Source organism: Peromyscus eremicus, chromosome 2 (assembly GCF_949786415.1).
Source record: "Peromyscus eremicus chromosome 2, PerEre_H2_v1, whole genome shotgun sequence".
Taxonomy (NCBI): Eukaryota; Metazoa; Chordata; class Mammalia; order Rodentia; family Cricetidae; genus Peromyscus; species Peromyscus eremicus.
This window is the reverse complement of record NC_081417.1, coordinates 61,533,864-61,605,089: the sequence shown is the minus strand read 5'-3', so window position 1 is coordinate 61,605,089 and position 71,226 is coordinate 61,533,864. Positions and strand designations below refer to the sequence as shown.

At 44.7% G+C, this 71,226-nt stretch overlaps 2 protein-coding genes across 6 annotated transcripts in view; one reads left to right on the top strand and one right to left on the bottom strand.

Moving 5' to 3' along the window:
• The window catches only part of Dnaja1 (DnaJ heat shock protein family (Hsp40) member A1), a 26,164-nt gene extending 12,191 nt beyond the window's left edge, over positions 1-13,973 (bottom strand). The window contains exons 1-2 of one of the 2 annotated variants that reach the window (XM_059254117.1): positions 13,858-13,969; positions 2,406-2,453 (exon numbers count right to left, since the gene is read on the bottom strand). The gene's annotated coding sequence lies outside the window, so the exon portion shown is untranslated. Of the gene's footprint in view, positions 1-2,405; positions 2,454-13,857 lie in introns of both variants that reach the window. The other variant, XM_059254119.1, reaches the window with a different exon arrangement.
• Positions 13,974-17,127: 3,154 nt separating this feature from the next.
• Positions 17,128-39,090, top strand: Aptx (aprataxin). Of its 4 annotated transcripts, none has more exons than XM_059254114.1 (8): positions 17,128-17,257; positions 24,415-24,551; positions 26,860-26,901; positions 27,121-27,420; positions 28,824-28,883; positions 31,237-31,463; positions 37,363-37,466; positions 38,611-39,090. In XM_059254114.1, exons 4-8 carry the CDS (start codon positions 27,175-27,177, stop codon positions 38,763-38,765), a joined length of 792 nt encoding a protein of 263 aa, XP_059110097.1. In that variant the 5' UTR covers positions 17,128-17,257; positions 24,415-24,551; positions 26,860-26,901; positions 27,121-27,174; the 3' UTR covers positions 38,766-39,090. The 4 variants fall into 4 exon arrangements, with proteins under 4 accessions (XP_059110097.1, XP_059110094.1, XP_059110098.1 ...); XM_059254111.1 differs by having other exon boundaries at positions 17,129-17,257; positions 26,855-26,901; XM_059254115.1 differs by lacking the exon at positions 17,128-17,257 and adding an exon at positions 17,264-17,435 and having other exon boundaries at positions 26,855-26,901.
• Positions 39,091-71,226: the final 32,136 nt, after the last annotated feature.

The window sequence follows — 71,226 nt, the reverse complement described above, 5'->3', positions numbered from 1 at the left end:
AATCAAAATCTGTAGTTGGCAAAGTGAATCTTAGGCTTTCAAAAGAAAAAAAATGAGAAATGGAGTGTGTTTTTCTTATTCAGTAACCCAATTGAGACACGTCAAAGAAGCTGGAGGTGCAAGCTTGAAATACGGAGTATTTCAAGAGTAATATATGCTCTTAACCACTGAGCCTCCTGCTTAGACTTTTGTTGGAAGTTGAACAAAACAAATTACAAGAGAAGTCACAAAATATAAATCAGCACTTGTTCAAAAGGCAGTTGAGCACATTTTCTTTTTCTTTCTTTCTTTCTTTTTTTTTGTTTTTGTTTTTGTTTTTCGAGACATGGTTTCTCTGTGTAGTTTTGGTACCAGGCTGGCCTCGAACTCACAGAGATCTACCTGGCTCTGCCTCCTGAGTGCTGCGATTAAAGGCCACCACCGCCCAGCTTGAGCACGTTCTCTAACGGACAAAGCTCTGGAAGCCTAGGGTGTGGAATGTGATGCTTTAAATGTTGGTGGTGGTGCGTGTGTTTGGGCCCGTGGACCAATGCACTTCTACCTTACGTAGGTAACGCAGGTGTGCAGTGCTTCACCAGCACAGCTGTTACCTCACTGTCTTAAGGAAATCAAGGCAATTGGATGTAGCCAGACCTAAAGGAGCTGTAAAGACTGTTTTCAAACCTATCTGGAGACATACCTCTCCGTATGTCTTTTTTTTTTTTGGTTTTTTGAGACAGGGGTTCTCTGTGTAGCTTTGCGCCTCTCCTGGAACTCACTTGGTAGCCCAGGCTGGCCTCAAACTCAGAGATCCGCCTGGCTCTGCCTCCCGAGTGCTGGGATTAAAGGCGTGCGCCACCACTGCCCGGCCCGTATGTCTTAATAAGCGAAGGTTTGGGAGTTTCATCTTGTTTGTCTCTTCAGCCTTCATGCTTTCATTACACTATTTCAGTCACGAAAGCCACGCGATTTCCCTTACAAACTTCTATGTGTTTTTGTTTTGGCTGAAAACATGTGATTTTTCTCATTTATGTGTTACCCTTTCAAGTATCACATCAAGTAATAGGTTATATCTTTAAACCAGAAATCCTGGCGGCCTGAAAAGAGCTGGGATTGTGGCCTGCACCACTACACTTGGCTGCAAATATTTCTTTAGCACAGACACTTAGAACTGAAATTGCTGACTCAATGTGAGCGCAAATTAAAAACTGTAATAACTTTTCGTGGTGATTTGTGTGCGTGGGCTTTGCAAATATAGGGGATTCTGTTTTGCTGTCCTGTTCTTCTGTTAAATCTTTGCCAGCTGTACAAGTGAAAATTTGCAATCAGATGCCTTGGTTTCTACTTGTAATCCCAGCATTTGGAGGCTCTGGAAAGAAGGTCAGGAGTTCAAGGCTGACAGAGGCTATATAGAAAGTTTGAGGCTACTTGGGTTATTTGAGACTGTGTCTGGGGGTGTATGTGAGAAATTAATATCTTATTGCTTTAATTTGACGTTTTTTCCTTTTGCACATACAGAGCACACATACACATAAAATAATAAAAAAATAAATCCCACACTTCTGCCTTACTCTGTGGTTCAGGCTGGCTTTGAATTTAGGGCAGTCCTCCTGCATCAGCCTTCCAGATGCTAGGAGGTGTGAGCCATCACGCCCGGGCTTTGTGTTCAGTCTCCTCCCATTGCGGCTATGTTCTTTCTGCCTTACGGAAATACCCTCAGCCTTCAAGGCTGGCTTGGTAGTTTAACTGCCTGTGTGTGGAGGGGCGAGAGAATATTTGCTGACACATTTGTCTGTGGTGTTCTCAAGCAGCATGGACTTTGAATTTAAGTTACCCCTACCCTGTCTTCTTGTCTTCTTTTCTCTTGTGCTTTTTTTTGGGACAGGGCCTTGTGTAGCCCAGGTTAGCCTCAATCTTGAATTTGGAGTGTAGTGCAGGATGATCTTGAACTCCCAATCTTCCTCCCTCTGCCTAGTTCAGAACCATGTCCCGCTTCTTTTCTTTTTTTCTGGGGAGTGCACAGGTGAGTAACAGAGAGAGCCTTCTCCAGGCAGTGTTCACAGGTTCCTCAGCCACTCCAAGCTGGGGTTAGGGGTTCCTGAGGGCAGATAAGCGTATTGGCCATGCCCCCATCATCTCCGATGAGCGCTGGGTAGTTGTAGGGTGTGGTTTGGGTAGAACTGTAGTAAGGCCCTGGACATGCCCAGTTCCAGCTCTTTGGCACAGAAATTTTTTTAGGAAGATGGTCTGTCTTGTGGCCTTCTTGGTCTTCCTCCTTAAGAAAGAATCTTAGCAATGTAAAAATTTCTTGTCACAAATTGCACGCAGAGGACTTCAAGAACAAGGTTGGGGCTGGAGAGATGGCCCAGTGGTTAAGAGCACTGGCTACTTTTCCAGAGGACCTGGGTTCAATTCCCAGTGCTCACATGGCAGCTTACAACTGTCTGTAATTCCAGTTCCAGGGGATCTGACACCTTCACACCAGTGCACATAAAATAAAGTTTAAATAAAAAAGAACAAGGTTAAGGTCTCATAGATGAAGTATTTTACAGTTTAGAAAAAGTGATAAGCATACTCACTCCACATCCTTTCTCTCTCTCACATTTTCAGGTGTCTGTTGGTGCAACTCCACGTAGTTAAAAGGGAGGTTTATTTTGTGGGGTAACTCACAAGTGAAGGGATAGGTTGAAGGGTCTGGGAAAGGTGTAACACAGTCAAGCGATGTTCTCTGGAGAACTCTGCTCGGTCCACATCCACCATCCAGGATCCAGGAACCAAGAGAGCCGGCCCATCCGGATCTCGGGTCTTAAAGGCCCCTCTCTCAGTCCCACCTTGTAGGTGTGACAGGAAGCCTCAATGAGGGTAGTACTTCCAGGTCAAAGCTGGAACAGCTACCCACTACAGTTGTCTTTATTGTTTTAAAAAAAGGCTTCCAGGTGTGGTGGCAGAGTGTAGTTCTAACTACTCTGAAGGTTAGGGCAGGATTATTACTGGAACCCAGGACTTTGAAGACAGCCTGGGCAACATGGCATCAAAAATACAGTATTTTCTTTAAAGGAAAGAAAAAGCAAGCCAGATTACTCCGGTGTATCCATGACTTCTGTAGTCCCGAACCATCGAGAATCCTGTCTTTGCTTCAGTCATCTTTCTCCTTGTCCTTCTCAGCCTCCTGCCCTCCTGCTCCGTCTGTCTGTCTGCCCGTCCGTCCGTCCCCTTTCTTGTTCTTACTCTGCTAGATGTTTACCCCAAGTGCTCCGCTTGCTTCACACACACTGTTCTGCTGCCACTGAGCTGTACCTTCAACACTACCCCCCCTTTTTTGAATTTAGTTTATATATGGGATAAGTCATCAGTTCAGGGTGTAGTTCAGGAGTAGAGTGCTCACCTTAGCATACCTGAAATCCCAAGTTTGAACCCTAACACTAGCACCATCAAATAAAAAGATCAACTGTTAGAATCCTAAAGTCATCTAGAACTTCCGAAATAAAATTCATATTTCTTATCGTGGAGCATGAATCATTACTACCTGGTTCTGCCCACAGCCACTTCCAGCTACTTGTGATCTGGCCTCATGGTTACTGAGAGCTATAGTGTACTCTATTGAAATATGGCCCTTATTTTTAGCCAAAATCTTTATATGGCCAAAAAGTATAAATAGATATAGACACTGTGAACAGCTAACAATACACAACAATTGCAATACAATCATAAGCATCTACTATCCATAATATAAAATGGTAATCATTTATCAGAAAATGGTCAAATAATACAAATAGACAATTGATAGAAGAGTCAGTGAACATGATAAGATTAGATTAAGCACGATACTAAAGAAACTCAATGGCTGGCAAGATGGCTACTTGAGTTTGCTTTCCAGAGCAAGGAGAGAACAAACTCCCACAAGCTGTCCTCTAACCTCTAGATGAAAGCCATGGTCCACATAGTCCATAGATGCACACACAGAATGTAAAAAGAGAGAAACAATTCAAGTCCTGAATGTGGTGGTGGCCTTAGACCAAGGCAGGAGACCATGCATGAGTTCACGGCTAGCCTGGGCCACACAACAATAGCATATCTCCAACAGAAAACAGCAGGGTGGGGAGATGCTTCACTGGGGGAAGAGAATTTGCTCTGTATGAGGAGCTGAGTTCAAATCTCCAGAACCCACATAAAATCTAGGCGTGAGGTAGGCTTTTTTTAACACATGCCTTTAATTCCAGAACTGGGTGGGCCTGGGGCAGGGGTTGTTGGGCTGAGGCAGGCAGATCTCTCTGAGTTCCAGGTTATCTGGGGCTACATAGTGAGACCCTGACCCAAAAACAAAAGAGCGAAAATTGGGTGTGGTAGTTTGTCTCTGAAATGCCAGCATTACAGAGGCAGAGGCGGAGGCAGAGACGGGGATCCAGGAGCTCACTGGCCAGCCAGTCCAGGCAAATCAGGATGCTCCATGAGAGGTCCTATTTAAAAAACTGAAGTGTGGAGCCACAGAGGATGACACCCAACACCTGCCTCTGGCTGCCCCAGAGCACCCACAGAGGAGCACACCCATTCACACATGTCCTGGTTAGTTTTGTCAACTTGACACACCTGGGAAAAGGAAACCTCAAGTGAAGAATTGCCTCTATCAGATTGGCCTGTGGGCATGTCTGTGGGACATTTTCTTAATCACTAATTGACTCAGAGGGCCCAGCTAACTGTGGGCAGTGCCACCTCTGGCCATATGGGCCTTGGCTGTATAAAACAGCTTGGTGTGCCGGGCAGTGGTGGCGCACGCCTTTAATCCCAGCACTTGGGAGGCAGAGCCAGGTGGATCTCTGTGAGTTCGAGGCCAGCCTGGGTCTACAGAGTGAGATCCAAGACAGGCACCAAAACTACAAGGAGAAACCCTGCCTGGAAAAAACCAATCAATAAATAAATTAAAAAGGCAGGCTGAGTAAGCTATGAAGAGCAAATCAGTAAGCAATACCTCCGCACAGCTCTGTTTCAGTTCCTGCCCTGATTTCCCTTCATGGTGGACTAACCTGTTAGCTAAGTAAACCCTTTCCTTCCTCAAGCTGATTTGTTCAGTGTTTTGTTATAGCAACAGAGAGGCAAACTAGGACACGTGTTCACCAGAAGAGGGTGGAGGATCCCCTGGAGCTGGAGTGACAGATGGTTGTGAGCCACCACAGGGGTGATAGGAATTGAGCCTGCTCCAGTGGAAAAACAGCCAGTGTTCTTAACCACTGAGCCATCTCACCAGCCCCATGGTATGGGGGATTTAGTTCAGTGGTAGAACATTTGTCTAGCAAGCACAAAGCTCTGAGTTTAGTTTCCTGCACCCAACCCCTCAAAAAGAAGAAAAGGAACAAAATGTCTCTTACTATCCTCTGATCTGGATAATTTAAACTCATAAATTCCATTTGCCATTTTTTCCCAGTGCTAGGGGTTGAGCACAGGGCTTTGCACGTACCAGACAAGCACTCGACCACTGAGCTACATTCCTACATTCCTAACACATCATAGTTCGTTTTTACTTTTTATTTTTATTTTTTTTTTTTGTTTTTTCGAGACAAGGTTTCTCTGTGTAGCTTTTGCGCCTCTCCTGGAACTCACTCGGTAGCCCAGGCTGGCCTCGAACTCACAGAGATCCACCTGCCTCTGCCTGGGACTAAAGTGCTGGGACTAAAGGCGTGCGCCGCCACCACCACCCTGTTTTTACTTTTATGTTTAGATTTTTAAGATTTATTTATTTAATGTGTACAGATGTTTTGCCTGCATGTATGTCTATATACCACCTGCTTGCCTGCTTCTGGAGGAGGCTAGAAGAGCCGTCTGCTCCAACCACACTATAGTCTTTTGAGGAAAGTCTTTCTATAGTCCACATTGGCCTCAAGCTCAAAATCCTAATCTTTCCCCGAGAGCTGGGATATGTCACTATACCTGCCAGCATCATCTCCTTAAGTTACTCATGTGGCAGTACTGTATTTACATGTGCATCTATGTAGTTATCTGTACTCTCTTCCTCGCTTTGCTACCAGATGTCTTTTAGATTGTTTAATTTTTTTCCATCTCTATTCTTTTTGTGCACACAAATTCTGATGCAGATAGGAACGGTTGTTGGCTGGCCTGGAACTTGCTATGTAGCCCAGGCTGGCCTCACAGTTGTGGCAATCCTCCTGTATCTGCCCCCTCCACCCAGTGCTGGGTTTATAGGTGTATGCTACCAAGTTCAGCTCATTCTAATGCTTTAATACTAAATGTCTCATATCTTCTTTAAATGTGGGGCTGAAAATAAGAGAGTTTGTGTACACTTGCTGGTGGTGAGAGTGGTGGGAAACGTACTTATCCAACTGAGAGATCAGTTGGTGGGTGACCTTGTGTGCCTGGCTTACATCTAGGCCCCTGCATCCACGCTGTCTCCCAGCACAGAGGCATTAAGGGTAACAGTACCAGGGCTGGCCTTTGTTGTCTGTTTCTGTGCTGAGCATCAGGAAGACCTGCCATCACCATAGCATAAAAAGAACTCAGCTGCTACAGATTCGGAGGACTTTATGGTCCCTTCTGGAGAGAGGGGCTTGGCTAAGCCCACAGGCTGGAGTTACACCATTAATTTCAGCCACTGGAGTTAGAGGTTGAGGGATAGGGCCAGTGTAAATCTTTCTTCCTGGTGACTGTCACCAATTCTTGTCCTGACTCTCCTCTTCCTTTAATCACTGACACCAGAAAGGCCATCTGGAGCAGCATCTGGATCCCACCCAGCAGTTTCCAGCCTCTTTTGCCATGATGACGCGGTTGTCATGAAAAAGATGCTGTTATCTCCTCTGATTTCCTATTACCTTTTTCTTCAGCAGCAAGGGCACTGCCAGATCCAGCACAGCAGGGCAGTGGTTAAGGATATACCGATTCTTACGAGAAGTACATATGCATTCTAGAGGCCTGGGATAGTGGTATACACCTCTAATCCCAGCATCTGGGAGGCCGAGGAAGAAGAATTGCAAATTTGAAGCCAGCCTGGCTTATATAGATTCTGGAAACTGATTCCCTGTGTTTGAATCTTGGATCTGCCATAAGCAAGTTATTTATACTTTCTGTGCCTGAGTTTCCTCATCTGTAGCAGGGAATAATAATAGCTCCAAGCTAACTGGATTATTATGAGGACTAAATGAATTAAGACAGCCATTATTATATAATGATGTTTTGGTTAAGGGCAGTGCTTCCATAAGATTACATTGTTGTGGTCATTTTAGTTTATCTAAGTACACCATATAATTTTTCACAATGACAAAATCACCTAGTGATTTATCTTTTGGGCATATGCCTGTTGTTAAGAGACACATGACTATATAAAGTCCTTAGAAGAGTGTCTCTATATTGTAAACATCACATTTTCTAATAATGGTAACAGTTGTAAAAATGATCGTCCTGGAGGCTGGAGAGATAGCTCAGCCGTTAAGAGCACTGGCTGTTCTTCCCAAGGACCTGGGTTGGGTTCTCACACTGACATAGTGGCTCACAAGTCTGTAGCTCTAGTTCCAGAAGATCACACTCCCTCTTTTGGCCTTTTTGGGCACATATTCACATGATGTATGATACACATGCAGGCAAAACATCCATACACCTAAAATAAAACAATCATCTCATTCAGGCAGAGGAAATGATAAAACTAGTGAATCAGTATTGACTTACTAACAGTTTTTTCCCACTAAGGATTAATCCCAGGGCCTTCCACATGCACGTGCTCTATTTAACCAGTCCCTGCACCCATTCAGCCAATGTATTAAAATGTTGTCTACTATATGTCAGGGTCTTTTCTAGGTCAGCAAACAATGATGACCATGACAGACAAAATCCTTTCCCTCATGAGTTCACAGATGAGTGCAGGCATAAACATAAATTGACTTTTATTTATTTAATTATAGAAAGGTTCCCACTCTGTAGCCTCGTCTAACTTGGTACTAGTTATGTAAGCCACTTTGGCCTTGATTTGCCAAAACCCTCTTATCTCTGCCTCCTAAGTGTTGGGATTACAGTGGCATGAGCCACTGTGGCTGGTTAAACTGACATTTATGCATGTACCTAAGGCAGTTTTCATTTTAAGGAAGGTGAGTCTTGATTCAAATTTCAGACATTTCGGCCTTAAACGCAGAAAACAGTGGAAATACAATGCTTCTCTTTCTCTCTCTGTTTAGTGGTGCTTTGCATTCTGATTATTTAATGCTGTTTAACACATTTTCTCCAAAAGTGGTGATATAAAAAATGTTCAGTTGCTTGCCATTCTGCACTAAGGGTGAGACTCAGCAGGGACAGCCTACCTCTGATCCTTGCGACTGCTGGGATGGCTTTGCTGGGGATAGGACTTGTATGTAGGCTGTTAGCTGTGAGTTCAGCTGAGCCTTGGCTCTCCCTGGGGCTGATCTGGACTCCTCATAGCATGGCAGGAGGGTCATGAACAGAAGTGCCACCAGAGATTAGTTACATTGGCCACAACATGTAAGTTCTTACGAAAGCTTGTTAATCCTCCATTGGCCAAAGTCAATCCCGTTGGGAAGTCCTGAGCCAATGGGGGAGGGGAATACACAGGGTGAGACTCAATAGATCTACTACAGTAAGAAACTGTCAGCAGGAGAAAGGCTAAACACTATAAGAAATTTATGTCTCTCTCCTCAAACACATAGTCTAGCTCCATCATTAAAATACCCTGAAGGGCATTTTAACTCGGTGGTAAAGCGGTTGACTATTATACACATGGCCCTGGGTTTGATCCTTGGCAAAATAAATAAATAAATAAAAAATCCTGCCATTTTTTTCTTTTGTTGCTCAAGTTCATGAATTCAGGAGTTTGAGAGCAATAAAGCTGAGTATCCTCCCCACCCCCACCCCCTGCCAAAGTAACTCTTCTGAATAAAATCATTCGATGTTTCCTTTTTCTACCTAGATAGCCACGTGGTTTGTTCCTTTCAGGTCTTCTCAAGACAGACATTCTACAAGACAGAAACATTCTTAGGACTCTTTATCCTGCTTTATTTCTCCATAAGCATGCACTCTCAAGTGACCTATATATTTATGGTCTGCTTCTTTCCTATAATTTTTAAAAGAAGATTTTAAGTTATGTGTATGTACCTAAGTGGATGTTGGGCACTCAACTCCCAGTCTCTGAAGAGCAGCAAGCAATCTGCTGAGTCACCTCTATAGTTATTTAAAAATTATTGCATGTATGTATTTGTGTAGGTGAGAGTGTCATAGTACATGTGTGGAGGTCATAGGACAACTTGTGGGGGTTCTCTCTTTTCACCACGTGGGATACTGGGATCAAACTCAGGCTGTCATCAGGTTTGGGCAGTGAGTTTCTTTACCTGCTGAGCCATCTTGCTGGGTCAAGGTATAGCCCAGACTGGCCTAGATCTTGTGATCTGCCTGCTCTTCTTCTTCAGCACATCCTACTACTGGCTTGTATTTGAAGACAAAGTCTCATAGCCACCAGGAATGTCCTGAACTCACTATATATACTTGAGGATGACCTTGAACTCCAGGTCCCCCTGCCTCTACCTCTCAAATACTGAGATTATAGGTGGATATGCTGCCATGTCTGACTTGCAAATTCCTTGAAAGCAGGAATTTTGTTTTGTTTTCCAAGATAGCCCTAGCTCCTAGAACAACGCAGGATGCTTAGGGCTGAATGAACCAATAAATATACCAGCCCTTGGAGAATAAGGGCCACTTGGGTTTCATCTGGCTGGAGGCCAAGATGACCCTGGAGAGTATGGTGTCCATGGTGTCCATGTTGGCTCTAAGATCCAGGTCCTCCTACTAGGGCAGCAGTAGGAGTCAGACGACCGTGCCAGATTCACCTGTACTGGGAACTGCTCTGATCTGTCTGTGTTCCTGAGGCTGAGGATGGATAGTGCAGAATCTATACGATTTGGGGATGGTACAAAAGGCAGCACCACTAACCTTTAAGGTAATCAGAGGTATTCCAGGTTCCAACTCAAGAACAGCCATGGAGTGTATTCAAGAAATTCAAATGGTCAGGCAGTGGTGGTGCACGCCTTTAACCCCAGCACTAGAGAAGCAGAGGCAGGTGGATCTCTGAGTTCAAAGCCAGCCTGGTCTATGGAGTGAGTTCTAGGATAGCCAGAGAAACCCTGTCTCAAAAAAAGAAGAAAAGAAAGAAGTAGGAGGAGGAAGAAAAGAAGAAGAGAAAGAAGAAGGGGAAGGAGAAGAAAGGAGAAGGAGGAGAAGGAAGAACAAGAAGGAACAAAGTAATAATAAAACAGTAACAACAACAACAACAACAACAATAATAATAATAAAGAGCTAGTGGAAGGCAAATGGGTTGTCAGAGAGAATTCCGGTGTCGTCTGCTTTCCTTTTTATTTGAGTCTTTCTTAATGTTTCTAAGAAATTCTAATGTGTACCACAGCATCTATAATTTTCACAAATAAACATTACCAAATTGAAATAAGTTCTAACAGGGCCGGCAAGATGGCTCAGCAGGTGTGCTGTATAAATGTTATACTTTTATCTTTGTGCCTGACCACCTGAACTAGGTTTCCAGGACCCACATGGTGAAGAGTGAGAACTGACTTCCAAAGGTTATCCTCTGACCTCCACACTCTCGACGTGGCATGAGCACACACACACACACACACACACACACACACACACACACACACACGACAAATGTAAAAAGTGAAAAAGGAGTTCTAACAATGCCCGTCAGTGGAATGAACGTGAGCACTTGGGCTTACAGTGACTGAGCTTCTCCATTCTTAGAGATTAGGTCCTTCAGAGAGTCAGGTCATGATATGAGCACATAACAGGAGAAGTTTGCCAGTTCTGAAAACAGGATTGGAGACGATAAAGGTAAATGGTAGGTGCAGTATTTTAAGGGAAATTGTAGGGTACAATTTATGGGCACACCATCATGCTTATAGGACAGAAAGTCTCAACCGGTGTGCCAAGTACAGATACGAAAGCTAGGGATTTGAAAATACTATCAATAAAATACAGTCATAAATCCTGTCAGTGTTTTAGCAGGAAAAACAAAGTCACAAAGAGCTTATTGCCCCAAACAAGTTTCTTATAAAACTTAAATATTTTGCTATTTGGCCAAATTAATATTAGTTTGCTAAGTATATATTTACTGGGGCCAGGGATCAAACATGGGGCCTTGTGCATGCTAGGCAAGTTCTATGCCACTGAGATAAATCCAGCCCCTAAACTACTCTGTTTTAAAAGGCTTTATTGTAATTACAATGAAAACATTTCACTGAAGTTCCTCAAAGGATTCCCCAAATTCCCTTAAACTTACTCCAGCTGGTTTTTTAAAAAATTTATTTATTTATTTATTTATTTATTTATATTTATATATATATATATTTATTTATTTATTTATTTATTTTTTGAGATAGGGTTTCTCTGTGTAGCTTTGCGCCTTTCCTGGATCTTGCTCTGTAGACCAGGCTGGCCTTGAACTCACAAAGATCTGCCTGCCTCTGCCTCCCGAGTGCTGGGATTAAGGCAATGTACCACCACCTGGCTTTTGTTTTGTTTTTTAAGACAGGGTTTCTCTGTGTATTTCTGGCTGTCCTGAAACTCACTCTATAGACCAGGCTGGCCTCAAACTCACAGAGATCCTCCTGCCTCTGCCTCTTGAGTGCTGGGACTAAAGATGTGCAGCACCATGACTTTTTTTTTTTAAAGGCAGGATCTCCTTACTGTATCCTAGGCTGTCCTTGAGCTCCCAATCCTCCTGCCTCTAGTTTCCAAGTGTTGGAGTTACAAGTGTGCACCACCACACCCCACACAATGTGTTCTACAAATGTTATACTTTGATCTTTGTGTCAAGGCGTAAAAAAGCTGGGAAGCAGTAGGAATCATTATCTAAAAAGATGAAGCGATACCATCAGAGACCGGTCAGGAGGAGTGCCTAAGGTGGGATTTTCCACAAGCAGATATTCATGTGCGAATTTGAGCATTAGTAGTGTAGAGATGATGCCAATACATGCCCAAAAGAGAGAAAAGTGAGACTGAAATGGGGAGGGTGTAGAGGGTGGGCAAATGTGCAGGTGACATCTCTGGACAGCTGGGTAGCCTCTGGGAGACTTCATGTGCAGGTGACATCTCTGGACAGCTGGGTAACCTCTGGGAGACTTCAACATTGTTCCACCTGAGGCAAGAGATGTTCATCTGCTTCTTCATGTCATTTCATTACTGGAGCCATGTTTGGAGGCAACATCATGTGTCTCACAGAGCTGTTCTGGATGTATGAAACATGCATCTAAATTTGTTTCAGTAGGGTTCGGGCCATCACTACTGCGTCGTCGTGTTGATGACTTGATGTCCTGGTTGGATAAGAAAGGCAGCTGAACAAGCCAGAAAGTGGCATTCCTCCATGGTCTTGCTTCAATTCCTGCCTCCAGAGTCCTACCTTGAGTTTCTGCTCTGCCTTCCCTTCATGATGGACCAAAAGCTTTAAGCTGAAATAAACCATTTCCTCCCAAAGTTGCTTTTGGTCATATTGTTTATTACAGCAATAAAAGCAAGCTGGGCCTTGCGCTTGCTAGGCAAGTGCTCTACCACTGAGCTAAATCCCCAACCTTTTTTTTTTTTGTTTTCCGAGACAGGGTTTCTCTGTGTAGCTTTGCGCCTTTCCTGGAACTCACTTTGTAGACCAGGCTGGCCTTGAACTCACAGAGATCCGCCTGCCTCTGCCTCCCGAGTGCTGGGGTTAAAGGCGTGTGCCACCACTGCCCGGCCTCACCAGGCTTTCTTTGCATGTGCTCTTGGGATCCAGGCTCTGCTCTTCATACTTGCAGGGCAAATACTTTACTTCCTTAGCCCCTTCTGGTTTTATAGTGTTTACTGAATGGTGAGTCCACATACAGTTCCTAAGTCGTCTACTATCTGATGTCTAATCCTTGCTGAGATCTGACCATTGCTTTCCACTAACAACTCCGCTGCACTTCCAGCTCCCTTGCACTCTGTCGTGGCTAAGAGCCTTGCTATGGGATCTTTGTAGGTATTGTGCTCTTTCTCTCCTCCCTATCCGAGGTCCCCAGGCCTAGAGCCTAGCATACACTTGGCAGCACTCTGTCACTGAGCTACACCCCAAGCCCTGCTCTCTTCTTGTTTGAGCCATTTTCACTTTGTGGCTCAGGCTGGGCTTTACCTATAGAGCCCACATCTGGCCTTGACCTCATGATGCTTCCATTTCTACCTCTGGGTCCTGGTGTAACGGGCATTACCATTACACTCAGCAAGAGACGGGTCTTTCTGGACTGCCCCCTAATCCCTTTCCTCTTTACTGCCTCTCTGGGGAATCTTAGTATACCCAAATACAAATGCAAAAACAAAGTACAGTTCTCCAGCTGCACACTTTCTCAGAACTCCCTGCTTTCCTTTGGAACAAGTCTGCAGACCAGTGGACCACAGTCTCTGGCTACAATCACCTTTTTCTTAGACCAGGAGTCCTGGAAGTCTTCCAAAGTCTCAAAGATGATCTTTCTTCTCTCACAGAAACAGCCAGCCAGTCAGCTCGCTGAATGCAGACAGTGCTAGCCCAGGGAGCAAGTTAATTATTCTAGCTGTTCATCAGAATTTGCTACATTTATTGCTTTGTTTCCAAAAGATCACAAAACTGATTTTCATTTCAGACTGCTTGACTAAAACAGTCAAACAAATCCAGAGTAGAACAGACAAAGGAATTTGAACAAGAACAAAGCTGGCAATTCTCACACTTCTTGATTTCAAACATCATCACAAAGCTGTGGTAATTAAAACAATGTGATTCTGGAGCAAGCACACAGACACACCTACATAAAGGAAACAGACCAGAAATCCCAGAAATAAGTCCTTACATTCACGATCAAGCGCATTTTCAACAAGGATACATACCAATGAGGAAAGAACAGTCTTTTCAAGGAATGGTGTTGGGAAAATAGATAATCAGAGGCAAAGATGCAGCTGGACTTCTGCGTTATACAGTCTAAAAACAAGCACAAATGAACCGAAGACCTAAGACCTAAAACTCCCGAGTCCTTAGAAGGTAACACAGAGCTTCAGGTCACATTTGGTAATGACTTCTTAGACTCGACACCAAAAGCAGAGGCAAGATTACAGGCAAGTAAGTAAGACACAAAATAAAAAGCTCCTGTGCATCTATGGTTACAGCTAACAGACTGAGAAGGAGACTTGAACAACGGGAAGAAACACTGGTCTATTTAATCTGAGGGCAATATCTAGAGTGCGTAAAAAATCCTACAATTTTTCTGTGTGGTGCTGTGGCTTGAACATAGGACCTCATATATTCTTAAACGCTCTACCTCTGAGCTCTGTCATCCATCCCCCAAAACTCCTACAATATGACACAAACACTAATAACTTGATTTTAAGATGGCCAAAAGATTTGGAAATTTCTCCAAAGAAGGTACACACAAGTGGAAAATAATCGTATACAAAGAGCAATATCACTAACCATCAGGGAACTGTAAATCAAAACCACACTGAGACTTTACCCAACGGTGGGTGAGGGTGGATGCTTTCAACAACAAAAACAGCTACAAATAACAAGCTTTGGCAAGCACGCCAAGAACCGTGTCTGGGCACTGTTATGGGAATGTAAAACCATGCAGCTGCTACGGAAAGCATTATGGAAGTTTTCAAAGTATTAAAAATAAAATGACCAGGGCTGGGGAGATGGCTCAGTTGGTAAAATGCTTGTCTCAGAGGCAACAGGACCTAGGTTTAGATCTCCAGTACCCAAGTAAAAGAGGCCAGTGTAGTAGCTTGTGCCTATAATCCCAGTGCTGAGGAGGCCGACAAGAGGATCCTGTAGCTTATGGGCTAGTTTAACCTAACCAGTGAGCTCCAGGTTCAGCGAGAGACCCTTCTTTAAAATTAAGGTGGATGCTGGGCATTGTGTCATGCACTTTAATCCCAGCACTTGGGAGGCAGAGGCAGGCGGATCTCTGTGAGTTCGAGGCCAGCCTGGTCTACAGAGCAAGTTTCAGGATAGGTTCCAAAGCTACACAAAGAAACCCTGTCTCAAAAAACAAACAAACAAACAAACAAAAAACCCAAAGAAACAAACAAACAAAAAGAGTTTCAGGACAGCCAGAGCTACATACTGAGACCTTGTTTCAAAAACAAAACAAAACAAGATAAAACCAAAAAGAAACTGAAGCAGGAGGATCAGGAATTCAAGATCATCTTTTAAGGCCAGCCTGACTCTGTCTTTTGAAAAAAAAACGGGGTGAGGGGGGAGGGCAAGCAAGCAAGAATAATATGGGGTCTGGTGAGATGGCGCAGCAGTTAGGAACACTGGTTAGTCCCCCAGAAGATCCTGGTTCTATTCCCAACACACATCCCGTAGCTCACAAGCTCCTGTAACCCCAGTCCCAGCAATCTTCCTTCTGCTGGCCTCCTCAGGCCCCAGGCACACACATGGTATATAGACAGAGATGCACACAAAACACCCGTAAAATAAATTATAAAAGAAAGAATACTCAAACAAAAGTTCAAAGAAAACTTTAGCTTTCAAAAGGAAGTCTTGACATGTGCCACATTGTAGATGAAACTTGACACCAAACTAAATGAAACAAATCAGCTGCAAAAGACAAACGCGATATGATTTCACTTACACGATATTTCCAGAATTGTCAAACACACGGAATCTAAGAACAGAATGGTGGGGCTTTAGGGGGTGAAACAAGTAGGTGTTTGATTCATTGAGAAGTGGAAAAAATTATGGTGTTTCGTCCCCTAACAATGTGAAACCGGCGAATGTCTTAAGTGCCTGCCATGCCCTTAGCCATGCATTGTTCCCAACAACCTTGTTTTTCTGGTCACTGCGCTGTCCACAATGGCTTAGATCTAATGTGCTGGCTATGAAAACCCTGCCCAATTTTCTACAAATGATGCCGTTCATCTTGGAGCTGTAAGAGACACAAGTCAGGCTGGGTAGAAAGAAGCCTTGGCTAAGAGGCTTAATCCTGAGGGAGAGCTCGAACTGTCAGGCCACCAGAGGTGCCTTGGTATCGTAGGCAGCTGTGAACCACATTCTCAGCCTTGAGACTTACACAACTTGAGGTCCTTCCTCCCTTCCTGCTCTGATCCTAATATATACCCATATCTTCTCGGTTGACAAAAGCATCTCTCTCCCTTGTTCCCTGGAACATCCTCCCATCCTGTCTTGTCAGCTCCATCAGATAGTGGAGTCTGCCTTTCCACAGAAGCAAACAATAGTAACCCACTTTGATCAAGAAACAAGAGAGTTCCTAGCTGAGCTTCGTGGTGAAGGCCCGTGACCCCAGCATTTCAGAGGTAGAGGCAAGAGGATCTTGAGTTTGAGGCCAGCATAGGGTACAGTGAGACATTGTTTAAACAACCAAACAAGAGAGAGAGAGAGGAGAGAGAGAGAGAGAGAGAGAGAGAGAGAGAGAGAGAGAGAGAGAAAGGGACGCCTTAAGGTTCAGTTTCTATTGAGTTTCAGATTCTACATTCTGGTTTTACTCACAAGATAGGAATTCTTTCAACTGCCAAGAAGTCTTTGGTGATTTACAAGACAAGACTTTTAGGGAACGTCCTGGAATTACTATAAAAATCCGTACCAATATGTCATCCCAACCTCCTGCCTTTCTGATTGCCCTCAGTTCGTTTAGCGAAGACATCATTAAAACAACAAAAAACTTAGCAGGCTTCCCTCTGTCCCTCTCTTCAGTCTTCTCCTTAAAGGGAGAAAGAAAAGTGTGATTTGAACGTGGGTGGTAAGGCAGTCTAGCCCGCAGCTTAAACGATGGCCCCAAAGCTGGGTTTGGTGGCTCACACCTGCAATCCCAGCACCGGGGAGGCTAAGGCTGGAGGATTTTCGCTGGTTCAAGGCCAGCTTGGGCTACAGAACGAGTTTTGTCTCGCCACCTCCAACCTCATTCATTCCTTCCCTTTCAAAGATGGCCTTAAAATGTAGCAAGCATCCTGAGGAGGAAGTGCCAGGAGAGGACGTGGCTGCGTATACAAGCCACAGGAGATCGCTGCCTGAAATCTCTCTGGAAGGCAGCGACAGCCGGATGCCTCAGAGAAGGCAAAGGAGCTGTCCTCAGGGGGACAACAAGCCGGTAGGAACCACCTGGAGTCACCCCTTTTCCACCTCGGCGAGAGATGGTTTCAGCCAATCCGCCAAGAGATGGTGGAATCATCACCAGTTGCTAGGCAGCCGCTTTATGACGTCATCTCTCAGCACCGGAAGTGGCGGGGCGCAGTGGAGTCGCCAGCGGGTTTGTGAGTGTCTGCAGTCGAGGTAAGCTGGTGGTCGGGCTGCCTCCTCTGCTGGTTGGGTTAGAAGAGGCCGCGGGCGTTCGGCCCCGGCTGCCAGCCCGAAGCGGTGGCCCTGAGTGTCGAGTTCGAGACTTCCTTCTGGGCGGACCAGGCTCCACCCTTTCGTCCTGCTCCGGTGGGCGGGTTTCAGGAGAAAGAGTGTTAGTCTCCGCCCCGTTGCTCCCTTGCGCCCTTCCCCCTCTCCCCCCCACCCCCACCCGACTCCTGTATCTAGTTGGCCGCAAAATCAGCATGAAAAGATTTATAGATAACAGTGGACACTGTCGTGCCAACGGGGCTGTTCGGCTTGTCGGGAAAGTGTTTCTGCCAAGAACGCCCTCCTAGGGTAACTTGAGGTGCTGTATCATCAGTGTCCTCAGCAGGCCTTAGGAATGCCGGCGGCAGCAAGGCCTTCCTCAGTGCGGAGACTGGTTCAGCAAAGCAGGGGTGTTTGCAATCCCATCCGTTTGGAATTGGTGGGGAATTACTTTTGAGAATTTTGACATATATTGGGGATTCCTTAGAGCCCCTGCCACCCTCCTTGGTTTGAGACCAGGTCTCACGTAGCCCAGCTGGCCGCGAATTGCCGATCCTCCTGTCTCCACTTACCTTTCCAGTGATGGGATACAGGCGTATGCCACTGGGCCTGGGCAACTTTTCTTTTTCAAGATGGGTCACAGTAGGTAGATTAGTCTGGCCTCAAACTTCTGGCTAGCCTGCTTGTGTCTCCTGAGTACTGAGATTACAGTCCTTCATCATAGAAACCTTTATACAGAATTTTTCATGTGGGGGAAGCAATGCATATATATATATATATATTTTTTATACTTCTTCCCAAGATGATCTTTGTAAGAAACCTTCATTCAATTCCTGCTTGGTCCTTGTTGATTTGTCTGCTTATGTATTTGTTCTTTACCCCATTCTTTCAACCAACATCACTGTCTACTGAGTTACACAGTCTAGTGAAACTTGCAAATTTCCAGCTTGTCAGCCAGTCACCCGGGGCTTCGCATTATCTGGACCTTGCTGGGTCTCCAGTTCCTCCTGCGCCTTCAGTGTTAGCTTCTCCGTGCACAGTGTGCTGTGTCTGTGTGTGCGTTTGCTCTCGTTCTCTGCCTAGAAATGTCTTCTTTATTCCATTTTCTGGTTCTTAGTGCTCAATTAGGCTGCCTGTTTCTACCAAATTAACCAAGTTTACAAGGCTCTGCTTACACCCGTCTCCAGGAAACCCTCTTTCACATGGTCCTAAAGGCTTGTGTTTCCATAGTACTTTTCTACAAACAAATCATTCCATACCGATTATAATTATCTCTGGGTCTTCTCTGAGATCGGAGGCTCTTGAAGGCAGGCATATGTTTTGATTCAGTGCTAGAATAGCATGAAACGCAGAGTAGGCATGAGACAATCTTGATTGATTGAATGAGTGAGCCCCCAAACAATATCATGTAGTGGTTAAGAACCTATTTGGAAAGAGTTCAGATCCTAACTCTGGCACACAGTCTTTGTTGCCTGGCATGGCTCTTGCTTGTCTAAGCTTTAATTTTCCATAGAGTGATATTGAGACAACATAAATGGGACAGCACAGGGCCTACCATGCAGTGTGCTCTTAGTAAATTATGCTGAACACTGGGGATCCTGGGACATAAGACCAGGCGCCTACAGCAGTGGTCTCCAGGGACCTTTCTTCCGTGTTTCTTGAAGGGAAGGCGGTGGGGAGTCTGTTCCCAGGGCTCTCAGAACTGTGAAAGTTGTACAAGAAAGATGAAGACTCAGTCAGCCTCAGGGAGGAGGTGGGACCTAAAATCTGACAAAGATTTGGGGTTTTAGGAAGGAAAGGAGGATAAGGTAACATCAGAATACCATGTTTAAAATAACTTACTCAGGAACAGTGCTGCAACACGTCATTCCTGAAGGATATGTGTGTGTGTGTGTGTGTGTGTGTGTGTGTGTGTGTGTGTGTGTGTGTGTGGAGTGAGGGTGGACTGCAGGGAGGGAAGAGTGAGAATGGCCAGTGGGGCCGGTTCTGTGAAATAAGTAACCTTTGAGGAATTAGAAGCCTAGAGTCTTAAATTCAAGTCTGTGTTGGACATTAGTGGTCCACAACCACTTGTGGTTATGTGTTGTTTGAATCTTAGATTAATAAAACACTCAAAGCCAGATATCAGGGTGAAAGCTGAAAGATCAGAGAAGTGGAACAGCCAGCCACTAGTTCTTACCTCTACAAAATCCTCAGCCTAAAGAGAGTGAGTTCCTGTTTCTTCACGCCTTATATACCTTTCTCTGCCCTGCCATACTACTTTCTGGGATTAAAGGTGTGTGTGCTTCTCAAGCAAAGGCATGAGATCTCAAGTGCTGGGATTAGAGTTGTGTGTGCCGCCACGGCCTGGCTCTTTCTAATCTAGTAGCTGGCTCTGTCCTCTGATCCTCAGGCAGGTTTATTAGGGTACACACTGTATCACTACATCTGTGTTAGTTGGGAACAAAGTCTAAAGTAAAAACTCCAGTTCCTTAGTTGGGCTAAGTTCAGTTGTCAGTGTGGCTGATTTATTTATGATGAAGGTTTGTTGCAGAAAAGTCTTGTGCTAGCAGTGCTTCCAGATGGATTACTGGCCTCATGTCATCTTCCGATCATTTGTATTCCCCAAGAGTCAGAATTAGTTAGGGAGTGGTATACAGTGATGTACTTAGCAAACAGACCCTTGCAGAAGTGGGAGGGAGTGGTAGAGTGAATTGCTCCTCTTTTGGGACATTCTACTTTAAGAAGAGGAACCCATCTGGGTGTGGTGGCACACGCTTTTAATCCCAGCACTGGGAGGCAGAGCCAGGTGGATCTCTGTGAGTTTAAAACCATTCTGGCCTATACAGCAAGTTCTAGGCCCCCCAGAGCTACATCGTGAGACCCCGTCTTAAGGGAGCCTGAGAGGAGCTCTGGGAAGTAAAGGTGGAAAACCTTGGAAACTTTGGGAGGGTTATGTTATCATCTGATCAGTTATCTGCAAACACTTAGTGTAAGCTTGCTGGTTTATTGTAGGCCAAGCAGTAAATGCTGGGGATACAGTGCTAAAGTGGGCATGATGCTCGCAGTTCATGGAATTTTTTTTTTTTTTGGTTTTTCGAGACAGGGTTTCTCTGTGTAGCTTTGCGCCTTTTCCTGGAACTCACTTGGTAGTCCAGGCTGGCCTCGAACTCACAGAGATCTACCTGGCTCTGCCTCCCGAGTGCTGGGATTAAAGGCGTGCGCCACCACCGCCCGGCAGTTCATGGAATTTTACTGGAGGGTTTGCTACTGGAGGGTTTGCTTAGGATCAGGAGCACACATCCTGTGTTCCCTGTATTCTAGTCATGAATTCCTACAGGTCGGGTCTGGAGCCCCAGTGGGCCAGCCTACTGTTTAAGGTTTGTTTGTGAGCATTGTGCGGTCACCAGCTTCCTAGGGAGTAGTGCGTTGGAACATCACCACTTAAGGACATCAGGGAAGAAAATGTGTATGTGTTTGTGGCAGAAGGGGGGGTTTTGTCTTGTCATGTTCCTAGCTGTCTATTGGATCCTCTCTGTTCCTACTCAGAAGCTGCACTGTCTGCTGGCTTCTTTGTCAGAGGGAGTAGTCAATCACGTGACTTGTTTCTCAATGCCCAATGAGGACCTGCTTCACTTCTCTGGCCATTACCTGCCCATCCATCAATTTGTAGCAGGTACAAACAGATGCCCCATGGAACATCACATTGTAAATGGGACCTGCCTGTAGTACCATACAACCGGGCCCAGGTGTAGGATCTTAGATGAACAGCTGACTTTATACTCATATCGACTCCTCTCAGAGACCTGTTGAATTGTCCTTTGGACTTTCTGGCCCCTGTTACAATAGCGGCTTCTGGACTAGTCTCTGACCCTAGCTCTGTGCACTCTCCGGCCTACCCATAGCTGTGGGCCAGGTGTTCTTGGCCTCTCTTGTTTCATCTTTCTGTGCCGTGTGAGACTTGGCAGTTGTCTGCTGCGGGTGGTGTGCAAGCTCAGCTTCTCATCCTGGTGTTCGTCACTAAGTTTTGCCGTCTTTTTTGGGTGCCTCTGAGGCAGCATCCCTGGTGCGGCCCATCTGCCTTCTCCCCTGTGGGAATCTGTGCTGTCACTTGTGCTGTTTAAAGCCAGATGCCTCTCCCAGTCCTTCCTTCCTGAAGGTCCCCTTGGCTGCTGGTCTGCTCTGGCTGGGTGGTTTCGGAACCTTTCCTGACTGACAGAGGACGTTGAACCTCCTTGGCCTGTGTGTGCTCACACTAATCGATTCCTGGGATTGTGCACCTTGAACTCATCCTGCCTTGCACTGTCCTGTCCTTGCAGATGGTAACCATATTCTCTTTTTAAGAATATCATTTCTTTCTTCTTTGTTCCCAAATACAGCACTTGGGCAAAGCACAAGGCATTGGAGCTGCTTAGGGAGGAGGCAAGATTTCCCTGAGGTGTTAGAAGCTTGGGCATTGATAAGGTTCTGGAACAACAGTTCTCAACCTGTGGATCACGACCCCTTTGGGGGTTGAAGGACCTTTTCACAGGGGTCACCTATCCAATATCCTGCATATCAGTTATTCACATTATGATTCACAACCGGAGCAAAATTACAGTTAGGAAGTAGTAACAAAGAAGTGTGGTTGGGGGTCACCAGAGCACGAGGAACTAACTGTATTAAAGGGTCGCAGCAGCATTAGGTTGAGAACCGCTGCTCTAGAGGCTAGAGAGACATCCTGAAGACCTAGTCCTAGCCTTGATCTGATTCTCTCTTCTGCCTTCCTGGGTCACCTTGTTCTTTTTCTTTGCTTTAGCTCTGTGACACGCTGATGCTTGTCAGATGCTTTCAGTTCATCCATTCTCCTGAGCTTCCTGTTTGTGTGTCTCAGCTTAACTCTCGGGTCTCCCACAAGCCATGCCAAGTAATTGTGTTCCGATGTAATTCAGGGCAGGGGATTTAGCTCAGTGGTAGACTGCCTGTTTAGCAAGGGCAGGGCCCTGGGTTTGGTCCCCAAAATACACATTCCACCTCTCTCTCTCACACACATACAAAAGACAGCCCCCCCCAACAAGCAAACATACAAACAAAAAAACAAAACTCACTACCCCCCAACAAAACAATAGTCAAGGGAATATGAATTTGCTCCTTCTTCATCTCTTTTCAAAAGGAAAAAGGTTTATTTTTAGTGTTTTTAATTATGTGTGTGAGTGGTGGGGGGTGGGTGGTGCGCGGGAGTCCAGGTGCCCACAGAGGCCACAAGTGTCAGGTCCCCTGGAGCCTGGAATTCAGGCAGTCGCAAGGTCCCTGACATGGGGGCCAAGAAGCAAACTTGGTGTCTGTCCAAGAGCAGTCTGTGCTGTTAACCTTCGAGCATCTCTCCAGTTCTTCACCTCCATTTCTAAATAGTGTCTTCTTATAAAGCCTTCATTTTGTCTAATGGCATCTTCCAAATTAGGACCCCCCCCCCTTTTTTTTTTTTGAGACAAGAGTCTCCTGTAGCCTTGGCTGTTCTGGAACTCAGTATGTACACAGGGTTGGCCTAGACCTCACAGAGATCTGCCTCCCTCTGCCTCCTTAGTGCTAGGGTTGAAGTCCTGTACCATGTCTGGCTAGATTAGAAGTCTTTTGTTTGATGCTCCTTTGTTATTTCCAAGGACACCAGAAGATAAGTGTATCTTCTAGATTTGCCTTCCTCCTCCTGTTCCTGAGACAGGATCTCACTATGCAGTCTTGGCTGGCTTGAAACTTGATGTGTGGGAGACAGAGGCCAGCATTGTCTCCACAGCAAGTTCCTGGCTAGCCAGTGCTGAGGTGAGACCCCAACGAAAAAGAAAAAGCGGTGCTAGAGGGTGCCCTCTTCTGACCTCCGTGGGAACTGCACACATATGGAGCACTTACATACATACGAGTAAAACACTCACACACATAAATCTAAAAGAAAAAAGGTTCTTCAGATCTCTGGTGTCTTTATATGTATTAAGTCTCTCTCTCTCTCTCTCTCTCTCTCTCTCTCTCTCTCTCTCTCTCTCTCTCTCTCTCTCTCTCTCTCTTTTTGTTTGGAGGGGAGGGACATTGAAGCCAGGGCTTTGCACATGTTAGGTAAGTATTGTCCCACTGAACTACATTCCTAGCCCTTATTTTGAGAGAGAATGTGTCTGTGTATGTGTGTGCTTGGTAGTATGTGAACCACGTGCGTTCAATACCTGCAGAAGCCAGAAAATGACGTGGAAAATCCCCGGGAACTAGAGCTATTGTGAGCCACTATATAGGTGCAAATGCACACACTGTTCAGTCATCTCTCTTGATCCACATCTTAATTCTTGGTTCTCTGACAGGCACACTCCTTCCCAACCCCAAACCTTGTCTACATAGCCCTTCTTCATGAAATCTTTTTTAATCTCAAGGGTCAGTCCTACCACTGGGCTAATGTCTTACAGTACTTGGATCATATCACAGTAACTAGAGTATGAATTGTCTGCTCATATACTGTGGGGGGCCAGCCTATTCCTACTCCCCCCCAGGGTACTCTTGAGCAGGAGCAGCAGGAAATATTAGAGAGAAATATAGCTAGAGAGAGACAGACAGAAACATAGAATAGCCTCGGGCCCTGACTGTCTCTGCCAAAGAGCTTTTAAAGGAATGCCAAGGGGAGGAACAAAAGATCTCCCCCAAGGCACAGCCAAGTGCAGACCCTTCCAACCACCTGGCGACCTTTCCCATGGTCAGATCATCCCCTTATGCGGCTCTGCTGTGTCAGGCAAACTCAGATCTCACAAGGAAACTTCTGTGGGCTCCCACGATATACCCTATTCCAAGTTCCTCAAATTACAGGAATAGTCTTTTACTCACTTCTGAGGGACCCTCTGCATATAGCCTAATGCCCAGCACAGGATATCAAGGAATGTGTAACAAATATTTGAATGCTTAGCATGCTTGGCAAAGGAAAATATTTACCTGTATTATCTCGTTAATCCCCAGCAACCTCCTGAGTCCTGTCATTATCACAGCTTTATAGGGGAGGAAGTTGAGACTAGAAGGTGAAGTCACCTGCCTCTGTGAACATCCTCACAGTCTCGTGTGTGGTGAGGCTGGGTGTGGCCTGGATGATTGGTTCTCCAGTGATCCTCTTTTGTTTTTAGAGTGATGATGCGGGTGTGCTGGTTGGTGAGACAGGACAGCCGGCACCAGCGAATCAAACTTCCCCATTTGGAAGCAGTTGTGATTGGTCGAAGCCCAGAGACCAAGATCACAGATAAGAAATGTTCTCGACAGCAAGGTAACTAACTGGTCATAGGAATGTGAAGGTGACTGTTGAGTTATAGAGGATAGTGATAACCAGTGATGCACATTTCTGGCTGTTTTTGCTGGAAAACCTATTATATTCTCAAACAAGGCTCATAAATTGTGTTCTTTTAGCTAACACAAGGGCTGGTTCATCCTGGATTCTGCCTTCACCATGTAGTAACACTTTAAGGCAGGTTCAGGTAAGGGATGGGAACAGGTGGCTGCCATCCTGTTCCCTTGGAGTGGCAGGATTGAGTCTTGGACCCTGCTTTGCCCAGGGGTTATGCATTGAGCAGCAAGACAAATAAATTCTGGAATCTCCAAGCTGAAACCATGTCTGAGAGGCAATGGGGATGGTGGCAGCCTTTACACACTGCCTTACACAGGGGGTAGATCTTTGTACGACTGTGGCAAACAGTCTATCATATGTTTTAAGGGAAAAGCTGAGTGTACACACACACACACACACACACACACACACACACACACACACACACACAGATATTTTCCTGCACATGATGGGCATGCTCACCCTTGCCTGCAGGTTCTGGTTCAGAGTTGGGGTCACTGCTACAGCAGTGAGTATGACGTTCCTGTATGGGTTAGTCAAGTTTGCTGGAGTGTTGAGCCGAGGAGGTCCAGGATACAAACTGCTGCTGCTTCCATCTGCCTGCTTCTCACAGCAGCAAGTGTAGGGGTGTGGGGGTTCACCAGCCTCCCCCCCCCCCAGCTGTGATGTCTCTTCTTGTTCCCCGTCTCAACCCCACATGCTTTTTGACTTATCTGAACATGAGTGCTTGAAGTTATCCTTCTCAAACATACTCATACTGTCCAGTCCTGCAGTGCTTTTTCTAGAACATTTTTTCCATTCCTTCAGGCCAGCTTGAACTTCTGTTTTCCAAGAACATATCTTTTACCTCTTTCTCTGTTAGGCACTTGATAGTAATATTCCCTACCCCTGAGGCTCATGTTAGGCAAGCCCTCTACCCCTTGGCTTCAGCTCCAACTCTTTTTTTTTTTTTTTTTTTTCCCGAGACAGGGTTTCTTCATATAGTTTTTTTTTTTTTAAAGATTTATTTATTTATTATGTATACAGCATATGTGACTACAGAAGAGGGCACCAGATCTCATTACAGATGGTTGTGAGCCACCATGTGGTTGCTGGGAATTGAACTCAGGACCTCTGGAAGAGTAGTCAGTGCTCTTAACCTCTGAGCCATCTCTCCAGCCCCTCTTCATATAGCTTTGGGTGCCTGTCTTGGATCTTGATCTGTAGACCAGGCTGGCCTCGAGCTCAGAGATCCACCGGGCTCTGCCTCCTGAGTGCTGGGATTAAAGGCGTGCGCCACCACTGCCGGGCTCAGCTCCAACTCTAGACAATTTTTTTTTCTTCTTCCTAATAGTAGAAGTCTTCTCTTACCATGAGCCGGGAGTTTTCTTCCTGTTGGCAGAGTCTGTGATCCCTCCTGGCTAGGGGTTCTGTCCCAGGAGGCTGCAGAGATTCAAAGTTTTTATTTTTATTTTTGTGAGACAGGGTCTCACTATGTAACCCTAGCTGTCTTGGGACTCACTATATGGACCAGGCTGGCCTTGAACTCACAGAGATCTACCTGCCTCTACCTCTTAAGTCTGGGATTTAAAGGTGTGCGCCACCACAGCCAGCTTCAAAATGGGAAAGATATTGAGCATTTGTTTGCTGTTAAGATTTATTTTAAAAAATTATATGTGTGTCTCTGAGTGGGTGTATTTAAGTACAGTTGGCTGTGGAGGCCAAAAGCATCAGATTTCCCTGGAACTGGGGCCAAAGGTAGGAATGAGCTGTCCAGTGTGGGTGCTGGGAACTAAACTCAGGTCCTCTGGCAACAGCAAGCAAGTATTCTTAGCCAGTGAGCCATCTCTCCACCCCCACCCCCACCCCAGGTTTTCAGCAGTAGTTAAGGGAGTACATGCACTTATATAAATTATTTTTGGGAGTGAGAAGTGGGGTTTAAGATGTTCTTACATATTCCAGACTGATCTCACACACTGGCTATGCAGCCAAGGCTGGCCTTGAACTCCTGATCTTGACTCTATTTCTCAAGTCTGGGATTATAGGCATGTGCCATCATGCCCAGCTCATTGATGGACCTTTTATGGAAGGCTAAAGCTGTTAGAAACTGGGATTTGTAGGCCCCGGCACACGCAGATCAGGCTCATCTGTGGGCTGTCTGTAGCAGTCAGGCTTTGTTGTCCTTTCGGGAAAACAGTACCTGGTGTTGGTTGCATCTGTGTTTAATGTTTTCTTATGTCTTTCAGTACAGTTGAAAGCAGAGTGTAACAAGGGCTATGTCGAAGTAAAGCAGGTATGTGTGTTTGTGACTTGGGTTTCCATTTATTACTTGATAGTTTCCTTATGCTGTTGCTTTAGACTCTGCCAGCTAATGCAAGCTCCTCTGTCAAGGGTGGAAGTGATGCAGTGAACTATAGGCAGGGTGACTGTACAGTAAGTGGTTAATACAGCAGCAGTCTATTACTGATGACATTGTTGTTATTATGCTTACAGTATGATTGTGTATCCACAGGTGGGGGTCAATCCCACCAGCATTGACTCCGTCATCATTGGGAAGGACCAAGAGATGAAGCTGCAGCCTGGCCAGGTTCTCCACATGGTGAATGAACTTTATCCATATATTGTAGAGTTTGAGGAAGTAGCAAAGAGTCCTGACCTAGAAACACAAAGGAAGAGAAAGAGGTCAGACTGTGATGGTGAGGAGATGGATGCTGCTCAGGAAGCGGAGTCTGGGACAGGGCTAGCACCTGGGAGCAGCCCCAGCCAGTGCTCTGTGCCTTCTAAGAAGGGCAAGGATGGAGTCACCAAAGAGGTGAGAATAGTGTGATTGATAGATGATGTGGAGATGAAATGAGATGTAATGACTGCTTAATTGTTTTGTACACTATAAAGCTGGGACACAGGTGAGTGGTATTAGTCATAATGAGGGTTGTTAACCATGATGAAAGAGTAACTTGTTTGTGGCATGAAAATCACTTGGTGAATGTGCCTTTATATGCTTTTCCATTAAATTCCCGGGGTAACGCATTTGAAGGACGACAGGGCAGTCAGTAATGGCAGTGTGTCATGCTCTGCATGCATGGCTTAGGGATTGGCCTAACTGGGGCAACAAGGGAATGAAGAAAGGCCAGACACACAGACACACAAACAGAAAATCTGGGGTTGGGTGGGCTGGTCTCTTTAGTGGAGATGTATCATCAACAGCAGCCCAGAAACTCAGCATGATTCTTTTGTACATCTGAATCGAGGAGGTGGTTTATTGTATATAGTTGAACAAGGAAGCAGGAGGTCTCTAGAAGGGAGTCATCTCAGGCTATAAACATCTGGGAGGAGGAAGCTGTGGTTGATAGTTTCTGCACACACTGGTCAGCCATTTGTAAACACTGGTGCTTGGACCAGAGGAAGGCTTTGCTCTCCCTCTGGGCCTCCCTCTGGGAAGGCTTTGCCATTTCCATGGGTGTAGGCACTGAGGCCCTTGACATGGCTGGTCATGTCAACAGCACACCCTCACTCAGGGCCTCCCCCACTCCCCATAATGGTGTCATTAATGTTGAACACTAGAATGGGTCGTTTGCTTAATAGATATGTAACTCACATGCTGATGTCAAAAAGAGCTTGCCTAGGCTGCAGCTGGAGTGTGAGGGGGCAAAGAAGGCTGATTGTACTCTGGCAGCTTTGGCTTTATGGAGCTTTTCCTGGGGAGATGTGAACAGATGTCTGGTCACCCCAGATATGGCACTAATGACAGGCCAACCATTCCACCCAAGTATAACTTGGTGAACCAGCGAGTTTAATTGTGGTTACTTACAGGAGCATGGGCAGCTTATGGGTGACTACCCCATCCTAGCTGCTTGTGTATCCTCTGGGAGGGGAGGAGCCTCATGAGCCCTCTCATGAGTCCTCCCCATCCCCCAACAAGGGAATGTTATTTGGCCCAGTCTTGTGAAAGTCTCTTCAGGTAATCCCAACTGCTCTTACTCTGGACGGCAGTCTGCACAGAAGACGGAGTTCCACAGTAGCCTCCGTCCTACACCCAGTTCTGAGTATCGGAAGAAGCAGGGAGGCTTGTGGTCCTAAAGGACGATAGACCGAAGTAAAGGAAGTTGAATTCTCAAAAACTAACATGACGTCCATGTTTGATTTGGACTTTGCTGTCATGCAGTATTAGCTACATTTAATTACTGGCATTTATATTTACAGTGTCTATTTTTTTAGGAGTCACTGGGCCACTGGAGTCAAGGCTTGAAGGTTTCTATGAAAGACCCCAAAATGCAGGTCAGAATAAAATTGTATAATTTAAGTATCTGTCATGTTGTACACGACCATTCTACAGAACTCATAATTATAAATGAAGCCAAAGGATTCTGGCTTTGGTTCTGGATTCCGATTACTGGACTTTTCTGTGAGAACAAGCGGCTTCCACGTTGGTACTAAAGTCGTCACTAGACTCGTGACCTTTTGCTTGCATTCTTTCCTTCATGTTACTTAATACTACTCTCCCTTGACCTTCTTTCTAAGTGGTGACAGTACTCACACTTACAGCTGTTTCCACATAGGTGTACAGACATAGGCTAGGAGCCATGTAGGAAGGAGAATGTGGGGTTTTATCTTTCTGGCTTTGGGCTACCTTGCTTAATATACTTTCTACGTCCATCCATTTTCCTGTAGATTTTGTGATTTCATTTTTCTTTTTCTTTCTTTCTTTTTTTTTTTTTTTTTTTTGGTTTTTCGAGACAGGGTTTCTCTGTGTAGCTTTGCGCCTTTCCTGGAACTCACTTGGTAGCCCAGGCTGGCCTCGAACTCACAGAGATCCGCCTGTCTCTGCCTCCCGAGTGCTGGGATTAAAGGCGTGCGCCACCACCGCCCGGCCTCTTTCTTTTTTTCTTCCTTCCTTCCTTCTTTCCTTCCTTTCTTTTTTTTTTTTTTTTTTTTTTTTTTTTTTTTTTTTTTCAAGACAGGGTTTCTTTGTATAGTTTTGGTGCCTGTCCTGGCTGTACTGTAGACCAGGCTGGCCTCGAACTCATAGAGATCTGCCTGGCTCTGCCTCCCGAGTGCTGGAATTAAGGTGTACGCCACCACCGCCTGGCCATTTTTCTTTCTCTTTTTGAAAAGATTTTATTGATTTCATGTGTAGGGTGTTTTGCCTGTGTGTATGTCTATGCACCATGTATGTGCTTGGTGCCTGAGGATGCCAGAAGAAGGGGGATCATCTGAGATTGGAGTTACAGATGATTGTGAACCATCTTGTGGGTACTGGGAATCAAACCTGGGTCCTCTGGAAGAGCAACCAGTGTTCCTAACTACTGAGTCATCTCTCTAGCCTCCCGGCCCCCCCTTTTAATTGACACAGGGTCTCTTATATAGCCCTGTAGCTCTGGGTGTCCTGAAACTTGCTTTCTAGACCAGGCTGTCCTCAAACTCATAGAGGTTTTTCTGCCTTTGCCTCTGCCTCCTGAGTGATGGTATGCCTTCATACGCAGCCTCTGATTTCCTAAATAATACTCCATTTTCTATATATAACACATTTTCAGTTTCCATACATCTGTTGATGGACATATGAATCATGAAAGAGCATATAAACTAATTATTTTTCTAGTTTGAACACTGGCATAGTTTTTTCTTTTTCTTCCTTTTTTTGGTGGCAGATAAGTGCATGCAATTGTAATTGATAGTGAAAGTGTTAAACCCTGAGTGAAGCTCCAACTTCAGAAGGGCCATTCTAGCTATATAAAAGTTCACTGAGGGGTGGGGATTTAGCTCAGTGGTAGAGTGCTTGCCTAGCAAGCACAAGGCCCTGGGTTCGGTCCTCAGCTCCGGAAAAAAAAAAAAAAGTTCATTGAGATTTATAGCATTTGGGGATGGGCAAGTGTTTGTTTGAGTGGCTACCTTAATCTAGCTGTGTGATGGGTTTTATTTGTGAGTTTATTACAATAAAGTGCTTTTATAAAATTTTTAAAAATTGTAACTGGAGGTCTTTGGAGAACAGCTTACTTTTTTCTGCTGTTGAGAAACTGGACTAGCAGGGTGGCTTATTGGGTAAGGGTGCTTGCTGCCAAGGCTTGACGACTTGAGTGTGGTTCTTGGGATCAACCTGGTAGAAGGAGAGAACCAACTCCTTAAATTGTCCTATGATTTCCCCAGATAAGTAATAAATGTGAAAAAAATTGTGCCAACCTGGCCATGGTCCCTTTGAAGGGATCATCAGATGATGTGTGGTGACTGTAGTAAGAGCTGTCTCCGTGTCAGAAAGCAGCCATCATCCTTGGCTTAGGGCTCCTTGAAATGTACACATGTATTCCAGGTCTGTGTCTGAGAGGCTGCGGTTGAATTCTACCTGTGGAGATTTAACATTGAGGCCTTGAGAACGCCCTTGTGCTGTGCATCTTCTCTGTGTATCCTATGTAGTGTGGTGTCTGAAAACAGGCTCTGGAGTCTCTGGGATTGGGGTTGGAACCCTCGATTCCTCACTGTGTAATTATGTGACTGGTGGAAGACGCTTTCAGTGTCTGCTCTCACCTCTTAAAAGTTTTTGCACAAGGTTTTGTAAGTAAGTGACCGAATGAGTGTGACAGCACATGTACGAAGATCCTCACTGACGTCTCTTTCCTTCCTGTGTGCTCCCTGCTAGGTTTACAAAGATGAGCTGGTGGTGGTGATTAAGGATAAATATCCCAAGGCCCGTCACCATTGGCTGGTCTTACCATGGGCCTCCATTTCCAGTCTGAAGGTTGTGACCAGTGAACACCTTGACCTTCTCAAACATATGCACACTGTAGGGGAAAAGGTGATTTCGGATTTTGCTGGATCCAGCAAACTGAGATTCCGGTTGGGTTACCATGCTATTCCCAGTATGAGGTAAGCCTTGGGGTGAGGTGGTGCCCTCTGGTTTGGTCTAGGTGATCAGTGTGGATTTGTGAGTCCAGTAGTTTCCAGGCCCAGGGGAGGTGGGATGTTTCTGAGCAGGTGGGCTGAATCTTGTACCTGTCTGACTTGCCTATGAGCAGCCCAAGTTCCTGCTTCTGCCTGCCTGTAATTCAGTCCCTTGACATTGTTGATTTCTCTCAGAATGTAAGCTTTTTAACACGCAGGCTAGATGAAGTAGCTTCATTACCAGTAGATGAGGACTTATTGTCAGTGGCTTGTTAAAATTCTCGGAGTTACTTATAACTCTTAAATGACTAAGGACCATTGCTCTAGAGGAAACAAAACATCATACACACCTGCAAATATAAGCTTAGGGTGTGTACAGTTTCAAATAAAGTGAAGGGAAGGTGTGGAGTTTGCTCTTTGTTGGCTTATTTGCAGAAGGATTTGGGGCAGAATGATTGTTTTTCCTCACAGAGTGTGTGCAGGACAAATTCCTTCAGCTTATTTGGTCTGAGCGATAAGATGATGAATGCATGGACTGTACCTCTGGGATATACCCTCAGTCCCCCTTTAAAAAACTGCACTAAAATAAACAACATAAAATTTACATTTTAAAAGTGTTTATTTTGTTTAATATTTTGAGACAGTTTTTTTTTTCTGTTGTTGTTTTGTTTTGTTTTTTTGAGACAGGGTTTCTCTATGTAGCCTTGGCTGTCCTGGATCTCACTCTGTAGCCCAGGCTGGCCTCGAACTCAGAGGTCCTCCTGCCTCTCCCTCTCAAGTGCTGGATTAAAGGCGTGCGCCACCACCACCCGGCTATTTTGAACACTTCTCACATCAGCTTCCCAGGCTGGGGCTACAGTGTTCACTACTGTATCTGGGTAACCATTTATAATTTTTTTTGAGATTTATTTATTTTTATTTTATGTGTGTGGCTGTTTTGCCTGCGTGTATATCCATGTACCATATGTGTGCCTGATGCCCATGGCGGCCAGCAGAGGACATGGGATCCCTAGGAACTGGAGTTAAGGTTGGTTGTTAACTGCTGTGTTGGTGCTGAGCATTGTACCTGGGCCCTCTGGAGGAGCAGTGAGAGCTCTTAACTGCCGCTCTGCAGCCCCTTAGCATAGTTCATTAGGCAAGCTTTCATTCCTCTATTTTTATCTTTGTTTATTTACTTATTTGGAGATAGGACTCCAGATAGCCAAGGCTGGCCATGTGTTTCTGACCCTCCTGCCTCTGTCTCCAAATGCTGGGGTTATAGGCATATGCCATTATGTCTGCTTTATGCAATGTTGGGGACCAAACAGTACTTTATGCAGGCCGGATAAACACTGTTTCACTTGAGTGACATCTCTAGCCCAGTGATGGAATTTTTAAATAAATAAATGTAATAGAAAGGAAAATGTGAGAGTGAGACACTTTCTAAAAAACAAACAACCAAACAACAAAGGAAAGTGTAATTTCCCTACTGTAAAGCAATATTTTTAATTTAGAAAATACAAAAATGTAAAATGTGAAGTAGAGCAAAGACCTGCTGACTAAACGCTATACTTGTTTGAATTTCACCTGTTTTTACTAGAAGGTTCTTTCCCTGCTTCAGGATTCATGTAACATTTACTTTTTTGTCTGTCCTTAGCCTCCAGTCTGAGGTCCTGATCTTGATACCTTCCATGGGTACAGGCTGTCTGTAGGACATGTCTATGTTTTTTTTTTTTTTGGAGGTCCAGGCTGGCCCTGAACTCCCCACATGGCCAGGCTCGTCTTCAATTCATAATCCTTTTGCTTCTGTCTCCTGAGTGCTGGCCTTAGGTGTGAGGCTCACGCCTGGCAGGGAGATCTCTTTCAGTTTGGGTGTATCATGCTATCTGTGGTGTTCTCATCATGTCAGAGGTGCGTGGTGTTGAGGTGACTTGTGACCTGTGTGTTAATCTTGGTCATTTGTTGAAGTGTGGCCTGCCAAGGTTCTTTACTCAGAGTTACTGTTTTTCCTTTTTAACTGATGACTATTTTGGGGGAAATATTTTAAGACTATTACTGTCCCATTGCTCAAACTTAGACCCATCTTTTTATTATCTATTGGTAGGTTTTATTTTACTTTTATTTTTCATTGATTTGCTTGAGACATGCTTCACTCTGTATCCATGGAACTTTGTTTTGCTCAGGCAGACCTTGAACTCAGAGTTGTCATCCTGCCTCAGTTTCCCTAGTGCTGGGATCACTAATTTGATGCACCACACCAAGCTCTATTGCTGACACTTGCCTGCAATGCGATTACTGTGCTCTTTTCCCAGGGATGGTTTTCTGCTTCTCCATCTAATAATTGCACTGTTGTGTGTGGAAGCTCTGCCTCCCTTGTTTCAAGTATAGGCTCATGAGTGTTCTGTAGATTCTAATTCAGTACTTTATATTTATTTATGTATTTATTTATTTCTTGAGCCTTAAATTGTTTCATCTTTGATCACTTTAGGTTGGCTTTCTCACTCCATGCCCCTTACAGTTTTTAAGGTTTACTTTACTTTCTGTTCCTACACGGTACCACAGGCTCATCATCTCCAGAGAGGCCTAGATACTAGGTTTCTATGAGAGAAGTGGTTGACTTTAGGGTGTCTTTGCTTCTACATCCTCTCAGCGGGTAGAGCAGGAAATAACACACAAATCCTTGGCCCTCTCCCCACCCCTGACTCTGCATTCACATATGTAATTCCTGCTGGTTCTCCTCCCAGACTTGACCCTTAGCTTCTGGGTCATGCTGGTACCACTCCTCCTAGTCATCTCCACAGGCAGTTCACATCTTGTTTTCCTGTTTCCTTTTTTGTGTCTTCTTTCTCTCCCAGTGAGAGGATGGGTGTCATTCATTATAATGAGTTCACTTATGTGCTCAGTCCTAGCGTATGTCTAATACAGTTACAAAATTACTAACCCATCTCCTGTGCAAAGACATCTACTACTGTAGTACAGTGTTTGTGAAAAACCACCCCCCTTTAGTGTTATAGTATCTAGCCAAAATACTGTTTTCCAAAGTTATTTTTTTCTTACCTTCTTCGATGGGGTTCCTTTCTTCATTTTTATTCATTTGTTTATTTGTTGCTGCTTATATACCATTTTGGATTCTGTACACATACTGGTAGCTTTTGATTATTAGTGATTCAAAATGAAATACTACTAATTCCAAAAATGAAAATCATACAAAAAGTCATTCTACTTAGTTTAACAAAGTAAAACTATGTGTTTGTGTGCATGTATGCATGAGTGCATGTGGAGGTTAGAGGTCAACCTCAAGTGTCTTCCCTCCTCAGGTGCATCCATCTTGTTTTTTGAAACACTGACCTGGGACTTGCTGAATAGGCTAGGCTGGCCAGCTAACCCCAGGAATCCACCTGTCTCCACCTCCCTAGTATGGGACTTCAAGTACATGACACCGTGACTGACTTTTTTTTTTTTTTTTTTTTTTTTCTTCGAGACAGGGTTTCTCTGTGTAGCTTTGCACCTTTCCTGGAACTCACTTGGTAGCCCAGGCTGGCCTCGAACTCACAGAGATTCGCCTGGCTCTGCCTCCCGAGTGCTGGGATTAAAGGTTCTAGGAACCAAACTTCAGATTCTCATGCTTGCAGAGGAAGCACATTATCAACAGAGCTATCAACTCAGCCTAAACAACTACTGGCTGAACCTGGGTTCTTTTCCCTGTCCCTTTCTCCATCTCAGCAAGTGCCACTGCCCCAAACTGCACCCATAAGTTAGTAATCTTGTGGGATTTGTTCCGAAATATGACCAGAGTCGGGCTGTTTCTTGTCATCTGCTGCAGCCCGGCTCTGGTGTCAGCTGTGCTCGTTTTTGCTCTTGACTGTTGCAGTTCTTTGTAGCAGGTCTCCCCATGTTCTGCCTGACCTGCCCTCCATCCCTTTATCCCAACAGCCAGAGCGCTCTGATAAAGGTAAAGTGGGACAGTGTCTTCTGCTGAAGCTCTTCCAGCAGCCCCTAATGTAGCCAGGATAAATTTATCACAGTGCTCTTAGAGGCTTTTAGGCCCATTATGATCTGGCCCTGCTGAACCCCTGCTGAACCCCTGCTGAATCCCTGCTCCTTGGCTCTAGTATTTCTGGCATACACTGTGGCCATATCACCATCTTTGGGGTCCATGTTTGCATCGAGCTGCTTCTTGCCCCTAGATTTTGAACTTGGTCTCTACACTTGGAGACACTCTGCCTTCTTTGGGCACTGTTAACTAGCTCTAGAACTAGTCACTAGCCCGCTTCTCTTTTTTCTTTTCCCCTTTTCTTCCTTCCTCCTTTCAATTTCTTCTTTTGTTCTTTATTAGTGTATATTAATTATATGTAATAGGTTTTATGACATTTTCATATATGTGTATAATGTTTATTGATCATATCCTGTTATTCTTGCCCCCCCTCCTACTTCCACTGATCCCCTTTCTCTTCCCAACTAGTTACCCCCTTTTTTTGAGGCGGGTTTTCAGTGTGTAGCCCAGGCTGGCCTTCAATTCAGAATCCTCCCACTTTAGCTTCCCAAGTGCTGGGATCTAAGGCAGGTGCCAGCATGCGTGGCACCTTCTTCGTTTTCCTTTAGTGCTTTGGATTTTTGTTGCTTATTTGTCTTTCTTCATTAGAATGTAATTATTCTCAATGTAGTCCTTCCCTATATTATTCACTACTAAATTCCCAGTTCTTGGTTTGATTAGGTACTTACTAAACACACACACACACACACACACACACACACACACACACACACACACGAGACCAATTGCTGCTTGCTTGCTTATTTATTTATTTTTATTTGTGACAGGGCCTTACTGTGTAGCTCTGGCTGGCCTGGAATTGTTAACCAGGCTTCTCTCGAACTCACAGAGATCCTTCTGTCTTTTCCTTCAGAGTACTGAGACTAAAGGCATGTACCACCATCCCTGGCCTTCACCTCACGTTTTGAGACAGGGGCGCTCACCGAACCTGGAGCTTGCTGATTTGACTAGACTGGCTGGCCGGCAAGCTCCGCCTCCTGGGTGTTAGGAGAGTGTGTGTTGCTGTTCCTGGCTTCTCCTCCTGAGTGCTGAGGATTAGATTAGGCCCTTGTGCTTGCACAGTGTCTCAGTTAGGGCGACTGTTGCTATGATGAAGCACCATGACCTAGGAACTTGAGGAGGAAAGAGTTTGTTTGACTTACACTTCCATATTGCTATTCTTGATCAAAGGAAATCAGGACAGGAATTCAAACAGGGCAGAACCTGGAAGCAGGAGCTGATGCAGAGGCCATGGAGGGGTGCTGCTTACTGGCTTGCTCCTCGAGGCTTGCTCAGCCTGCCCTCTTATAGAACTCAGGTCCACCAGCTCAGGAAAGGGACAACCCACTGTGGGCTGGGCCCTTCCCCATCAATCACTAATTAAGGAAATGCCCCACAGGCTTTCATCCAGCCTGATCTTAAGGAGGCATTTTCTTTTCTTCTTTCTGCTTTTGTTTTTTAAGACAAGGTTTCTCTGTGTAGCCCTGGCTGCCCTGGAACTCACTCTATAGACCAGGCTGGCCTCGAACTCATATAGATTCCACCAGCCTTTGCCTTCTTACTGTTGAGATTAAAGGCGTGTGCCATCACCACCTGGCTGGAGGCATTTTCTTAATTGAGGGTTCCTCTTCTCAGATGACTTTAGCTTGTGTCAAGTTGACATGAAACTGTCCAGCACACGTGGCCAGCACTTCACTCCCTATGTTATCTTCCAAGCACATTAACTATTCTCAACTAAATGAATGGGTATATTGCAGTAAATGAATACAGCATCAGAACTTTATGTACCTGTACTTACTTAGACTGGTGTCACTTTGATTAAACCATAGTTTTTAATACTCAGTTCTTTTTTGTTTTTCAACTTTCAACTAGCCATGTACACCTTCATGTGATCAGCCAGGATTTTGATTCTCCTTGCCTTAAAAACAAAAAACATTGGAATTCTTTCAATACAGAATACTTTCTGGACTCACAAGGTAAATAGTATTCTATTTTTTTAAAATTTAATTCATTTTCTTAGATGTTTTACTACCTGACTCAGTTGTTTTCTAAGTAACTACTTGGCCTCAAATGACCCACATACATTAGTGGTCTCTATAAAACATGCACTCCTAAAATGAACAAGGATGTTTCATTGTAATAGGATTGCTACTTGGCTGTGAGCATCCTGGAGGGACCCAATCAGCTGTTATGTCGGGGTCAAAAGTGCTTCACTTTGACAGCAGAGGAGTTAATGTCTACCCAGTATGCTAGTGTTCTGGAGCTAGTAAGCTGGGTTTGACTCTTGGCTGGGAAGACGTGTGTGAGCAGGTTCTGAATCTGAGGGTTGCTGGGCCTGTGCCAGCCAGGCCTCGTGTTTGTCGCAGTGACAGAACACCTGACGTAACCTGAGAAATGAAAGCTGTGCTTAGGTTCAGAGTTGCAGAGGACTCGTCTGCAGCTCTGTTGCTATGGTGAGGTAGAACACTGGCAGGGAGGGCGAGGAGGAGCGGAGCTGCTCACTTATTGGTAGCCAGGGACTGAGAAAAAGAGGAGAGAGGGGCTTAGGGAAGGGACTTGGGACAAAACATAGCCTCAAGGACGTCCCCAGTGACCTATTTTCTCCAGCGAGGTCCCACCCCCTAAAGTTTCTACCATCTCACCAGATAGCACTGACTGCTGGGACCACACGTGCAGCCTGAGGCTTTAGAGGGGACACTTCGTGTCTCAACTGTTCCTTGTCTTTTCTAGCAGGAGGTGGGGCTCTGTCCTGTTAGCACTGCTTCGTGGATACTGTGTGTATGTGGGGTGTAAGCATTTCCCAGAGTATTTTCTCTGTAGCCAGTACTGCTGCATCGCTAATGAGGCAGCTGCCATTTAGCAAAGAGGCACCTGGGGAAAGCATGGTGAGAAGCCCATGATGTGGTAGTGGAGTGTGTCCTGAAGGAGTGTATCGTCTCAAAGGTAGGTTGCTCAGACGTAGAAGCTGGTCAAGTGCATTTCCCAGTGTGAAGTCTGACTCCAAGCTCATGAGCTTTAGGACACCAGAGGTGTTGATGGAGGCAGGTTTCCAGCCTTTTCCTTGGCATCTTCTTGGCTGTCCACAGTAGCTAGGATCTGAACCTTACTTCCTGCTTGCAGCTGTGATCAAGATGGTGGAAGACACTGGCCGAGTGACTGTTCAAGATGGGACTTCTGAACTCCTGAAGCTGCCTCTCCGTTGCCACGAGTGTCAGCAGCTGCTGCCCTCCATCCCGCAGCTGAAGGAGCACCTCAGGAAGCACTGGGGCGGGTGACCGTCCCCGGCGGCCGGGTGCAATGCCAGCGTGTGTCCGCAGTGCCCGTGCCCGTGCAGTCCTGAACTAAAGCATGCAACTTTTCAAAACAAAGCTTATTTATTCTTGAGCGGCCACACACAGGGACTGGTAGTTCAGGATGGGGAGTTTGGGTTTGTGTGGGTGTATACTCTGGTGATGGAAGCTGGGACATCCTGCCTGATCACCCTGCGAGGACCATGTCAGGCCTGACTAGTGAGGGGGAGGAAAGCCAGCCTGAGACGCGAATGCAGGATGCGGAAGCAGAGCGATGGTAATATATTTTGTCCCTACTCTGTCCCCTCCAGACCATGTAGTATCTTTTCACCAGGGTGGCTGAGGGTCTGAGGAGTCTGGTTCTCTGACTTTAGTCTGCTCCCTCTGTGAGGAGGCTTCCAGTCCACTGTACCAGGCTGAGTGTCTGGGTGAAAATGGGTGGCGGTCATCTGCACAGAGAGATGAGGTGCATGAGACTGTGCCAGGGCAGAGGACGTGGTAATGTTTGGCCCAGTGTTAACAGTACAGTCTGTGCCGAGGACAGCTGGGCCAGGGAGTACTGTCCGCTTCAGGCAGAGATTCTTCTGCGGCCTCAGCCGCTGCTCTTGAGAGTTAGAGAACATACAGCGAACTTGAGATAGTTCCCGGAGTGTGCCTTGGAAAAACAAAGGACAGTTAGTTCATTTAATTTACCTAATGCCATGTAGTTTAGCACATCAATATTAAAATGAATATTTGATTAGAAACTGCAAGGAGTGGATGTATCAGACCCTGTAAGAACGTCAGCTGTAATGAAGAACATTCGAAGAACGAGGTGACCATGCCTACATTCTTCATTCTGCCCAAAATAGACTTTTTTAGGGTTGGAGAGATGACTTAATGGTTGAGGGTGTGTGTTGCTCTTCTAGAGGACCTGAGTTTTGTTCCCATCACCCACCTCAGGATCTGACACCCTCTTCTGACTCCCATGGGCGCTGCACCCGAGTGCACAAATCCGAATACACATGCACATACATTATGTATGTAATCAATATCTTAAACATTAGATCCCTTAAAGGAAAAAATGTAAATAATGACTTGGAGGAACCAGAAAAAGGACATAAAGTATTGAGGTATATTCATCTCCTAGCCCTCCTCTCCCAAATGGGCTGGTATCACTAGCGGGGAAAAGACTTTCTGAATTCTGGATGTAGCCCTAGCTATCTTGGAACTCATTATATAGACTAGGCTAGCCTTGAATTTGCAGAGATCTGCCATTCTGTGCCTCTAGGGTACTGAGATTAAAGTACACCACCACCACAATAAAAAACAAACAAATAAATAAATAGAACAGTGAATGAATAAATGAGTGAATAAATAAAAGCAAATATACAAGGGTTAGATAGACATTGCCTGTATTTAATAAAAGTCAGTGTTTTCTGGGAGTGAAATAACTTCATGTACTGTTCCCTTTTGCAGAAATGCTCACATCCACCACCTGCTTCTAGATTGTTGTTCTTTCCTTTTGAATGTTGATAATGGATTAGTTAACTTCACATTCATATCAACTCAAAGCTCTGCTTTCACCCAGCTCACATACAGTATGCTGAATGCTCTTGAAGGAAAGTATTTGAGTATTTGACACTTAGGATTCTGTCTAAACAACAGGTTGTTTGATTCCTAGGCCTCAGTTTCCAGCTCTTGAGTACTCCCCATCCACACAGTGCTGTAGGATTGCCTGTCTGTCACTTAGGTTTCATAGTGCACCAGGGCATTCACATTTTGGAGGTGTACAATGGAGCATCATTTAAGCCATAAATAAGAAGGAAGACAGACACACTGGAGATCATCCTGTAAAACAAACCCAGCAGACTCGGAATGACAATTGCTTCATATTGGTGGTTTCAAAATTCTGGGCTCCATAGTGAGGCAGAATATTGTGGAGGTAGAAATGTGCAAAGCCTACTTGCCACATGGGACAGAAAGGCAGAGACAGCACTTGTTTATTCTGAAATAGGCCTTATGTAGCTAAGGCTAGCCTGGAACACATGAAGCTGAGGCTGGTCTTGAATTCAAGACCCAACTGTCTTAGCCTCCCAAGTTCTGGATTACAGGCATGTGCTACCATGCCTGGCTAGGAAGTGTCTTCAGAATACTGGTTGCAGGCCAGGAGACACCTCCATATGTGGGCCACCAGTCAGCTAACCTTTCTGTGGTTGAACCCTGCAGGAAAGAGGTGGAGGCCAGGGCAGAGGAGGGGCTCCTGGGGCTGTCTGAAGAGCCAGTGGATCAGCTGGATTCTTATCTGCTACTGACAGCATTTCCACACCACGGACACACTCGCTTATAGCAGCTGGGAACTTTTGCATTCAAGGACCCAGGTGTATAGGAGGTCAAGATTCTCAAATGCAGCTGATTCTGGCTGGCCAGGAGGGAGAAGAGACTCAAGATTCAGAGAGGCCCCAGTATGTAAACCTGTCTGAACTTGACCTGACAAGCTGACAGTATATGCGTCTTCTTTATGTGGATGAGAATAAGCCTGCTGCACGTAGACACCTTTAACCCAGGTCCCTCTGATTCCCAGGCCCATGTGAGGCACAACCACATGACCTTACAGGGTGGGGACCCTGTTTCCCGTGGGGTCCTTTATCACCTTCACAGTGGAATTCGGACTCCCTGGAAGTAATAGGACACCAGTAAGATTTTGTTGAGTGAACAAAGCTGTCATGTGCTTTGCAAGGCAACAGTCAAGAGACTTTCTTTCACACTGGAAGGCAACCGGGAAGTTTGCTGTCTGGTCAGCCAGTTTGGTCACCCGACAAGCCTCCTCGCCATCCTTTACAGGCAGAGTGTCTCATAGCTAGGAACACGGGGGCTGTGAAGACTGTTTTCCACCTCATGTTTCAGATTATCAGCTAACCAGGTGATAACCATCCCCCCCAGCAGTTCAGAGCTTTCTTCTCACTTTGGTCACCAGGTGGCAGCATGTGAACAGAGAATTCTTAATCATCTATTAGCCTAAGGGTTTTGGGAAGGTATTATATAAGTCTCCTGTTTCAGAGTCAACACTTAAGTAAAATACATACATGTCTTAGTTCTTTTATCAGCATACGTAAATTGCACAAAGTAATAGTTTCATTACAACACTCCATACGTGGATGTGATGTACTTTGGTCATGTTTACCTCCTATAAGGGTTTTTCTTTTGTTGCTTCCCCCCCCCCCCCTTTAAAGCAGGGTCTCATGTAGTTCAGACTGGCCTGGAACTCACCATGTAGCAGAGGATTATCTTGAACTCCTGATCCTCCTGTCATAGCTATCCCCACTCTCCCAGGGCCGGGACTACAGGCTGTCCCCTTCCCTTTTATTTAATTTTGTTTTGTTTTGTTTTTGTTTTTGTTTTTGTTTTGAGACAGGGTTTCTCTGTGTAACCTCCCTGACTGACCTGGAACTCACTCTGTAGACCAGGCTGGCCTCGAACTCACAGAGTGCTGAGATTAAAGGCTTGCACCACTACCCAGCCATATGATGTATCATGATCATATTCACCCCTCCCCCAACAGTGTCTGGATCCACTCACCCTGTGTCCCCATGTTATTTGTTATTTTACTAAATAGCCCATGGGATCTTGTTGGTGCTGTCTGTATTCTTGTGGGTAGGAGGCCATCCATTGGAGAGTGAGCCACCTCCCTTAGAGAAAACTGACTCTCCTTCCCCCAGAAGCCATCAACTATCTATAGTTCTTCAGTTGGGGGTGGGGGGCCCATGAACTCCTTATTCCTAGCTAGAATGTTGATGGGCTTGATCTTGTTTCAAATTTATTTTTATTTATGTGTGTGTGCATGTCCCTGTTTGTATATATGCACCTGTGTGCAGGTACCCACAGGGACCAGCAGAGGGTGTCAAATCCCCCTGGAACTGGAGCTACAGACAAACGTGGGTCTCTTGACACTGGTGCTGGGAACTCACCTCTGGAACTCTGAAAGAGTGGCAATGTCCTTAACCAGCTCCCACAAGTTGGTTACTCCTGCTTCCCTCACAGGGAGACCTGGGAATAGTGGGCAGCAGTGAGCAGACATTTCTCCAGGGTGTGTTCTTGAAAAGTGGGTGGTTTTTTTTTTTTTTGTTTTGTTTTTTTAATGGAGACCTAACTGCTGATGGGCACGTTAGAGGAAGTTCTTTCAAAGCAAGGTGTGCTACACGGGGACAGTGAAGGGTTGGGTCTGCATTTCCTAGAGGCTGCCCTGTGAGACTCTTGTTTATTTTTGCTTCTTTTTGAAAATAGTAAAAAGGGCCTTGTTTTATTCCTGAAATGTGTTAATAACCAGCATATACAATAAGTCTATATTGGAGGTTTCGTATTTTTCAATGTAAATTTTTTATTTTTTAAGGGTTTTTTACAAGGGTACTCTATTTACATATTTCCACACCTCTCTCTCCTCATCCAACTTCTCTTGTGTCCTCCCACGCCCTCTCAAGTTCATGACCTCTTCTTCTATAATTAATATTGCTACACACACACACACACACACACACACACACACACACACACACACACACTGAGCTCATTTAGTGTTATGTACATATGTTTAGGGCTGACCACATTGGAGCAGATGACCTAACAAGGGACTTTCTGCTGAAGAAGACTGACTCCCCTCTGTCAACAGTCATGATGGCTTGTAGTTCTTCATCTAGGGGTGGGGCCTTGTGAAATTTCCCCCATCCTGGTTGGGATAGTCTTGTCATTATGCAGGTCTTGATTAGGCCACCATTTTATTGGGATTTCAAGGCTGCTGCATCCCTGTCATGTTTAGACGACACGATTTCAGAACAGGCCCCTGGTCCTCTGACTCTTACCACCTCCTCTCTCCTGAGTCTTAGGTGCAGATGAACTAGTTGGGGCTCACCACCCTCCAGCCACTTACTCTCTGCATTTTGACCGGCTGTGGCTCTCTGTAGTTGCCTCTGTCTACTGTACAAAGAAGCTTCTTTGATGAGTGGATGAGATCTAACTTACCTGTGGGATACTTATTTAAAATGCAGTAAGAAACTGTATTGGTTAAGGAACGTGGCAGTGGTAAGTTGTTCTCTAGCCACTGGTAGTTTGGCTTATTTATTACATCCAGTACCAGATAGGAACTCCCTCCTATTGAGTCAGCCTTAAGTCTAGTGAGACATCACCTGGTTACCCCCCAGATAATAATGCCACTATTGCGCCATTGGAGATGCCATTGTTGTGGTTTGTCCTGCATAGCTGGGTAGGACTACTGATGGCTTTTCTCTCCCGGAAGCTTGCATAGCACCTTCTGATACTACGAAAGCGAGTCGTCAGGGAGGAGGCTTCCAGGTCAGTCCCAGTTTGATTCTCCCAGTTCCTGTGTCCCAAGAGTGTATTATCTTCAGCCACAGGGTCTTACCTTCAAGCTTTGTGAGCCTGACAACCGGCATTGGATCTCTGGAGCCCGTATAGTGGAAGGAGAGAACTGACTCCCGCAAGCTGTCTCTGACCTCTGTGTGCACTGTGGCAATGCACTTCTTAATAATAGATATGTGTAAAACAAAAACCAGAAACAATCATCAGAATTGATGGATAGTTACAGCAGTCTCTCATCCTTAGGAGTAATTGGTCTGTTTACATAAGACAGTTGAGTCTCATTTTGGAGCTGGTGCCTCAGGGGGTGTGTGATGGAAGTCAGACCTCTCCTGACTTAGGTTCTCCCCCTTTATTGACAATAGATTCTTCTCTCATACAGTATATCCTGGGTTACACTTTCCTCTCCCTCTACTCCTCCCAGTTCCTCCCCACTGCTCCTCTCATTGGATCCACTCCCTTTCTGTCTCTCATTAGAAAAGAATAGGCTTCTAAGAAAGAACAAAGCATGACAAAATAAAATGTAAGATAAAACAGAAACTATCACATTGACGACGTTGGACAAGGCAAACTAACAGAAGGAAGAGAGCCCAAGAGAGGGCACAAGAGTCAGAGACTCTTGTTTACAATCTCAGGAGTCCCATAAAAAGACTAAACTGAAAGTATAATGTATACGAAGAGGACCTGGTGCAGACCCATGTGGGCCCTGTACTTGCTGCCACAGTCTCTGTGAGTTCATGTGAGCTTTGCTCAGTTGACTTAGAGGGCCTTGTTCTCCCGATGTCCTCTATACCCTCCGGCTCTTACAGTCTTTCTGCCTCCTCTTCTGTGGGGTTCCCTGAGCTCTGAGGGAGGAGTTTGATGGGAACGTCCCATTTAGGGCTGTGTGTCCCAAGGTGTGTGTGTGTGTGTGTGTGTGTGTGTGTGTGCGCGCGCGTGCGTGCGCACGCACATTTGTATTCTGACTTAGGTTTTCAGTAGGGACGACACTTACTGTGGATTCAGGAGCTTTCCTGCAGGTGGGGCATGAGGCTGCCATGTCAGGAAAGGATGGTGCACATGCCCTCTGGTGGCTTCTAATGACTCAGAGCTGGATGCTGTCTCTTCAACAGAGCACGTGTGTATACCCCTCCACCCCCACCCATTCTCAAAGTGGAGGAGCCCTCATAAATCTGTGGAGAAGTTTGTGTGCTAAGAGGCATCCGGTGGAGGATTCTTTCAAAATTCATGAATATTAAGTCCCTTTGGGATGGATGCTTTTGAGGGACCTTGTTTCTGGAGGCCACAGTTAAAGGATCTTGTTTTTTGAGATAGGGTCTCATATAATGCAGACTGACCCTGAATACCCAATGTAACCCAACCCCTGACTTCTGATCCTTTTGCCTCCACCTCCTGAGTGCTGGGATTACACGTGTGAGCCACCATGGCAAGTCTATATAGAGCTGGAAATCTAACCTCAGACTTTGTCCCCGTCAGGTAAGCACTCTACCAGGTTTTCTGAGGGGGAAGTTCTTATATAAAATGTCTCCTCCTTTCCCAATGATCCCTCACCTCATAACAAGAGTCTACCATTAAAGACGAGACTTTCTAGGGAAAAGAACACTGTTGCTAGCCGACAGGCATGCACATCAGGGAGCTAAAATGTGAGACTGCTATCCTTCCAAGCTGCTTTTTCCCTGTTGACAACTGTCAGTAGTTTGGGGTTACAGAAGCCCCTGTTGTCTCTGGGCTGGCTTTGTCAAATGATTTTATTTTTTGGTTTTTCGAGACAGGGTTTCTCTGTGTAGTTTTGGTGGCTGTTCTGGAGCTCGCTCTGTAGACCAGGCTGGCCTTGAACTCACAGAGATCCGTCTGCCTCTGCCTCCCGAGTGCTGGGATTAAAGGTGTGTGCTACTGCCGCCCAGCTGTCAAATGATTTTTACCTCTAAGATAATTGCTTTGATTTGGATACCCACCTCAACCCATGTGTCAAAGGCTTGTTCCCTGCACAATGGCATTATGTAGGCCAATGGCCAATGGGGCCTTATGTAGGGGAGTCTGGTCATTGGGGGAATGTTCTCGAGGGGGACACTGGGACTTTGATCCCTTCCTGTTTCTTCTTGCTTCCCAGTACTTTGGTGTACTAAAGCTACTGCCTCCCAGGCAACAGGGCCAAGCCACCATGCACTACAGCTCTGAAACAGTGAGCGAAAACAAGCTTGACCTCTCAGTGTTTCCTCTGGTAGCCCAAAGCTGAGCAGCACAGTCACTCAGCAGAGCCCCCCACCCCTGCCTGCCTGCCAGGAGAGGGGGAGCATCGTTCAAAGAACCGTGCATTCATTTTGTATATTAACCCCAATCCCACTTCGACATGAGCAAGAACAGCTACTGTGGATGCTGAGCATGAAGAGTCAGACCTTTGCAGAAGATTGAATTATCACAGTTTGGAAAGAACGTGTCACCACGTGTGATCTGCCCAGAGGCACTCTCCAGAGCAACCAAAAATCTCCAGCAAACTTTTCATTGATTTGAATCTCCAGTTCGCAGGAGCCAGGGTGGCCTGCTAAACACAGTGTTCTGTAGGCAATTTCTTTTTCAGTTGAAGATGGTAGGAGGACTGACAGAACAGTGTCAGCATTTATAGAAAGAGATGAGGACCCAATCCTGAAGGGAGATGGCCTCCACAGCAGGAGATTGTCCATGCATTCTGGTGAGCCCTGGGAATGGGGTGGGAGGATGGGGAGCTGGGGACAAAAATTAATCCCATGTGTGATGGTTATTTATTTACTATTTATTTAGGCTCTTTTCAGTTTATTGCATGAAGGATTTACACTAGTCCAAGATAAAAGCGGACCCCAAATGGTTGCTTTATACAAGCTGTGATGTTTTTAAACTTGTGACAAGGGACAGAGGGAAATTCTACTCATTATAAGGACGTCCTTACCACAAGCACTTAAAACCCGGGAACCTCTAGCAGATCACCCTCAGTCAGGCCAGCCTGTGCCAGGGACTAGCACATACCCTTGTGCTGGCCGCCCTGTAGCTGGATTTCCTCTTCATGTTCTGGATGCTCAATTATAGTATCATTGCAGACAAATTTCTAAGACACCATATTAGAAAAATAGAAACTGGTCTCTTCAGGATGAGACTTCTACTGGACTTGGCAGGAGTCTGGACTTTGGAGGTTCCAAAGCCACAGTACTGGGGTTCCTTTTGTGCCAGTCATCAATCCTGGCAGTAAGGCCAAACGGCCTCTCTTTGCTTGAATTCACAAGTCGGTAGTTATGTCACAAGTTGGGGTAGGAGGCAGAGGATGTACCAATCAGAATGCAGAATGCTTGGTTTGGGGCTGTAGCTCACTGGTAGAATACTTGTCTAGCACTAGTGAAGCCTCGCTTGTCAAGGGGCCTCCTGTAACCCCACAGAGCATTTCATTTAATGTGGTGACTGAGCCTTGAATGTCCCTGGGCACATGTTAGAAGGCAAGTTGAGGGCTACCAAGTGCTGAGCTGAAGGGGATGACTCATGCTGTCTGGGCATGGCTTTTCCCATGGTCCCCTTCAAAGCAGCCCTTGTGCCACCTAGCTGCATCTTCACGGAAGAGGGAGGTTCAGTTTTAGCAATATTAACAAAGGACAAAGGATAGCTAAAGTCCGACTCGCTCCATCAAGATCTCTGCTATCCCTGAGCAGGAGGTGTAAGAAAGGAGTCCAGCCACGGCTCTTGGGATATTCTTCCTGCTGCAGCGGGCTTTTCTGAACCTTGGGGTTAAAACCTCTAGAAGTGACGCAACAGCATATCAAAAGTGCCTGGCACGAGAGGCCTGGCCCTGGGAGTTTTGACGTCCTCTCTTTTTTCAGGGCAAGGAGCAGAGGGGTGCTCGTGGCCAGAGATGTGCCCAGAAGGAACAGGAAGGCCCTAGACTAGGAGTAGATCCTGCCCTTCTGGAGCTCCTGCTCTGCCTGCTTCCCTTTGCTGTCGGCTGGGCCTCCTGAGCATGTGGAGGAAACCATGGGGCCAGACACAACTTGGGTTCTCGGTTCTGTTGAAGGAGGCCTGGGAGTCCTGTCCTTGGATGGCTGGAGGTGGAGACTGCTAAGCTCCGGGCCCTGTCTCAGATGCTAGCAAGCAACAACTATGTCCCTGGACCTCGTGCAGGGACCTGGGCCTGGCTGCATCAGGACAAGAGCATGTTGACTCCCCGGCAAGAGCAGAGCAACTTGCTGGTCTGCATGCAGCAGGTGGCGCAGGCGCTCCACGAGGTTCTGTCTGTGCTTGTGACCTGTTCTTCAGCCTTGCTCACCCTTCTGCCTCGGGCTTGGCCACCCACCAATAAGGACCTCAACAAGGACCTCACAGCAGCTCCCGAGTGACCAGCCTACTAGTGGGTTTTCTGCTGCTTTGTGGTGCAATATCAGCGCTGTTTTTGTTTTATTAACCAATCTTGACTTTTATTAGTTTCATGCTAACCAAAACCACCTACAAGCCAGACAACACTAGAAGCTGAAGAATCACTGGATTTGAATCCCAGATCTACCACTTAGGGACAGCATGACTCTGGGCAAGCTGTATAACTCTATGATCCTTGGATGTCTCACCTACAAAAGTCTTGGAAATTCCATTTACTGGTAGGATTACTATGGACATAAAATAATAGGAAAAGGGCAAAGCTGTCAGTATGTGGTCACCAAATAAAGACGTTTGTGGCAATGAGTTATTCTTTTTCTTTTCTTTCTTAAAAAAAAAAAACAGACAGACAGACAAACAAACCAACCAGATACTAGATAGCCCAGAGACCTAGGGTAAAGCCAAATACTACTGATCTTAAGAAAAGAAAGTATCAATAAAATGACGACTCATGATATCCTGCTATACTCATAGATCAGTGCCTTATTCAGTCATCATCAGAGAGGCTTCCTCTGGCAACAGATGGGAACAGTTGCAGAGATATTACTCAGAAAGTCTAAATGGGAGGTCTCCATCAAATCCCTCCCCTCAGAGCTCAAGGAGTACCATGGAAGAGGAGGCAGAAAGATTGTAAGAGTCAGAGGGGGTGGAGGACACCGGAGAACAAGGCCCTCTGAATCAACTAAGCAAGGCACATACGAGCTCACAGAGTGCAGCAGCAAGCACCATACCTACACATGGGTCTGCACCAGGTCCTCTGTGTATGTGTTACAGCTTTTAGCTTAGTATTTTTATGGGACTTCTGACTATGAGAATGAGTGAGTCTTGGACTCCTGTGCTGACTCTTAGGACTCTTTTCCTCCTGTTGGGCTGTCCTGTCCAACTTCAACATGATAGTTTTTGCTTCATCTTATTGTATTTTGTTGTGTTTGGTTGTTACCTCTTAGAAGTCTGTCCTTTTCTAATGAAAGACAGAAAGGGAGTGGATCCAGAGGAACTGGGAGTAGAGGGAGGGGAAACTATAATCGGGATATATTGTATGAGAAAACAGTCTATGTTCAATAAACAGAAAATGGAAAAAATAAATAAAATTGAAATAGAATTACATCACTGTCCCGTCTCTTTCCTCCCTCCAGCCCCTCCTAGCTACTTTTCCTTGAACCCCTCCCATGTCCCCCCACCTCAATAGCCTCCTTTTCTTTGATTATTGTTACATATATGTATTCATACACACACACGCACGCATGCACGCACGCATGCACGCACCCTGCTAAATCTGCTTTTGTTGTTTCTGTGTGATCGGTTTCAAGACTGACCACTCTGCTTTGGACAACCAAAAAGGGGCTCACCCCTGGGAGAGGCAAACTCTCCTTCTCCCAGCAGTCCTTAGCCAACAAGTTCTTTTCAAATAGACTTTACTCAATTACACACCCTGATTCTTGGCTTTTCCATCCTAAGGAACTACATAGCTGTGAGCAGGCATAAGGGAAGAATCTTTTTGGTGGTGGTTTGGCTTTACACCAAATTAAAAAACTTTGACTAAAGAGGTCTCGTTCTTTTTTCAATTTTTTGTTCATAGTTGAGGAGGTAGGCTCAGTCAGTAGAGGGCTTGCTTAGCATGCACACCACCACATAAGTAGCAAGTCAAAGGCCAGCCTGGGCAGAGACCCTGTTGTTTTTTAGGTTTATTTTATTTTATGTGTTCTGACTGCAGGTATGTATGTATGTGTGCCACATGTGTTTATGGTGCCCAAAGAGATCAGAAGAGGATGTCTGATTCCTTGGAACTGGAGTAGGAATGGCTGTGAAACATCATGTGGGTGCTGAGAATCAAACCTGGGTCCTCAGCAAGAGCAGCAAATGCTCTTAACCTCTGAGCAATTTCTTCAGCCCTTACTAAGAATTTTCATAGCTCCTATAGCCTTCCTCTACCACCCCGTCCCTTTGTCTCAGCTTCCAACTCCAGGAGGCACTTACTGGAAACCTGATGGCCATGCTAGACAGGGAACCAAGTAGGCAACCTTCATGCTCCCCCTTGTCCTCCAATTCCAGTCCCCTAGTCTTATCCCCACCTGCTGTGGCCTCTCCTTCCTCTTTGCCCCCATTCCCAGGGGTCTACACAAATTTTGGTGGCACACCCAGCTTTTCTCCCTCCTGTGGAACCTCCCCATTCTAGCCCATCCCTATTCTTTAGTGTCAGCTCTGAATTCCTAGAAACACATTCTGCCTGGGACCTCCAGTGGCCACACCTGGCAGGATGTCAGAAGAATTCCCTACCAGGCAACCTACAGCTACCACATTCTTCTAAGAACCAAAGAAGGCAACAGAAACCAAGGAACAGAACACCCATCCAACAAAGACAAGACGGGCTACCAGCACCTAGAATTACAGTCATCCCAAACCCAGATGCCTAGACACCAGCATAAAAGCACAGTAAGAGCCAGGACAATATATCTCTACTAGAGTCCACAACCCTACTACAATAGGCCCTGAACAATGCAATATGGCTGAAGCACCAGATAAGGACTTCAAAATAGCTATTATGAATATGTTAGCAGTCCTTAAAGAGGATATGAATAAATCCACTAATTAAATCTGTGAAAATATTAACAGTGGGATAAAATGAAGAAGACAGTCTAAGATACAAAAGTGGAAATAGACTAAAGAAGACTCAAACTGAAGGACAACTGGAAGTAAAAAAATTTAGGAACTCAAATAGGAACCTCAGAGGCAAATCTCACCAACAGAATATAAGAGATGGAAGAGAATCTCAGGCACTGAAGACAAGTTAGAAGAAATGCATACTTTGGTCAAAGAAAAATATTAAATCTAAAAAAAAATATGGGCACAAAACATCCAGAAAATCTGGGACAGTATGAAAAGAACAAGTCTAAGAATAAGAAGAATAGAAGAAGAAGAAACTCAGGTCAAAGGCACATGAAATATTTTCAACAAAATTATGGAAGAATATCTAACCTAAATAAAGAGGTGCCTATCAAGGTACAAGAATAATATAGAATACCAAATAGACTGACCAGAAAATAAATTCTCTTCTGCACATACATAATAATCAAAACACAAATGTACAGAGCAAAGAATGAATATTAAAAGCTGCAAGGGAAAATGACTAAATAACATAAGGGCAGGTCCACTAGAATAACACCTGACTTCTCAGTGGATACTCTAAAAGCCAGGCAGGCCTGGACGGATGTTCTACAAGCTCTGAGAGACCACAGATGCCAGCTCAGACTACTATACTCAGCAAAACCTTCAGTCACAATAGAAGGAGAAAGACAGACATTTCATGATAAAAACCCAAGTTTAAGTGGTATCTGTTTACAAATCCAGCTCTGCAGAAGATACTAGAAGGAGAACTACAACCTGAAGAGGTTAACCACACCCAAGAAAACAGAATAAATAAATCATCTCAACCAGCAAATCAAAGCAAGGGAGCGGGGAGGGGAACTCACACCACCACCAAATGATGGGAAGCAACAAACGTTGCTCATTGATAACTCTCAGCGTTAGTGGTTTCAATTCCCCAATAAAAAGACACAGGCTAACAGACTGGATTAAAAAACAGGATCCATCCTTCTGTTGCATCTAAGAAATACAGTTTAACATCAAAGATAGACATCACCTCAGGGTAAAAGGATGGAAAAAGATATTCCAAGCAAATGGACCCAAGAAGCAAGGCAATGTGGCTATTTTTATATCTGACAAAATAGACTTCTTTTTTTGTTGTTGTTTTTCGAGACAGGGTTTCTCTATGTAGTTTTGGTGCCTGTCCTGGATCTTGCTCTGTAGACCAGGCTGGCCTTGAACTCACAGAGATCCACCTGGCTCTGCCTCCCGAGTGCTGGGATTAAAGAAAGGTGTGTGCCATTGCTGCCCAGCCAAAATAGACTTCAAACTGAAACTAATCAAAAGAAATAGGGGATTACACTATATACCTATCAAAGGAAAAATCCGTTGCTGTTTGTGGTGGTATTGTGTTCCCCCAAATATTGTGCACCCTAATAAACTTATCTGGGGTCAAAGAACAGAACAGCCACTAGATACAGGGGCTAGAAAATGGTGGCACTCACACCTTTAATCTTAGCATTCCAGAGGCAGAAATCTATCTGGGTCTCTGTGAGTTCAAGGCCACATTGGAAACAACCAGGCATGGTGACACATTCTTTTAATCCCAAGAAGTGAGCCTTTAATCCCAGGGAGTGATGGCAGATAGCAGAAAGATATATAAGGCGTGAAGACCAGAAACTAGAAGCATTTGGCTGGTTAAGCTTTCAGGCTTTCGAGCAGCAGTTCAGCTGAGATTCATTCTGGATGAGGACTCAGAGGCATCCAGTCTGAGGAAACACAATCAGCTGAGGAATTGGCAAGGTGAGGTAGCTGTGGCTTGTTCTGCTTCTCTGATCTTCTAGCATTCACCCCAATAACTGGCCTCAGGTTTAATTTAATTTTATTTTTATTATTTTTTTTTCAATGTAGGTTCTGGGGATTGAACTTGGATCCTCAGGCTTGCAAGACTAGCATTTTACAGACCTAGCCATCTCCCCAGCCCTTGATTTTATTAATAAGACCTTCTAAGATTCCTGCTACAGCTGTTTGTTTTTTTCTCTTTTGGGGGTCCTGCCACCTAGCTTCCAAATAAACCACACATGGAAGCTTATTCTTAATTACGAATGCCTGGCCTTAGCTTGGCTTAGTTTCTTGCCAGCTTTTCTTAAATTATCCCATCTATCTTTTGCCTCAGGGCTTTTCCCATTCTCTTACTTCTATAAATCTTACTCCATGGCTTGCTGTGTAGCTAGGTGGCTGGCCCTGAGGTCTTCCTCCTTCTCTAGTTACTTCTTTCTTTTCCTCCTCCATCTCTTCTCTTCTTCAAGATATATTCTCTCCCTGCCAGCCCTGCCTATCCTTTCTCCTGTCTTGCTATTGGCCATTCAATTCTTTATTAGACCATCAGGTGTTTTAGACAGGCAAAGTAACACAGCTTCACAGAATTAAACAAATGCAGCATAAACAAAAGTAACACACCTTAAAATAATATTCTACTACAATCCACCAAGAGACTATTGCAATTCTAAACATCTATGCCCCAAACACAAGGGCACTTAAGTTCACAAAAGAGACACTACTATAGCTAAAATCATATATTGACCCTCACACAGTGAATAGTGGGAGACTTCAATACGACTCTCATTAAAAGATGGGTCATCTAGACAAAAACTAAGAAATCCTGGAGCTAAATGATGTCATAAACCAAACAGACATTTGGATATCTACAGAACATCCCAAACACAAAAGAGTATATCTTCTTCTCAGCACATCATGGAACTTTCTCCCAAATTGTGTCTACTCTTGGACACAAAGCAAGTCTCAACAGATACAAGAAAATTGAAATAATACTCTGCAATCTATCTGACCACCACAGATTAAAGCTGGATATCAACAACAGAACAATGGAAAGCTTATAAGCCATGGAAACTGAACAACTTACTAATGAATGAAAATGGGTCAAGACAGAAATTAATAAATAAAAGCTTTTTAGAATTGAATGAAAATGAAAACACAACATACTCAAACTTAGGGGATAATGAAGGCAGTTCCAAGAGGCCAGTTTATAGCAGTAAATGCCTACATAAAAAATTGGAGTGATCTTGGGCTGGAGAGATGGCTCAGAGGTTAAGAACACTGACTGTTCTTCCAGAGGTTCTGAGTTCAATTCCCAGCACCACATGGTGGCTCACAACCATCTGTAATGAGACCTGGTGCCCTCTTCTGGCCTGCAGTGATACATGCAAACAGAACACTGTATACATAATAAATTAAAAAAAAAGACTTTAAAAAAAATTGGAGTGATCTCATATTAGTAACTTAATGGCACACTTGGAAGCTCTAGAACAAAAAGGAGGAGGAACACTCCATAGGAGTAGAAGGCAAGAAATACTCAAACTCAGGGCTGAAATCAACAAAATAGAAACAACAACAATAATAACAAAAACAATAGAAAGAATCAATGAAATAAAGTGGTTTTTTTTTGATAAAAATCAGTAAGCTTGACAAACCCTTATTCAAGTTAACTAAAAGTCAGAGAGAAAAGATACAAATCAACAAAATTAGAGGCAAAAGGGAGACATAACAACAGACACTGAGGAAATCCAGAGACTCATAAGGACATATTTTAAAAACCTGTACTCCACCAACTTGTAAAATCTAAAATAAATGGATAATTTTCTCAATATATACCACCTACCAAAGTTAAATCAAGATCAGATAAGCAATTTAAACAGACCTATTATTCCTAGTGAAATAGAAAATAATTATAAATCTCCTAACCAAAAACCAAACCAAACCAAGCAAAAATCTCAGGGCCAGATGATTTTATCACAGAATTCTACCAGATATTCAAAGAAGAATTAACCCCAATACTCCTCAAATTCTTTCACAAAATAGAAACAGAAGGAACATTGCCCAATTCTTTTTATGAGGCCAGTTACCTTGATACCTAAACCACATGAACACCCAACAAAGAAAGAGAATTACAGACCAATTTCCCTTATGAACATAGATTCAAAATTTCTCAAAGAAAAAAATAGCAAACCAAATCCAAGAACACATCAAAAAGACTCCATGTCTGGCTGTGTGGCTGGCCCCTAGCATTCTCCTTTCCTTGTTCTCTTTCTCCTTCTTGCTCCTCAGTCCCTCTTTTTCTCCTATTTATTATCTCTGCCTGCCAGCCTCTCCTATCCTTTCTCCTACATTTCTATTGGCTTTTTATCAGAACGATCAGGTGTTTTAGACAGCCAACTAACACAGCTTCACAGAGTTAAGCAAATGCAACATAAAAGAATATAACACACCTTTGCATCAGCAAAAGAATGTAACATATCTTAAAATAATATTCTACAACAAGCTCCTGTTGTAGTTTGAATAATAATGGCCCCCATAGGTTCATATATTTGAGTGCTTGGTCACCAGGGAGTGGCACTATTTGAAAGGATTAGGAGATGTGATCTTGTTAGAGTAGGTGTGTCACTGGGGTTGGATTTTGAGATTTCAAAAATCCCATTCCAAGCCCAGAGTCTCTCTCTCCCTGCTGCCTGTGGATTCAGATGTAGAACTCTCAACTACTTCTCCAGCACCATGCTCCCTGCCATGATGACAATGGACTAAACCTCTGAAACTCTAAGCCAGCCCCAATTAAACGCTTTCCTTTATAAGAATTGCTGTGGTCCTGGTGTCTCTTCACAGCAATAGAACACTGACTAAGACAGCCCCCATCCCTAACCCAGAAGCTATCTCCAATTGATAAGCGCTTACAAATGAAAATTTAGTTTTGGATAATGGAATCTCACTGGGGATACAAACCACTCTTAATGGCAGGCTCCATGCCCAGCAGTAGATGGCCAACACAAAATGAACTCCATAGCATTTTGGAGGATCTTTTTCTCATAATATTTAGTTAGGGCATTTATTTATTATATTTAATGTAATTTTTATTTTTTACCTTATAGGTTCTTTGTGTATATATTATGGCTTTCAATTTTGTGTTTTTATGGGATTATGTTGTTTCTTGTGATTTTTCTTTGGCTCTTTTTCTTCTAATTGTTTGTTTTGTCCTATTCCAATTTGATTGTTTTTGCTTTATCTTATTTTATTACTATTCTTTAGGTGACTATTTTCTAACAACAGACAAGAAGGAGGTGGATTTGTATTTGTTGGGAGGATCTGAGTGGAGCTGGGGTAGGGGAAAATCATAATCAGAATATATTGTATGAAAAAAGTCTATTTTCAATAAAAGAAAAATAAGAAAAAAGATAAAATTAAAAAAAGAAGAATTTCCACTGGGCTGCACATGCTTTTAATCCTAGCACTCTGCAGGCAGAGGTAGGTGGATCTCTGTGAGTTTGAGGCCAGCCTGGTCTACAGAGTGAGTTCCAGGGCAGCCGGGGTTACACAGTGAAAATCTGTCTTTAAAAAACAAACAAAACCCCCAAAAGCAACGACAAAAAAAAGAATTTTTTTTTTTTCAAGACAGGGTTTCTCTGTGTAGCTTTGCGCCTTTCCTGGAGCTCACTTGGTGGTCCAGGCTGGCCTCGAACTCACAGAGATCCACCTGGCTCTGCCTCCCAAGTGCTGGGATTAAAGGCATGTACCACCACCGCCCGGCAAGAGTTTTTTTAAAAAAGAAAATATCCTTTACCTTCCTAAAGTTATGAACACATAGCAGTACTTTCTACATTCTATAAACTCTATACTTTGAAGTAGAGAAACAACCTAGTAGGTGAATTCACTCACGAGTGTGTGGGGCAACAATTGAATTTAAGAGCAGCAGGGAGACATTTGATCAGGCGGACCTTCCGACTGGTTTGCTGTACCTTTGGAAGGCAGCTCCGCTCGCCACTATACCACCAACGCATGTTGTACCTTTGGAAAAGCAAACGTTTCATAAAGTACAAACACCTTCTATTGCCATCATACTCATGTCTGGGGCCTTTTCTATGGGTTTCCACCTGTTCCGTCCCCACAAACCTGTGACGCTTTACCCAAGGTGACTAAAGGCCGGGGTGCTCAGGCCAGCTCTTCTTTTGGCTCGCTGCTTTTTGTCTGGCTAACCCCACAGGCATTTGGAATTGCATTGTGCACATTATCTATCCTTTATTTAAAAGTGAGGCAGGAGTTATGGAATAGAAGAGAAAAGCTCATCAGAGAGGAACAATACAGGCAGACTCTCAACGTGATTACCTTTGTAGTCCTGTGTAGCAGGACTTTGTGTTTTAATAAAATGTATTACCAAATTGCCTTTTAGTTTCTCATCTCCATATTAATTACGGCTTTGTTTCTTGAGAGAAAGCCCCGTGGTTTTTTTTTTTTTTAAAACAGAATTACCTAATTATAATCATTTTCAACCACACAAAAGCTGACATTAAAAATGAATCAAGGGAAATAATTATGATTTTCTGGCTGTAATGAAGTAAATGACATGACAGTCAGGTCTGGGGCTTGAAGACTTGATTTGACATCGGCAGAAAGAGGAGCGTTTGTGTGCGTGTGTATGAAAAAAATCTTGTAATCTTGTAATTAATCTGCAGTGTATTAAGCTACATTTCATTGTACTTGATTGACTGCTTTTAATTTTGTTTTTTTTTTAGATTCATGTGGTGCTTGACAAAGGGATAACTTCAGCTCTCACATCTCAATTTATTGTTGTACAATTTCTTAATTATAACTCTTACTGACTAGTGAGATAAACAATATAAGAGATCTTCATAAACACATATCAAAATGGGACCTCCTCAGGAGAAAAAAAAAAAGGACACAAAAGAATGAAACAAAAGCTGCTAAAATGTCTCCGTGGGTAAAGGCACTTGCTGCACAGTCTGGCGACCCGAGCCTGTCCCTGGAGCACACGGAAAGGTAGAGGAGAGAACCAGCCTCACAAGTAGCTTCTTCACCTTTACACATGGATTGTGGCGCGCGCGTGTGTGTGTGTGTGTGTGTGTGTGTGTGTGTGCGCACACACAATAATAACAAATAAATAAAAAGAAAACAAGAATTAAACAATATGATAAACTCCTGTACGCGTGTGCCTATGTGTGCACTCATGTACTCAGATGTACAGGGAGGAAATTAATCCTCATGTCAACAGAGTAGAGGGAACACATTATCTCTTGCATGTGTTCACGGAACGTTCCAAGGGTTGAAGCTGGATGTGTTTTATGTCAGTTCGACACTGCTAAAGTCCATCTGAGAGGAGGGAGCCTCAATTATAAAAAATGCCTCTGGAAGACTGGCTGTAGGCAAGCCTCTAGGGCATTTTCTTAATAAGTGATTGATGGGGAGGGCCCAGCCCATGGTGGGTGGAGCCATCCCTGGGCTAGTGATCCAGGGTTTTATAAGAAAGCAGGCTGAGCAAGCCATAGGGACCCAAGCCAGTGAGCAGCACCCCTCCATGGAGTCTGCATCTGCTCCTGCCTCTAGGTTCCTGCCCTGTTTGAGTTCCTTTGATGATGAACAGTGATGTGGAAGTGTGAGTCAAATAAATCCAACTTTCTTTTGGTGGCGGGGTTTCATTGCAGTGATGGAAACCCTAGACAGGATACTGGAGCTGAGAGTGTTCTTCAGAGATATGGCATATGGGAGCATGTGCCCTGCCCAGAGCTCAATCCTCTGCACTAATAAAGAAAAAGGATATTTGGCCCAAAGAAATGCTTAGTGCTGCCTACCATACTAAATAGCTTGAAGATAAGACTGGTCATCAGAAAAACTATAGTGTGACTGGAGGATTAAGACCTGCCTCCAAAATCCTGGGACTAAAGAGGAGCTGAGTGTAGAGCTGATTACCAGTGGTCCATGATGTCATAACCAATCATTGCTGAATAGTGAAGACTCCATAGAAACCCCAAAAGAGAGGGTTTAGGGGAGCTTCATGATTGCTGAACACATAAGTGGAGTCTGTATTCAAAAAAGGAATCAAAGCCAAATAAACCAATATAGTTAGGTTTACATTAAAATGTTAATATAAAGTCACTGAATACCCATTGAAAGGTTGCCATAGTAACAATAATTTTCATGAGATGATTTTAGATACTAGATTCTTGAGTGATGACCTGACTTATTATTCTCTTTGAGGCATCTTTAATGCTTGCTCTTATATATTCTCCCCACATCTGCCTTTGGGAATAGAAAATTAGAAAGGGACCTACCTGCACCTGATGCAATTCTTTGATTAAAAGAAATAAATCAATTGGGAAGAGGAAGTCCCAGAAAGTAGAAGTAGAAAGGAGGATGAGGGGGGTGAATATGATCAACACACCTTATATACATGTGTGAAATTGTCAAAGAATAAATTAGAATATTAAGAATAATAAAAGAATAATAAAAGTCACCTCTGGTTCATTTACCCCAAAACATGTACTGCTAAGGCAAGAGCGTAGTTCATGGATTGAAGAACATGTGGGTGAGGGGGGCTTCAGAGAGGTCAGGAATGTGGAGCAACTGTGAAGTCGCAGGGGTAGCAATCACGTGACAGCCTCTTCTGGGAAGCTGTAGAAGGAGGGAGCTTTTAAAAGGTTATTTTTAATTTTTTTTTTTTTTTTTTTGGTTTTTCGAGACAGGGTTTCTCTGTGTAGCTTTGCGCCTTTTCCTGGAACTCACTTGGTAGACCAGGCTGGCCTCGATCTCACAGAGATCCGCCTGGCTCTGCCTCCCGAGTGCTGGGATTAAAGGCGTGCGCCGCCACCACCGCCCGGCTATTTTTAAGTTTTTGATGTGTGTGAATGTCTTGCTTGAATGCGTGTATATGTATCATGTGCATGCCTGGTGCTCACAGAGACTAGAAGAGGGCTCTGGATACCTTGGGACTGGCGTGAGCTGCCATGTGGGTGCTGTGAACCAAACTTAGGTCCTCTGCCAGAGCAGACAGTGCTCTTTTTTTTTTTTTTTTTTTTTTTTGCATGTCTCCAGCTCTTTTTATTTTATTTCTTATTTTTATTTTTTATTATTAAGAAAATTTCTATTCATTTCACACACCAACCACAGATCTCCCTCTCCTCCCTCCTCCTGCACCCCAGCCGTTCCCCCTGAACCACCCCCCATTCCCACCTCCTCCAAGGCAAGGTCTCCCATGGGGAGTCAGCAGAGCCTGGTACATTCAGTTGAGGCAGGTCCAAGCCCCTCTTCCCTGCACCAAGGCTACGCAAGGTGTTCCACCATGGGCACTTGGCTCCAAAAAGCCCGCTCATACACCAGGGATGGATCCTGATCCCACTGCCTGGGTGCCCCCTAAACAGTTCAAGCTAAACAACTGTCTCCCCTATCCAGAGGGCCTAATCCAGTACTATGGGGGCTCCACAGCTATTGGTCCACAGTTCATGCGTTTCCACTAGTTTGGCTGGCTGGCTCTGTACGTTTTCCCATCATGATCTCGACGTCCCTTGCTCATAGAATCCCTCCTCTCTCTCATCGATTGGACTCCTGAAGCTCGGCCTGGGGCTCGGCTGTGGATCTCTGCATCTGCTTCCATCAGTCACTGGATGAAGGCTCTATGATGACAGTTAGGGTATTCACTAATCTGATTACTGGAGTAGGCCAGTTCAGGTACCCTCTTGACCCTCTTGACTCTTTGCTAGTAGTCTAAGGTGAGGCCATCCTTGTGGATTCTTGGGAACTTCCCTAGCATTCTGTTTCTCCCTATTCCCATGATGTCTCCCTCTATCAAGGTATCTCTTTCATTGCTCTCCCACTCTGTCCCTGTTCCAGCTCAACCATCCCATTTCCTTATATTCTCATCCCCCATCCCTTGCCCTCCATTACCCCTCCTCACTCCCAGTTTGCTCATGTGGATCTCATCTATTTCTCCTTCACTGGGTGATCTGTGAGTTCCTCCTTGTTAGCTAGATTCTCTGGAGTTGTGGGTTGTAGTCTGGTTATCCTTTGCTTTACATCTAGTATCCATTTATGAGTGAGTACATACCATGTTTGTCCTTCTGAGTCTGGGTTACCTCACTCAGGATATTTTCTGGTTCCATCCATTTGCCTGCAAATTTCGTATCATTGTTTTTTTACTGCTGAGTAGTACTCCATTGTGTATGTGTGCCACATTTTCTTTATCCATTCTTCGGTGGAGGGACATCTAGGCTGTTTCCAGGTTCTGGCTATTATGAATAATGCTGCTATGAACATAGTTAAGCATGTGGCAGACAATGCTCTTAACTGTTGAGTCATCACTACAGCCTGTGAGCAAGCTTTTTTTTTTTTTAACTAGACTTGATCTCCCTGTATTCAAGGTTCAAATTCTAAGGAATTACTTATCTGCTTAGTTTGAGAAAGAATTGTTTGTCTGTATACACACTTATTTTACTCTCCTAGAGGAATTCTTAGAAGGGTTCACTGCCACTTTCAGATTATAAATCATAAACGGTAGATGATAGACAGGTGGTCATGCAAGGAATGAAATGTCTGATTTCTCTGCATAGTTTTCTTAAAATGTGTCTTTCTCTGGGGTTTTCTTTTATCTTTTAGGCATTTATCTCTTTACATTGTTTTGTGCAGCTTTTCTTTTTCTTTCTTTCTTTTTTTTTTTTTTGTTTTTGTTTTTTTTCGAGACAGGGTTTCTCCGTGTAGTTTTGGTGCCTGTCCTGGATCTCACTCTGTAGACCAGGCTGGCCTCGAACTCACAGAGATCCACCTGGCTCTGCCTCCCAAGTGCTGGAATTAAAGGCATGCGCCACCACCAACCGGCAGTTGTGCAGCTTTTCTTAAATTCTGGATTTTCATCAGAGAATTTCGTTCAGGAGGATGTTCTGCTTCATTATGACATCTTCCAGGGACCTCCATTGTGGCACCCACTCCAGCCCTTCCTTCTGTCCTAAGCAGTGTCTACAATGATCTCACTTTCCTCTCCTCTCCCCTAGTGACTCCCCTTAAGGTCAGCTACATATAAAAACAGAGATGTTATTGTGTTATTAATTAGCAGTGAATTCACATAAGTTTTGAAGGACTTCATTATTGTTCCAAATTCTTCACCCTTCCGTATGGTCCCCTCTCTTCCCATGTAACTGTGTTTCTTCTTCTTGGAATACATTGCCCTGTCTTACTGATTTTAGGACTGGCTTTGGGCAATGGGATATTAGTACACACACTGACAGCAACAGCCTCAAATATGCTGTTGGCTTTTGACTTGCCTTCTCTCCCTGAGCTGCTGAGAGCATACTTCAGAAGAATAAGTGGCATATGGAACAGTTGCTCAAGCCTGAGCTGCACCATCTAGCTATGTGTAATAAATGCTTCTTGTATGTCCCACAATTTAAGAGATGTGCTGGCTGGTTTTTGTTGACTTGACACAAACCCAGACATACTGAGAAGGAGTCTTGATTGAGGAATTGTCTCTATCAGATTGACCCATGGCCATGTCCATGAGGCATTTTCTTAATTGCTAATTGATGTCGGAGGACTTAGCCCACTGTGGGTGGTGCCATCCCTGAGCAAGTGATCTTGGGCTATATGAGAGTTAGCTGAGCACTCAGGGGGAGTGAGCCAGTCAGCAGTGTTCTCCTCTGGTCTCTGCTTCAATTCCTGCCTCCAGGATCCTGCCTTGAGTTTCTGCCCTCACTTCCCTTGATGATGGACTGTAATTTGTAAATCAATAAACCCTTTCCTCCCCAGTTGCCTTTGGTCAGCAACAGAAAGCACACTAACACAAAGCACACTAACACAAGGGAGTAATCTGTTAAACAGCATGTGTGTGTGTGTGTGTGTGTGTGTGTGTGTGTGTGTGTGTGTGTGGTGTGACTACTTAACTGGTACTTATGTTAGTGAATGTACTTTCATTTAAACTGGGGTATTATGTTTTGTTTGTTTGTTTGTTTGTTTTCCAAGACAGGGTTTCTCTACGTAACAGCTCTGGCTATCCTGGAACTCACTTTGTAGCCCAGGCTGGCCTTGAACTCACAGAGATCCACCTGCCTCTGTCTCCCAAGTGCTGGGATTAAAGGCATGTGCCACCACTGCCCTGCTTAAACTAGGGTATTCTGAAGTTCACCCCCGGATCTATGTGAATGTTTGAGAGGGGAGGGGATGAGAATGTAGGGAGGAGCTATCTTGTGGAATCTCCTCAGGATGCATCAGAAGCGAACCCCCAACTAACTATGTGTTGGCTTTGTGTATGGAATGATCCATGTTTCCATTAGGAACTGATGCAGATTTTGGACTGCTTCCAAAGTTGCTAGGATCATTTACAGCTATGTACCTTCTCACTGTCATTGTGCTGTAGGTTAGGGATGGCTCCGGTTAGCACAGCTTATAGGGCTTTGGCTGCTCTTGAAACTCTGCCTAACACAGTTTTCAGCAGATTTTCAAACCAAAATCTTCCAGGGGCGAGGGGAGTGGCAGTTCCCAGAACTTCCCTGGCTGTGACATTGACTTTGCGTTTAATATACTTTTTTCTGGCTTAAGAAGGCTGGTGTTTATGACAAGGTCCTTTTTCCTGGCAACATGCAGTCTATAGAGGAGCACTTAGCTTTCATTGAAGCTTTCAGAAGCTTCTGAGGAGATAGCATGAGCTATGCTTTGCATCCTTATTGTTTTGATGTGTACTAGTTACTGTTCTGTTGCTGCGACAAAACACCATGACCAAGTCAACTTATAGAAAGAAGAGCTTGTTTTAGTTTGTGGTTCCAGAGGGACAAGAATCCATCATGGCAGGCACGGTGGCAGAGGAAGGAAACTGAGAGACACATCTGTTCCTGGAAGCACATATCAGAGGAAGTGAATTGAAAGGGAGCAAGGCTATAAACTCTCAAAGTCCACCCCAAGTGACACACTTCCTCCAGTAAGGACATCTAAACCGCACCAAATAGTGCCACCACCTGGGGAGTCTGTGGGAGGCATTTCTCTCGGAAATCACCAGACTATGTTTACAAAAACCACATGTGGTGGCTTAAATGAGAATGCCCCCACAGGCTCACATATTTGAATGTTTGTTTCCCACTTGGTGGAACTGTTTAGGAAGGATTAGGAGGTGTGGCCTTGTTGGAAGAGGTGTGTCACTGAATGTGGACTTTGAGGTTTCAAAAGCCCTCACCAGGCCCAGTCTCTGTCTCTGTCTCTGTCTCTGTCTCTGTCTCTCTCTCTGTCTCTCTCTCTCTCTCTCTCTCTCTCTCTTTCTCCCCCCCTCCTGCCTGTGGATCAGGATGTGAACTCTCAGCTACTGCTCCAGTGACATCCCTGCCTGCTGACATTCTCCCTGCCATGATGATCATGGACTCACCCTCTGAAACTGTAAGCAAGCCCCCAATTAAATGTTTCTTTTTTCAAATTGTCTTGGTCATGGTGTCTCTTCACAGCAACAGAGCAGCAGCCAAGACACCATGCTCCTATAAACTAGTCAAACACTGTGCAGATAAACGCATTAGAAGTAAAAGAGCTCAGTAATACCCCAGCAATAACCACTCTCAGTTCCTTCAGAGTTTTTTTATGTATGTATAAACATATGCATTTCTTTTCTAAAAATAGGACTGCCACCACCATAGCCATTGTGCAGCTTGCTTTTATTTTTTATTTTATTTTTATTTTTATGTAGAGCATGCTGCAGGCCTGCTTTCCTTGTTCCTCAGTGCTCCAGCTCTGGTCTGTTTGAAAAGCAGCTCTTTTTGAGACATGCTCTATGTTCTCTTCTAGTGTCGTATCATAAGACAGCGCATTATTTATTGACAACCATTAAAAATGGGAAAATTAAAAAGGAAATCAGATAGTCAGAATCAGATCACGTGGAAGAAAGTTCAAATGATGACACCCAGCCTCGTGGGACTCAGCACCTGCTATATTCTTGGACTTTGCATTCACAGCTAACCATTGTCAGACTGCAGCCTGGAAGTCACTCTAGTAAATTCATATATATATATATATATATACGCACACATATATACGCACACACACATATATATATATATATGTTCATTCCATAAGTTCTGTGACTCTAGAGAACCCTGACAAATACATTACTGTTGAAATGTTATTATATTTCTTAGGAAAAGCTCAAAGTGTGCCCCCCATCCACTCTGCCCCACATTATTGCTCCCTGTCCTTGTCCTACATCACATGAATCCTACTAACTTTTTCCTCCTCCCTTGTTCCTTAAGATTTATTCTTTCTGAGATACCATGATAGAGGGAGACATCATGGGAATAGGGAGAAACCGGGTGCTAGGGAAATTCCCAGCAATTCACAAGGATGACCCCAGCTTAGACTACTAGCAATAGTGGAGAGGGTGCTTGAGCTGGCCTACCCTGGTAATGAGATCGGTGGATACCCTAATTGTCATCATAGAGCCTTTCTCCAGTAACTGATGGAAGCAGATGCAGAGAGCCACAGCCAAACACCAGGCTGAGCTCCAGGAGTCCAGTCGAAGAGAGAGAAGAGGGATTCTATGAGCAAGGGGCATCAAGATCATGATTGGGACACCTACAGAGACAACCAAACCAAACTAGTGTGAACTTATGAAATTTAGATCAACAGCTGTGGAGCCTCCATGGGACTGGACTAAGCCCTCTGCATAATCGAGACAGTTGTGTAGCTTGGTCTGCTTAAGGGGCCCCCTGGCAGTAGGATCAGGATCCATCCCTGGTGCAGAGTGGGTTTTTTGGAGCCTAGTGCCTATGGTGGGACACCTAGCACAGCCTTGAGGCAGGGGGAGGGGCTTGGATCTGCCTCTACTGAATGTACCAGGCTTTGCTGACTCCCCATGGGAGGCCTTACCTTCTTGCAGGAGGGAAGGGAAGAGGGTGGGTTGGCAGGGGAAGGCTGGAGGGACAGGAGGAGGGAAGAGGGGGATCTGTGATTGGTATGTAAAATAAATAAAAAATTTCTTAATTAAAAAAAGATTTATTCTTTCTTATGGTTCACTTTCACCACACACACACATGCACACACACACACACACATACCCCCCCCCCCCAACATGTTTAAATGTAAATTTCACACAGGAGAGAAACATTTCCTATCTGTAATAGTCTGTTAAATATCATGCCTTCATTTTCCTTTATGGATGCATAAAATTCCATTGCATGTATGTGAGAATTTTTCTTTACCTATTTGTCTGTTGATGACACCTTCCTCAACAGCAGATTAAAAAGACAAAACATAATTCTTGACTGTGTTGGCCCTCTGAATGCAGCGTGGTAAGCAGCAAGGTGAGACCATTGCTTGATAACGGATAACCCCACTTTACAATGCAAACCCCACTAATGTTAAGGCAGGGTACAAGACGGACTCATTGCAAGCCTGGTCGACACCGACAGCCAATGATAGGCACCTACTTCCTGCACACGTGTACCTCTAGCCTTTTCAGCCCTGCGTTCCCTCTGGTCACCTCTGCCCCACTGAGAAACCCACCCCAGAAGGACTTCCCTTCCCCGGCTTCCTTCTCTTCCTTTTCCTCCATTTTCCCTCCCAAGCTCCAAGCCTGAAGGCAGATGAGCCCACTCACATTTGAGCCGTGTGTCAGCAGATGCCATTGCAAGGGTCACCACAGTCTGTTTCTCCTGTGACTTCCCAGGCTCTGGTTTCTGTCTGTCAGCTCAGGCAGGTGGCTGACTGGGCTCCTTTCTCCTTGCAGGGACATAAGGCACATTTTGGACAGACTGCCAACACTCCTGCCTTTCTGCAGTCCATTTCCTTTCCCCCTCTTACTTGGGGATCTAGGGAACTGTCCTCCATCCTCTCTGAGTCACTCTTGTGCCTGAAATATTTCAGAGATGGATGACTCAAGGTGGACTGGCCACATTCTGAGATGTTTGAAGCCAGGAGGGAAGAGACACTGGGGGCTAGATACTTTAACAGCAGGACCCAAGCTCCTAGGAAGTTGCCCTCCATGAGGTCCTTGCCCCTAGGCTAGTCCATGCTGCATGACTGGGAGATGTGGACGCTGCCAAGGATGGTCGTGTGGCCAGCAGGTTTCACTGGGTACCACCCTGCTAGCTGCCTGACTGATCAGAGGAGAGCTAGCATGGGCTGAATGTGTGTGCCCCCTCCCCCAAATCATGTTTTGAATGTGCTTCTCACTGTGATGGTGTTGGAGCTGGGGACTTTAGGAAGCAAGTATAGGTGATGTGATATGGACTCATGGGATCATGCTTTTGATGGAAGAGCAAGACAAATGGGTGGAAATGTAGCTCAGTGGTAGAGTGCTTGTCTAACATGCACAGGGCCCTCAGTCCCCATTAACACACACACACACACACACACACACACACACACACACACACACACACGCACATGTACACAAAGGCAGAGATTTCCTTCTCTGACTCTATGTATCAAGGAAAGCCCACATGAACACACAGTGAGAAGGCAGCTAGCTATCTTTAAATGAGGACAAGCACATTTAGCAAGAACAGAATCTTCCATCGCCTTCATTATGGACTTCCTAGGAGCTTTCTGAGCTACACAGTCTCTGGCACTTTGCTATAGCAAAGACTGAGGCCATTTCACATAGCGGAGCATGATGGAGGAGTCTGCCCCTCTGTGTTTTCAAACAGTAGATACCTTCTAAAGTGTAGATTCTTGTTCCGTATGCCCAGAATTTCAATTTTTCTTGAAAATTCAGTAACATATGTATAACATACATATGTTTGAATGTTAATATTTGTATAGTACATCATATTTCTTTATTAAAAGGTAAAATAATGCACACTATTCAATTTGAAAATAGCCTCAGGATAAAAAAAATCCTATAGTCTTGGATGACTTTAAACTGATCTTCTATAGCATGGCCTACTTTTTATTCTCTCTCTCTCTCTCTCTCTCTCTCTCTCTCTCTCTATATATATATATATATATATATATATATATATATATATATACACATATATGTGTGTGTGTGTGTGTGTGTGTGTGTGTGTGTGTGTATTCCTCTCCCCCATATTATTAAATCTTAAAGAAATAAACCTAAAACATATTAACTCAGCCCTGGACAATTCAGAATCTTGTTTACCTGTATGACCACTTTTTTTATACAGGTCTCACATTGCCCATATTGGCCTTGAACTTACTATGTAGCAGGGATGACCTTGAACCGATGATCCTCCTGCCTCCATCCTGTGAGTGCTGGGACTGTAGGTGCACACCACCTGGTTTATGCAGAACCGGGGACTGAACCCAGGGCATCTTGCATGCTAGATAAGCACCCTACCGGCCGAGTCACGTCCCTGTGTCTAGTTTTTATACTGTGCTTCTTTTATAACACTGTGACATTTTGAGTAAACAACACTTCTATAATTATTGGAGCTTTTATGCTGACACCATTGCAGTGGGTCACCACAGTCTGTTTTTGCTGTGACTTTCAGGGCTCTGGTTTCTGTCTGTCAGCTCAGGCAGCTGGCTGTGGAGTTACCAGGAAGGCCGTGTGGGTGGTAAGGTCCTTGCTGGGCCTTGCACATCTCAGCAAGCTATGCTACTTATATGAATCCCAGCTTGATGGTGGGGGAGGTTTGAATTGCCACGTTCTCCCTCCGGAGTTCTGGTTTTTGTGTTGTGGTAAAAATTTACCTCCCCTTCCTTTCTCTGCAGAGAACTTTGATTTTGCTTCCCTGATGATTCACTGAATTGATTTCTTATCTTGAAATTCCTTATTTGTATCCTCAAAAACCTGAGAGTTAGTATTTGGTCATGAGTTCTATGTGGCTCCTAATGAGTCCTTTCCCTCCGGAAGACAGAATTCTTTCTTTTTTTCTTCCTTCCCTTCCCTTCCCTTCCCTTCCTTCCTTCCTTCCTTCCTTTTTTTTTTTTCCCCCGAGACAGAGTTTCTCTGTGTAACAGTCCTGGCTGTCCTGGAACTCACTCTGTAGGCCAGGCTGGCCTCGAACTCACAGAGATCTGCTTGCCTCTGCTTCCCGAGTGCTGGGATTAAAGGCGTGCACCACCACTACCCGGCCAGAATTCTTCTTTTCCCCCTAGCTCAGACAAGTTTTTCCTTCCTTGTAAAGATTGTTGCTTCTTCCCTCTTTAGTCTTTTCTTTAGGTATACAAGTTAAATATTGAGGTGCTGGTCTGTGTTCTCAGCAGCTTATAGTCCCCACCCCTTCTTTTGACAGAGTTTAGCCCTAGTGCCCAGGCTGGCCTTGGACTTGTGTTCCTCTTGCTTCTGCTTCCCAGGGTATCCATTAGCGATTCTTACTTCCTTTATCATTTTATTTCCTGTCTTTTTTTTTTTTTATCTTAGAAACATCTTAGAATGATCCAGACACCGATTTAGTGTGTGTGTGTGTGTGTGTGTGTGTGTGTGTGTGTGTGTGTGTACCCCATGCATGCCTGGTGTCCGTAGAAGTCAGAAGAGGGCGTCAGATTCCCTGAAACTGGAGTTGTGGATGATTGTGAACCACTATGCCAGTGCTGGGAGCTGATCCCAGGTCCGCTGCAAGAGTAACCAGTACTTTTAACTGTGGAGAGTCTCTCTAGCTCCTTCTTTTCAACCCTTGTCACCAGAACTCTGTCAGAACACTCCTTCCTGTCCTCATATCTTTTCCAGTCCCTCTAGGTCTCAGCCAGACTTGTTTCCAGTACAGACAACTGTCTTAGCCCCTGTCCCTTTGGGGCAGGGGCAGGGTACAAGAGGCGCCCCCTTCCTTTGCTGGCTAGGTTGAATTGATCAGAGTTGGACGTGTGAAAGGAAGAGGCATCATCTCTCTAGAATCCAAAGAAAGAAACAGTAGGCCAGGTGGATTGTTTAGGTATGGTTGTTCCATACAATCCATTCTTAAAATGGATACACAGAAACAGGACTGCGCATCTGTGGGGTCTCATGTGAAGTAACATTGTGTAATGCTTAAATCAGATGAAACATTTCTATCTTCTCAAGCGTTTTCGTTTGTTGGGACCATTTGATGTCATCTCTTGCAGCTCTTGAAGTACAACCTCACTTATAGTTACCTGCCCTCACTGCACAGCAGAGCGTCTAGTGCTGTCTAGGTGTAACTTAGTACCACTGCTTCATCTTACCCCACCCTCTCTGTGTCCTCCCTCACTGGTCCGCTTTCCCCAACTTCTAGTAGCTACCACTCTGTTCTCCCCTTCCACAAGGTCAACTTTTTCATGCTATATGGGTGAGGCCGTACAGTACTTGTCTTTTTGTGCCTGGCTTATTTCACTTAACCTCTAGTTCTGCTCACGTTGCCACAAACAACAGGATTTCCTTCTTGATTTACGGACAAGCAGTATCCTGCTGTGCATATAACACATTTTCTGTCTCTTGGTCTGTCTGTCTGTCTCTCTGTGGTGTATGTATGTCTATATTTGCACGTGCACATGTATGGGGGTGTGTTTGGAGGCTAGAGTTTGGTGTTGGCTGTCTTCCTCAATTGTGCTCCACTTTATTTTTTGAGACAGGGTCTCTCACTGAACCTGAAATCCACTGATTTGGCAGGACTGGATGGCCAACAATTCTCTAGGACCCACTTGTCTCTAGCTCCCCGGGCATGGGATTGCCGCTGTGTACCTCTATACCCAGCATTTAAAATGGGGGTTTTGAGATTAGAACCCAGGTCCTCAGGCTCGCACAGCTCATGCTTTCTGGACCGAGCCGTCTTCCTAGTTCTCCATGTTTTCTTTCTGCATTCATCAGCTGATGGTCATTCAGGTTGTGTCTATTTGTTGGCTTTGGGAAACAGTATTTTGACAACAACAGTGCAGATATTTCTTTGGCATACTGATTTCATTTACTTTGGATAGACACCCAGTATTATTACATCACATGGCAGTGTAATTTTTTCTTTTTTTGAGGAATCTCTTTTTGTACTGATTTATCTCCTTCCATTGGTGTACAAAGGTTTCCTTTTCTCTCAAATCTTTGAGAATACTTGCTGTTTTTAATAATTTTTGTTATTGCTTTTTTCCTCCCTTTTTTCCTTTTGAGACAGATTTTTCTCCAAGTAGCTGAGGTGGGCCTGGAACTCGCAGGCTGTAGCCCAGGTTGGCTTTGAATGTGTGCTCCTCTTGTCTCCCGGGGATGGCAGCCATGAGCCACCATGCATCTCTAGAGAATGACCATTCTTACTGGGGTGAGGTGGGATTAACTGTAGTTCTCATTTGCATCTCCCTGATGACTAGAGATGTTGAATATTTTGCATTTATCTGTTGGCCATTTACATATCCATTTGGTCAACGTCTACTTAGGTCTCTTACTCATTTGTGTGTGTGTGTGTGTGTG

Bases quoted from the DNA above. Each gene is read 5' to 3' on its own strand.
- Aptx (XM_059254111.1), top strand. From the start codon at position 17,181: ATGACGTCATCTCTCAGCACCGGAAGTGGCGGGGCGCAGTGGAGTCGC. The intron at 26,902-27,120 runs GTATGTGTGTTT...GTGTATCCACAG, and splicing joins GCTATGTCGAAGTAAAGCAG to GTGGGGGTCAATCCCACCAG. The intron at 27,421-28,823 runs GTGAGAATAGTG...CTATTTTTTTAG, and splicing joins AGGATGGAGTCACCAAAGAG to GAGTCACTGGGCCACTGGAG.